The sequence below is a fragment of the Pan paniscus genome, chromosome 8 (genome assembly GCF_029289425.2).
Source record: "Pan paniscus chromosome 8, NHGRI_mPanPan1-v2.0_pri, whole genome shotgun sequence".
Lineage (NCBI taxonomy): Eukaryota > Metazoa > Chordata > Mammalia > Primates > Hominidae > Pan > Pan paniscus.
Window position 1 is genome coordinate 10,950,234 of NC_073257.2, and position 72,089 is coordinate 11,022,322.

Here is a 72,089-nt window from a genome sequence, read left to right on the forward strand (position 1 = left end):
CATTGAAATATCTCCACCGCTATCTGTATAAACATGGAAATATCTCCACCGCTATCTGTACAAACATGGAAATACCTACACCGCTATCTGTATAAACATGGAAATATCGGCACCGCCATCTGCATAAACATGGAAATATCTACACCGCCATCTGTATAAACATGGAAATATCTACACTGACATATGTATAAACATGGAAATATCTACAAAGCCATCGCTATAAACATGGAAATATCTACACTGCTATCTGTATGAACGTGGAAATAGCCACACCGATATCTGTATAAACATGGAAATATTTACAAAGCCATCTGTATAAACATGGAAATATCTACAAAGCCATCTCTATAAACATGGAAATATCTACACTGCTATCTGAATGAACGTGGAAATAGCCACACCGCTATCTGTATAAACATGGAAATATCTACAACGCCATCTGCAAATACATGAAAATATCTACACAGTCATCAGTATAAATAGGGAAATAACTACACCTTCATCTGTATAAACATGGAAATATCTACATCGCTATCAGTATATTCATGGAAATACCTCCACCGCTATCTCTATAAACATGGAAATAGTGACACCGCTATCTGTATAAATATGGAAATATCTACACCGCTATCTCTATAAACATGGAAATGTCTACACCGCTATCTGTGTAAACATGGAAATATCTACATGGCTGTCTCTATAAACATGGAAATATCTTCACCGCCATCTGTATAAACATGGAAATAACTACACAGTCATCTGGATAAACCTGGAAATATCTACACCACTATCTGTATAAACATGGAAATAACTACACGGCCATCTGTATAAACATGGAAATATCTATACAGCCATCTCTATAAACCTGGAAATATCTGCACAGCTATCTGTATAAACATGGAAATAGCCACACCGCTATCTGTATAAACATGGAAATGTCTACACCGCCATCTGTATAAACATGGAAATACCTACACAGTCATCGGTGTAAACATGGAAATATCTACACCTCCATCTTTATAAACATGGAAATATCTATACTGCCATCTGTATACACATGGAAATATCTACACAGCCATCTGTATAAACATGGAAATATCTACACCGTTATCTCTATAAACATGGAAATACCTACACCACTATCTGTATTAACATGAAAATATCTACACTGCCTTCTGTATAAACATGTAAATATCTACACAGCCATCTCTATAAACATGGAAATATCTACACCGCTATCTGTATAAACATGGAAATAGCCACAACCCTATCTGTATAAACATGGAAATAGCTACACCGCCATCTGTAAAAACATGGAAATACCTACACAGTCATCTGTATAAACATGGAAATATCTACACCTCCATCTGTATAAACATGGAAATATCTACACTGCCATCTCTATACACATGGAAATATCTACACAGCCATCTGTATAAACATGGAAATATCTACACTGCTATGTCCATAAACATGGAAATACCTACACCGCAATCTGTATAAACATATAAATATCTACACCATTATCTGTCTAAACATGGAAATATCTACACTGCCATCTGTATAAATATGTAAATATCTACACAGCCATCTATATAAACATTGAAATATCTATATGGCTGTCTCTATAAACATGGAAATATCTTCACCGCCATCTGTATAAACATGGAAATAACTGCACAGTCATCTGTATAAACCTGGAAATATCTACACCACTATATGTATAAACATGAAAATATCTACACTGCCGTCTGTATAAACATGTAAATATCTACACAGCCATCTCTATAAACATTGAAATATCTACACCGCTATCTGTGTAAACATGGAAATAGCCACACCGCTATCTTTATAAACATGGAAATATCTACACCGCCATCTGTAAAAACATGGAAATATCTACACAGTCATCTGTATAAACATGGAAATATCTACACTTCCATCTGTATAAAGATGGAAATATCTACACTGCCATCTGTATACACATGGAAATATCTACACAGCCATCTGTATAAACATGGAAATATCTACACCGCTATGTCTATAAACATGGAAATACCTACACCGCAATCTGTATAAACATGGAAATATCTACACCATTATCTGTATAAACATGGAAATATCTACCCTGCTATCCATACAAATATGTAAATATCTGCACAACCATCTCTATAAACATGGAAATAACTACACAGTCATCTGTGTAAACATGGAAATAGCCACACCGCTATCTGTATAAACATGGAAATATCTACACCGCTAACTCTATAAACATGGAAATATCTCCACCGCTATCTGTAAACATGGAAATATCTCCACCGCTATCAGTATAAACATGGAAATAGGGACACCGCTATTTGTATAAATATGGAAATATCTACACCGCTATCTCTATAAACATGGAAATGTCTACACCGCTATCTGTATAAACATGGAAATATCTACATGGATATCTCTATAAACATGGAAGTATCTACACCGCCATCTGTATAAACATGGAAATACCTACACAGTCATCTGTATATACCTGGAAATATCTACAACACTATCTGTATAAACATGGAAATATCTACACTGCCATCTGTATAACCATGTAAATATCTGCACAGCCATCTCTATAAACATGGAAATATCTACACCGCTATCTGTATAAACATGGAAATAGCCACACCGCTATCTGTATAAACATGGAAAGGTCTACATCGCCATCTGTATAAACATGGAAATACCTACACACTCATCTGTATAAACATGGAAATATCTACAACACTGTCTGTACAAACATGGAAATATATATACTGCCATCTGTATAAACATGGAAATATCTTCACATTCATCTCTATAAACATGGAAATATCTACACTGCTAGATGTATAAACATGGAAATAGCCACGCCGCTATCTGTATAAACATGGAAATATCTACACCGACATGTGTAAAAATATGAAAATATGTACACAGTCATCTTTGTAAACATGGAAATACCTCCACCGCTATCTGTACAAACATGGAAATATCTACACCGCCATCTGTATAAAAATGGAAATAACTACACAGTCATCTCTATAAATATGGAAATATGTACACCGCTATCTGTATAAACATGGAAATATCTGCACCGCCATCTCCATAAACATGGAAATATCTACACCGCCATCTGTATAAACATGGAAATATCTCCAACGCTATCTGTATAAACATGAAAATAGCCACACAGCTATCTGTATAAACATGGAAATACCTACACAGCTATCTCCATAAACATAGAAATACCTACACCGCAATCTGTATAGACATGGAAATATCTACACCATTATCTGTCTAAACATGGAAATATCTACACTGCCATCTGTATAAATATGTAAATATCTACACAGCCATCTCTATAAACATGGCAATATCTACACCGCTAACTGTATAAACATGGAAATAGCCACACAGCTATCTGTATAAACATGGAAATATCTACACCGCTATCTCCATTAACATGAAAATATCTACACAGTCATCTGTATAAACATGGAAATATCTCCACCGCTATCTGTATAAACATGGAAATATCTACACCTCCATCTGTATATAAATAGAATTAACTACACAGTCATCTGTATAAATATGGAAATATGTTCACCGCTATCTGTATAAACATGGAAATCTCTGCACCGCCATCTGCATAAACATGGAAATATCTACACCGCCATCTGTATAAACATGGAAATATCTCCAACGCTATGTGTATAAACATGGAAATATCCACACAGCTATCTGTATAAACATGGAAATATCTACACCGCTATCTCTATAAACATGGAAATATCTCCACCTCTATCTGTATAAACATGGAAATATCTCCACCGCTATCTGTATAAACATGGAAATAGTGACACCGCTATCTGTATAAGTATGGAAATATCTACACCGCTATCTCTATAAACATGGAAATGTCTACACCGCTATCTGTATAAACATGGAAATATCTACATGGCTGTCTCTATGAACATGGAAATATCTTCACCGCCATCTGTATAAACATGGAAATAACTACACAGTCATCTGTATAAACCTGGAAATATCTACACAACTATCAGTATAAACATGAAAATATCTACACTGCCATCTGTATAAACATGTAAATATCTACACAGCCATCTCTATAAGCATGGAAATATCTACACCGCTATCTGTATAAACATGGAAATAGCCACACCACTATCTGTATATACATAGAAATACCTACACCGCCATCTGTAAAAACATGGAAATATCTACACAGTCATCTGTGTAAACATGGAAATATCTACACCTCCATCTTTATAAACCTGGAAATATCTATACTGCCATCTGTATACACATGGAAATATCTACACAACCATCTGTATAAACATGGAAATATCTACACCGCTATCTCTATAAACATGGAAATACCAACACCGCAATCTGTATAAACATGGAAATAGCCACACAGCTATCTGTATAAACATGGTAATATATACACTGCTATCTCTATAAACATGGAAATATCTCCACCGCTATCTGTATAAACATGGAAATATCTCCACCGCTATCTGTATAAACATGGAAATATCTCCAACGCTATCTGTATAAACATGGAAATAGCCACACAGCTATCTGTATAAACATGGAAATATCTACACCGCTATCTCTTTAAACATGGAAATATCTCCACCGCTATCTGTATAAACATGGAAATATCTCCACCTCTATCAGTATAAACATGGAAATAGGGACACCGCTATCTGTATAAATATGGAAATATCTACACCGCTATCTCTATAAACATGGAAATGTCTACAACTCTATCTGTATAAACATGGAAATATCTACATGGCTATCTCAATAAACATGGAAATATCTACACCGCTATCTGTATAAACATGGAAATACCTACAGAGTCATCTGTATAAACCTGGAAATATCTACACCACTATCTGTATAAACATGGAAATATCTGCACCGCCATCTGCATAAACATGGAAATATCTGCACCGCCATCTGTATAAACATGGAAATATGTCCAACGCTAACTGTATAAACATGGAAGTAGCCACAAAGCTATCTGTATAAACATGGAAATATCTACACCGCTATCTCTATAAACATGGAAATACCTACACCGCAATCTGTGTAAACATGAAAATATCTACACCATTATCTGTCTAAACATGGAAATATCTACACTGCCATCTGTATAAATATGTAAATATCTACACAGCCATCTCTATAAACATGGAAATATCTACACCGATATCTGTATAAACATGGAGATAGCCACACAGCTATCTGTATAAACATGGAAATATCTCCACCGCTATCTCTATAAACATGGAAATATCTACACCGCTATCTCTATAAACATGGAAATATCTCCACTGCTATCTGTATAAACATCGAAATATCTCCACCGCTATCTGCATAAACATGGAAATATCTCCACCGCTATCAGTATAAACATGGAAATAGGGACACCGCTATCTGTATAAATATGGAAATATCTACACCGCTATCTCTATAAACATGGAAATGTCTACACCGCTATCTGTATAAACATGGAAATAACTACATGGCTGTCTCTATGAACATGGAAATATCTTCACCGCCATCTGTATAAACATGGAAATACCTACACAGTCATCTGTATAAACCTGGAAATATCTACACCACTATCAGTATAAACATGAAAATATCCACACTGACATCTGTATAAACATGTAAATATCTACACAGCCATATCTATAAACATGGAAATAACTACAACGCAATCTGTATAAACATGGAAATAGCCACATCGCTATCTGTATAAACATGGAAATATCTACACCGCCATCTGTAAAAACATGGAAATATCTACACAGTCATCTATCTAAACATGGAAATATCTACACTGCCATCTGTATACACATGGAAATATCCACGCAGCCATCTGTATAACCATGGAAATATCTACACCGCTATCTCTATAAACATGGAAATACCTACACCGCAATCTGTATAAACATGGAAATATCTACATCGTTATCTGTCTAAACATGAAAATATCTACACTGCCATCTGTATAATTATGTAAATATCTACACAGCCATCTCTATAAACATGGAAATATCTACACCGCTATCTGAACAAACATGCAAATAGCCACACCGCTATCTGTATAAACATGGAAATATCTACACCGCTCTCTCTATAAACATGGAAATATCTCCACCGCTATCTGTATAAACATGGAAATATCTCCACCGCTATCTGTATAAACATGGAAATATCTACACCGCTATCTGTATAAACATGGAAATAGTGACACCGCTATCTGTATAAATATGGAAATATCTACACCGCTATCTCTGTAAACATGGAAATGTCAACACCGCTATCTGTATAAACATGGAAATATCTACATGGATGTCCCTATGAACATGGAAATATCTTCACCGCCATCTGTATAAACATGGAAATAACTACACAGTCATCTGTATAAACCTGGAAATATCTACACCACTATCTGTATAAACATGAATATATCTACACTGCCATCTGTATAAACATGTAAATAGCCACACAGCTATCTGTATAAACATGGAAATAGCTACACCGCTATCTGTATAAACATGGAAATAGTCACACCGCTATCTGTATAAACATGGAAATATCTACACCGCCATCTGTAAAAACATGGAAATATCTACACAATCATCTGTATAAACATGGAAATATCTACACCTCCATCTGCATAAACATGGAAATATCTACACTGCCATCTGTATACACATGGAAATATCTACACAGCCATGTGTACAAACACGGAAATATCTACACCGCTATCTCTATAAACATGGAAATAACTACACCGCAATCTGTATAAACATGGAAATATCTACACCATTATCTGTCTAAACATGGAAAAATCTACACTGCCATCTGTATAAATATGTAAATATCTACACAGCCATCTCTATAAACATGGAAATAACTACACCGCTATCTGTATAAACATGAAAATAGCCACACAGATATCTGTATAAACATGTAAATATATACACTGCTATCTCTTTAAACATGGAAATATCTCCACCGCTTTCTGTATAAACATGGAAATATCTCCACCGCTATCTGTATAAAAATGGAAATATCTCAACCGCTATCTGTATAAACATGGAAATATCTCCAGCGCTATCTGTATAAACATGGAAATAGCCACACAGCTATCTCTATAAACATGGAAATATCTCCACCGCTATCACTATAAACATGGAAATATCTCCAGTGCTATCTGTATAAACATGGAAATAGTGACACCGCTCTCTGTATAAATATGGAAATATCTACAGCGCTATCTCTATAAACATGGAAATGTCTACACCGCTATCTGTATAAACATGGAAATATCTACATGGCTGTCTCTATAAACATGGAAATATCTTCACCGCCGTCTGTATAAACATGGAAATTACTACAGAGTCATCTGTATAAACCTGGAAATATCTACACCACTGTCTGTACATACATGGAAATACCTACACTGCCATCTGTATAAACGTGGAAATATCTACACAGCCATCTCTATAAACATGGAAATATCTACACTGCTATCTGTATAAACATGGAAATATCTACACCGACATGTGTAAAAATAAGAAAATACCTACACAGTGATCTGTATAAACATGGAAATATCTCCACGCTATCTGTATAAACATGGAAATATCTACACCGCCATCTGTATAATAATAGAAATAACTGCACAGTCATCTGTATAAATATGGAAATATGTACACCGCTATCTGTATAAACATGGAAATATCTGCACCGCCATCTGCATAAACATGGAAATATCTACACCGCCATCTGTATAAACAAGGAAATATCTCCAACGCTATCTGTATAAACATGGAAATAGCCACACTGCTATCTGTATAAACATGGAAATAGCTACACCGCTATCTGTATAAACATGGAAATATCTACATGGCTGTCTCTATGAACATGGAAATATCTTCACCGCCATCTGTATAAACATGGAAATATCTACACAGTCATCTGTATAAACCAGGATATATCTACAACACTATCTGTATAAACACGAAAATATCTACACTGCCATCTGTATAAACATGTAAATATCTACACAGCAATCTCTGTAAACATGGAAATATCTCCACCGCTATCTGTATAAACATGGAAATAGCCACACCGCTATCTGTATAAACATGGAAATATCTACACCGCCATCTGTAAAAACGTTTAAATATCTACAAAGTCATCTGTATAAACATGGAAATATCTACACCTCCATCTGTAAAAACATGGAAATAACTACACTGCCATCTGTATACACATGGAAATATACACAGAGTCATCTGTATAAACATGGAAATATCTACACCTCCATCTGTATAAACATGGAAATATCTACACTGCCATCTATATACACATGGAAATATCCACACAGCCATCTGTATAAACATGGAAATATCTACAACGACATGTGTAAAAATATGAAAATATCTACACAGTCATCTGTATAAACATGGAAATATCTCCACCGCTATCTGTATAAACATGGAAATATCTTCACGGCCATCTGTATAAAAATAGAAATAACTACACAGTCATCTGTATAAATATGGAAATATGTACACCACTATCTGTATAAATGTGGAAATATCTGCACCGCCATCTGCATAAACATGGAAATATCTACACCGCCATCTGTATAAACATGGAAATAGCTCCAACGCTATCTGTATAAACATGGAAATAGCCACACAGCTATCTGTATAAACATGGAAATATCTACACCGCTATCTCATTAAACATGGAAATGTCTACACCGCTATCTTTATAAACATGGAAATATTGACACCGCTATCTGTATAAATAAGGAAGTATCTACACCGCAATCTCATTAAACATGGAAATGTCTACACCGCTATCTGTATAAACATGGAAATATCTACATGGCTGTCTCTATGAACATGGAAATATCTTCACCGCAATCTGTATAAACATGGAAATAACTTCACAGTCATCTGTATAAACCTGGAAATATCTACAACAATATCTGTATAAACATGAAAATATCTACACTGCCATCTGTATAAACATGTAAATGTGTACACAGCCATCTCTGTAAACATGGAAATATCTCCACCGCTATCTGTATAAACATGGAAATAGCCACACCGCTATCTGTATAAACATGGAAATATCTACACCGCCATCTGTAAAAACGTTTAAATATCTACACAGTCATCTGTATAAACATGGAAATATCTACACCTCTATCTGTATAAACATGGAAATATCTACACTGCCATCTGTATACACATGGAAATATCTACACAGCCATCTGTATAAACATGGAAATATCTACACTGCTATCTCTATAAACATGGAAATACCTACAACGCAATGTGTAAAAACATGGAAATATCTACACCATTATCTGTCTAAACATGGAAATATCTACACTGCCATCTGTATAAACATGTAAATATCTACAGAGCCATCTCTATAAACATGGAAATATCTACACCGCTATCTGTATAAACATGGAAATAGCCACACAGCTATCTCTATAAACTTGGAAATATATACACTGCTATCTCTATAAACATGGAAATATTTCCACCGCTATCTGTATAAACATGGAAATATCTCCACCGCTATCTGTATAAACATGGAAATATCTCCAACGCTATATGTATAAACATGGAAATATCTCCACCGCTATCTGTATAAACATGGAAATAGTGACACCGCTATCTGTATAAATATGGAAATATCTACACCGCTATCTCTATAATCATGGAAATGTCTACACCGCTATCTCTATAAACATGGAAATATCTACATGGCTGTCTCTATAAACATGGAAATATCTTCACCGCCATCTGTATAGACATGGAAATAACGTCACAGTCATCTGTATAAACCTGGAAATATCTACACCACTATCTGTATAAACATGAAAATATCTACAATGCCATCTGTATAAACATGTAAATATCTACACAGCCATCTCTATAAACATGGAAATATCTACACCGCTATCTGTATAAACATGGAAATAGCCACACCGCTATCTGTATAAACATGGAAATATCTACACCGCCATCTGTAAAAACATCGAAATATCTACACAGTCATCTGTATAAACATGGAAATATCTACGCCTCCATCTGTATAAACATGGAAATATCTACACTGCCATCTGTATACACATGGAAATATCCACACAGACATCTGTATAAACATGGAAATATCTACACCGTTATCTCTATAAACATGGAAATACCTACACCGCAATCTGTATAAACATGGAAATATCTACACCATTATCTGTCTAAACATGGAAATATCTACACTGCCATCTGTATAAATATGTAAATACATACACAGCCATCTCTATAAACATGGAAATATCTACACCGCTATCCGTATAAACATGGAAATAGCCACACAGCTATCTGTATAAACATGGAAATATCTACACCGCTATCTGTATAAACATGGAAATACCTCCACCGCTATCTGTATAAACATGGAAATATCTCCACCGCTATCTGTATAAACATGGAAATAGTGACACCGCTATCTGTATAAATAAGGAAATATCTACATCGCTATCTCTATAAACATGGAAATGTCTACACCGCTATCTGTATAAACATGGAAATATCTACATGGCTGTCTCTATAAACATGGAAATATCTTCACCGCCATCTGTATAAACATGGAAATAACTGCACAGTCATCTGTATAAACCTGGAAATATCTACACCACTATCTGTATAAACATGAAAATATCTACACTGCCGTCTGTATAAACATGTAAATATCTACACAGCCATCTCTATTAACATGGAAATATCTACACCGCTATCTGTATAAACATGGAAATAGCCACATCGCTATCTGTATAAACATGGAAATATCTACACCGCCATCTGTAAAAACATGGAAATATCTACACAGTCATCTGTATAAACATGGAAATATCTACACTGCCATCTGTATACACATGGAAATATGTACACAGTCATCTGTATAAACATTGAAATATCTCCACCTCTATCTGTATAAACATGGAAATATCTACACCGCCATCTGTATAAAAATAGAAATAACTACACAGTCATCTGTATTAATATGGAAATATGTACACCGCTATCTGTATGAACATGGAAATATCTGCACCGTCATCTGCATAAACATGGAAATATCTACACCGCCATCTGTATAAACATGGAAATATCTACACCGCAATCTGTATAAACATGGAAATATCTCCAACGCTATCTGTATAAACATGGAAATAGCCACACAGCTATCTGTATAAACATGGAAATATCTACACCGCTGTCTCTATAAACATGGAAATATCTCCACCGCTATCTGTATAAACTTGGAAATATCTCCACCGCTATCTGTATAAACATGGAAATAGTGACACCGCTATATGTATAAATATGGAAATATCTACACTGCTATCTCTATAAACATGGAAATGTCTACAACGCTATCTGTATAAACATTGAAATATCTACATGGCTGTCTCTATAAACATGGAAATATCTTCACCGCCATCTGTATAGACATGGAAATAACTACACAATCATCTGTATAAACCTGTAAATATCTACACCACTATCTGTATAAACATGAAAATACCTACACAGGCGTCTGTATAAACATGAAAATATCTACACAGCCATCTCTATAAACATGGAAATATCTACACTGCCATCTGTATACACATGGAAATATCTACACAGCCATTTGTAAAAACATGGAAATATCTACACCGCTATCTCTATAAACATGGAAATACTTACACCGCAATCTTCATAAACATGGAAATATCTACACCATTATCTGTCTAAATATGGAAATATCTACACTGCCATCTGTATAAATATGTAAATATCTACACATCCATCTCTTTAAACATGGAAATATCTACACCGCTATCTGTATAAACATGGAAATAGCCACACAGCTATCTGTATAAACATGGATATATCTACACCGATATCTGTATAAACATGGAAATACCTCCACCGCTATCTGTATAAACATGGAAATATCTCCACCGCTATCTGTATAAACATAGAAATAGTGACACCGCTATCGGTATAAATAAGGAAATATCTACACTGCTATCTCTATAAACATGGAAATGTCTACACCGCTATCTGTATAAACATGGAAATATCTACATGGCTGTCTCTATGAACATGGAAATATCTTCACCGCCATCTGTATAAACATGGAAATATCTACACAGTCATCTGTATAAACCTGGATATATCTACAACACTATCTGTATAAACACGAAAATATCTACACTGCCATCTGTATAAACATGTAAATATCTACACAGCAATCTCTGTAAACATGGAAATATCTCCACCGCTATCTGTATAAACATGGAAATAGCCACACCGCTATCTGTATAAACATGGAAATATCTACACCGCCATCTGTAAAAACGTTTAAATATCTACAAAGTCATCTGTATAAACATGGAAATATCTACACCTCCATCTGTAAAAACATGGAAATAACTACACTGCCATCTGTATACACATGGAAATATACACAGAGTCATCTGTATAAACATGGAAATATCTACACCTCCATCTGTATAAACATGGAAATATCTACACTGCCATCTATATACACATGGAAATATCCACACAGCCATCTGTATAAACATGGAAATATCTACAACGACATGTGTAAAAATATGAAAATATCTACACAGTCATCTGTATAAACATGGAAATATCTCCACCGCTATCTGTATAAACATGGAAATATCTTCACCGCCATCTGTATAAAAATGGAAATAACTACACAGTCATCTGTATAAATATGGAAATATGTACACCACTATCTGTATAAATGTGGAAATATCTGCACCGCCATCTGCATAAACATGGAAATATCTACACCGCCATCTGTATAAACATGGAAATAGCTCCAACGCTATCTGTATAAACATGGAAATAGCCACACAGCTATCTGTATAAACATGGAAATATCTACACCGCTATCTCTATAAACATGGAAATATCTCCACCGCTATCTGTATAAACATGGAAATAGTGACACCGCTATCTGTGTAAATAAGGAAGTATCTACACCGCTATCTCATTAAACATGGAAATGTCTACACCGCTATCTGTATAAACATGCAAATATTGACACCGCTATCTGTATAAATAAGGAAGTATCTACACCGCAATCTCATTAAACATGGAAATGTCTACACCGCTATCTGTATAAACATGGAAATATCTACATGGCTGTCTCTATGAACATGGAAATATCTTCACCGCAATCTGTATAAACATGGAAATAACTTCACAGTCATCGGTATAAACCTGGAAATATCTACAACAATATCTGTATAAACATGAAAATATCTACACTGCCATCTGTATAAACATGTAAATGTGTACACAGCCATCTCTGTAAACATGGAAATATCTCCACCGCTATCTGTATAAACATGGAAATAGCCACACCGCTATCTGTATAAACATGGAAATATCTACACCGCCATCTGTAAAAACGTTTAAATATCTACACAGTCATCTGTATAAACATGGAAATATCTACACCTCTATCTGTATAAACATGGAAATATCTACACTGCCATCTGTATACACATGGAAATATCTACACAGCCATCTGTATAAACATGGAAATATCTACACTGCTATCTCTATAAACATGGAAATACCTACAATGCAATGTGTAAAAACATGGAAATATCTACACCATTATCTGTCTAAACATGGAAATATCTACACTGCCATCTGTATAAACATGTAAATATCTACAGAGCCATCTCTATAAACATGGAAATATCTACACCGCTATCTGTATAAACATGGAAATAGCCACACAGCTATATCTATAAACTTGGAAATATATACACTGCTATCTCTATAAACATGGAAATATTTCCACCGCTATCTGTATAAACATGGAAATATCTCCACCGCTATCTGTATAAACATGGAAATATCTCCAACGCTATATGTATAAACATGGAAATATCTCCACCGCTATCTGTATAAACATGGAAATAGTGACACCGCTATCTGTATAAATATGTAAATATCTACACCGCTATCTCTATAATCATGGAAATGTCTACACCGCTATCTCTATAAACATGGAAATATCTACATGGCTGTCTCTATAAACATGGAAATATCTTCACCTCCATCTGTATAGACATGGAAATAACGTCACAGTCATCTGTATAAACCTGGAAATATCTACACCACTATCTGTATAAACATGAAAATATCTACAATGCCATCTGTATAAACATGTAAATATCTACACAGCCATCTCTATAAACATGGAAATATCTACACCGCTATCTGTATAAACATGGAAATAGCCACACCGCTATCTGTATAAACATGGAAATATCTACACCGCCATCTGTAAAAACATCGAAATATCTACACAGTCATCTGTATAAACATGGAAATATCTATGCCTCCATCTGTATAAACATGGAAATATCTACACTGCCATCTGTATACACATGGAAATATCCACACAGCCATCTGTATAAACATGGAAATATCTACACCGTTATCTCTATAAACATGGAAATACCTACACCGCAATCTGTGTAAACATGGAAATATCTACACCATTATCTGTCTAAACATGGAAATATCTACACTGCCATCTGTATAAATATGTAAATACATACACAGCCATCTCTATAAACATGGAAATATCTACACCGCTATCCGTATAAACATGGAAATAGCCACACAGCTATCTGTATAAACATGGAAATATCTACACCGCTATCTGTATAAACATGGAAATACCTCCACCGCTATCTGTATAAACATGGAAATATCTCCACCGCTATCTGTATAAACATGGAAATAGTGACACCGCTATCTGTATAAATAAGGAAATATCTACATCGCTATCTCTATAAACATGGAAATGTCTACACCGCTATCTGTATAAACATGGAAATATCTACATGGCTGTCTCTATGAACATGGAAATATCTTCACCGCCATCTGTATAAACATGGAAATATCTACACAGTCATCTGTATAAACCTGGATATATCTACAACACTATCTGTATAAACACGAAAATATCTACACTGCCATATGTATAAACATGTAAGTATCTACACAGCAATCTCTGTAAAAATGGAAATATCTCCACCGCTATCTGTATAAACATGGAAATAGCCACACCGCTATCTGTATAAACATGGAAATATCTACACCGCCATCTGTAAAAACGTTTAAATATCTACAAAGTCATCTGTATTATCATGGAAATAACTACACCTCCATCTGTAAAAACATGGAAATATCTACACTGCCATCTGTATACACAAGGAAATATACACAGAGTCATCTGTATAAACATGGAAATATCTACAACTCCATCTATATAAACATGGAAATATCTACACTGCCATCTATATACACATGGAAATATCCACACAGCCCTCTGTATAAACATGGAAATATCTATACCGCTATCTCTTTAAATATGGAAATACCTACACCGCAAACTGTATAAACAAGGAAATATCTACACCATTATCTGTCTAAACATGGAAATATCTACACTGCCATCTGTATAAATATGTAAATATCTACACAGCCATCTCTATAAACATGGAAATATCTCCACCGCTATCTGAATTAACATGGAAATATCTCCACCGCTATCTGTATAAACATGGAAGTATCTCCACCGCTATCTCTATAAACATGGAAATATCTCCACCGCTATCAGTATAAACATGGAAATAGTGACACCGCTATCTGTATAAATATGGAAATATCTACACCGCTATCTCTATAAACATGGAAATGTCTACACCGCTATCTGTATAAACATGGAAATATCTACATGGCTATCTCAATAAACATGGAAATATCTACACCGCCATCTGTATAAACATGGAAATACCAACACAGTCATCTGTATAAACCTGGAAATATCTACACCACTATCTGTATAAACATGGAAATACCTACACTGCCATCAGTATAAACATGTTAATATCTACACTGCCAGCTCTATAAACATGGAAATATCTACACCGCTATCTGTATAAACATGGAAATAGCCACACCGGTATCAGTATAAACATGGAAATATCTACACCGCCATCTGTATAAACATGGAAATACCTACACAGTCATTTGTATAAACATGGAAATATCTACACCACTGTCTGTTCAAACATGGAAATATCTACACTGTCATCTGTATAAACATGGAAATATCTACACAGCCATCTCTATAAACATGGAGATATCTACACTGCTATCTGTATAAACATGGAAATAGCCACACCGCTATCTGTATAAACATGGAAATATCTACAACGACATGTGTAAAAATATGAAAATATCTACACAGTCCTCTGTATAAACATGGAAATATCTCCACCGCTATCTTTATAAACATGGAAATATCTTCACCGCCATCTGTATAAAAATGGAAATAACTACACAGTCATCTGTATAAATATAGAAATATGTACACCACTATCTGTATAAACGTGGAAATATCTACACCGCCATCTGCATAAACATGGAAATATCTACACCGCCATCTGTATAAACATGGAAATATCTCCAACGCTATCTGTATAAACATGGAAATAGCCACACAGTTATCTGTATAAACATGGAAATATCTACACCGCTATGTCTTTAAATGTGGAAATACCTACACCACAATCTGTATAAACATGGAAATATCTACACCATTATCTGTCTAAACATGGAAATATCTACACTGCCATCTGTATAAATATGTAAATATCTACACAGCCATCTCTATAAACATGGAAACATCTACACCGCTATCTGTATAAACATGGAAATAGCCACACAGCTATCTGTATAAACATGGAAATATCTACACCGGTATCTCTAAAAACATGGAAATATCTCCACCGCTATCTGTATAAACATGGAAATATCTCCACCGCTATCTGTATAAACATGGAAGTATCTCCACCGCAATCTCTATAAACATGGAAATATCTCCACCGCTATCAGTATAAACATGGAAATAGTGACACCGCTATCTGTATAAATATGGAAATATCTACACCGCTATCTCTATAAACATGGAAATCTCTACACCGCTATCTGTATAAACATGGAAATATCTACATGGCTATCTCAATAAACATGGAAATATCTACACCGCCATCTGTATAAACATGGAAATACCAACACAGTCATCTGTATAAACCTGGAAATATCTACACCACTATCTGTATAAACATGGAAATATCTACACTGCCATCAGTATAAACATGTAAATATCTACACAGCCAGCTCTATAAACATGGAAATATCTACACCGCTATCTGTATAAACATGGAAATAGCCACACCGCTATCTGTATAAACATGGAAATATCTACACCGCCATCTGTATAAACATGGAAATACCTACACAGTCATCTGTATATACATGGAAATATCTACACCACTGTCTGTACAAACATGGAAATATCTACACTGCCATCTGTATAAACATGGAAATAACTACACAGCCATCTCTATAAACATGGAGATATATACACTGCTATCTGTATAAACATGGAAATAGCCACACCGCTATCTGTATAAACATGGAAATATCTACAACGACATGTGTAAAAATATGAAAATATCTACACAGTCATCTGTATAAACATGGAAATATCTCCACCGCTATCTGTATAAACATGGAAATATCTTCACCGCTATCTGTATAAAAATGGAAATAACTACACAGTCATCTGTATAAATATGGAAATATGTACACCACTATCTGTATAAATGTGGAAATATCTGCACCGCCATCTGCATAAACATGGAAATATCTACACCGCCATCTCTATAAACATGGAAATATCTCCAACGCTATCTGTATAAACATGGAAATAGCCACACAGCTATCTGTATAAACATGGAAATATCTACACCGCTATCTCTATAAACATGGAAATATCTCCACCGCTATCTGTATAAACATGGAAATATCTCCACCGCTATCTGTATAAACATGGAAATAGTGTCACCGCTATCTGTATAAATAAGGAAGTATCTACACCGCTATCTCATTAAACATGGAAATGTCTACACCGCTATCTATATAAACATGGAAATATCTACATGGCTGTCTCTATGAACATGGAAATATCTTCACCGCATTCTGTATAAACATGGAAATAACTACACAGTCATCTGTATAAACCTGGAAATATCTACAACAATATCTGTATAAACATGAAAATATCTACACTGCCATCTGTATAAACATGTAAATATGTACACAGCCATCTCTGTAAACATGGAAATATCTCCACCGCTATCTGTATAAACATGGAAATAGCCACACCGCTATCTGTATACACATGGAAATATCTACACCTCTATCTGTATAAACATGGAAATATCTACACTGCCATCTGTATACACATGGAAATATCTACACAGCCATCTGTATAAACATGGAAATATCTACACTGCTATCTCTATAAACATGGAAATACCTACAACGCAATGTGTAAAAACATGGAAATATCTACACCATTATCTGTCTAAACATGGAAATATCTACACTGCCATCTGTATAAACATGTAAATATCTACAGAGCCATCTCTGTAAACATGGAAATATCTACACCGCTATCTGTATAAACATGGAAATAGCCACACAGCTATCTCTATAAACTTGGAAATATATACAGTGCTATCTCTATAAACATGGAAATATTTCCACCGCTATCTGTATAAACATGGAAATATCTCCACCGCTATCTCTATAAACATGGAAACATCTCCAACGCTATCTGTATAAACACGGAAATAGCCACACAGCAATCTCTGTAAACATGGAAATGTCTACACCGCTATTTCTATAAACATGGAAATATCTCCACCGCTATCTGTATAAACATGGAAATATCTCCACCCCTATCTGTATAAACATGGAAATAGTGACACCGCTATCTGTATAAATATGGAAATATCTACACCGCTATCTCTATAATCATGGAAATGTCTACACCGCTATCTGTATAAACATGGAAATATCTACATGGCTGTCTCTATAAACATGGAAATATCTTCACCGCCATCTGTATAGACATGGAAATAACTTCACAGTCATCAGTATAAACCTGGAAATATCTACACCACTATCTGTATAAACATGAAAATATCTACAATGCCATCTGTATAAACATGTAAATATCTACACAGCCATCTCTATAAACATGGAAATATCTACACCGCTATCTGTACAAACATGGAAATAGCCACACCGCTATCTGTATAAACATGGAAATATCTGCACCGCCATCTGCATAAACATGGAAATATCTACACTGCCATCTGTATAAACATGGTAATATCTCCATAGCTATCTGTATAAACATGGAAATAGCCACACAGCTATCTGTATAAACATGGAAATATCTACACCGCTATCTCTATAAACATGGAAATATCTCCACCGCTATCTGTGTAAAAATGGAAATATCGCCACCTCTATCTGTATAAACATGGAAATAGTGACACCGCTATCTGTATAAATATGGAAATATCTACACCGCTATCTCTATAAACATGGAAATATCTACACCGCTCTCTGTATAAACATGAAAATATCTACATGGCTGTCTCTATAAACATGGAAATATCTTCACCGCCATCTGTATAAACATGGAAATAACTACACTGTCATCTGTATAAACCTGGAAATATCTACATCACTATCTATATAAACATGAAAATATCTACACTGCCATCTGTATAAACATGTAAATATCTACACAGCCATCTCTATAAACATGGAAATATCTCCACCGCTATCTGTATAAACATGGAAATAGCCACACCGGTATCTGTATAAACATGGAAATATCTACACCGCCATCTGTGAAAACATGGAAATATCTACACAGTCATCTGTATAAACACAGAAATATCTACATCTCCATCTGTATACACATGGATATATCTACACTGACATCTGTATACACGTGGAAATATCTACACAGCCATCTGTATAAACATGGAAATATCTACACCGCTATCTCTATAAACATGGAAATAACTACACCGCAATCTGTATAAACATGGAAATATCTACACCATTATCTGTCTAAACATGGAAATATCTACACTGCCATCAGTATAAATATGTAAATATCTACAGAGCCATCTCTATAAACATGGAAATATCTACACCGCTATCTGTATAAACATGGAAATAGCCACACCGCTATCTGTATAAACATGGAAATATCTACACCGCTATCTCTATAAACATGGAAATATCTCCACCGCTATCTGTATAAACATGGAAATATCTACACCGCTATCTCTATAAACATGGAAATATCTGCACCGCTATCTGTATAAACATGGAAATAGCCACACCGCTGTCTGTATAAACATGGAAATATCTACACCGCCATCTGTAAAAACATGGAAATATCTCCACTGCCATCTGTATATACATGGAAATAACTACACAGCCATCTGTATAAACATGGAAATATCTACACCGCTATCTCTATAAACATGGAAATACCTACAACGCAATCTGTATAATCATGGAAATATCTACACGACTATCTGTCTAAACATGGAAATATCTACACTGCCATCTGTATAAATATGTAAATATCTACACAGCCATCTCTATAAAAATGGAAATATGTACACCGCTATCTGTATAAACATGGAAATAGCCACACAGCTATCTGTATATACATGGAAATATATACACTGCTATCTCTATAAACATGGAAATATATCCACCGCTATCTGTATAAACATGGAAATATCTCCACCGCTATCTGTATAAACATGGGAATATCTCCAACGCTCTCTGTATGAACATGGAAATTGCCACAAAGCTATCTGTATAAACATGGAAATAGTGACACCACTATCTGTATAAATATGGAAATATCTACACCGCAATCTCTATAAACATGGAAATGTCAACACCGCTATCTGTTTGAACCTGGAAATATCTACATGGCTGTCTCTATAAACATGGAAATATTTACACCGCCATCTGTATAAACACGGAAATAACTACACAGTCATCTGTATAAACATGAAAACATCTACACAGCCATCTCCATAAATATGGAAATATCTACATAGCTATCTGTATAAACATGGAAATAGCAACACTGCTATCTGTATAAACATGGAAATATCTACACCGCCATCTGTAAAAACATGGAAATAACTACACAGTCATCTATATAAACATGGAAATATCTACACCTCCCTCTGTATAAACATGGAAATCTCTACACCAATACTGTATAAACTTGGAAATATCTACACTGCTATCTGTATAAACATGGATATATCTACACTGCTATCAATATATACATGGAAAAACCTACACCACTATCTGTATAAACATGGAAATATCTATACCGCGATCTGTATAAACACGGAAATATCTACACCGCTATCTGTATACACTTGGAAATAACTATACTGCTATATGTGTACATATGGATATATCTACACCGCTATCTCGATAAACTTGGAAATGTATACACCGCTATCTGTAAAAACATGGAAATATCTTCATGGCTATCTCTATAAACATGGTAATATCTACCACGCCATCTGTATAAACATGGAAATACCTACACAGCCATCTCTATAAACATGGAAATATCTACACCACTATCTGTATAAACATGGAAATAACTACACTGCCATCTGTATAAACATGGAAATATCTGCACATCCATGTCAATAAACATGAAAATATCTACATCGCTATCTGTATAAACATGAAAATAGCCACACCGCTATCTGTATAAACACGGAAATTTCTACTCTGCCATCTGTAAAACATGGAAAAACATACACAGTCATCTGTATAAACATGGAAATATCAACATCTCCATCTGTATAAACATGGAAATATCTACACTATCATCTGTATACACATGGAAATTCCTACAAAGCCATCTGTATAAACATGGAAATATCTACACCGCTATCTCTATAAACTTGGAAATGACTACACCGCTATCTGAATAAACATGGAAATATCTACATGGCTATCTCTATAAACATGGAAATATCTAAACCGCCATCTTTATAAACATGGAAATAACTGCACAGTCATCTGTATATACATGGAAATATCTACACCAATATCTGTATAAACTTGGACATATCTACACTGCCATCTGTCTAAACTTGGAAATAACTACATCGCTATCTGTATAAACATGCAATTACCCACACCGCTATATGTATAAACATTTAAATATCTACACAGTCATCTGTATAAACATGGAAATATCTACACTGCCATCTCTATAAACATGGAAATATCTACACAGCCATCTCTATAAACATGGAAATATATACAACACTATCTGTGTAAACATGGAAATATCTACACAGCTATCTGTGCAAACATGGAATTATCTACAACGCTATCTGCATAAACATGGAGGTATCTACACCATCATCTGTATAAACATGGAAATATCTACTCCGCTATATTTATAAATATGGAAATATCTCACATCTATCTGTATACACATGGAAATCTCTACACCGCTATCTCTATACACATGGAAATACCTACACTGCTGTCTCTGTAAACATGGAAATATCTACACCGCCATCTCCATAAACATGGAATTACCTACACCGCCGTTTGTATAAACATGGAAATATCTACACGGCTATCGGTATAAAGATGGAAATAATTACACCGCCATTTGTATAAACATAGAAATAAATACACTCCCATCTGTAAAAAGATGGAGATATCTACACCGCGATCTGTATAAATATGGAAATATCTACACCGCTACCTGCATAAACATGGAAATATGTACACCAATATTTGTATAAATTTGGACATATCTACACCGTCATCTGTATAAACATGGAAATATATACACCACCATCTGTATAAACATGGAAATATCTACACTGCCATCTGTATACACATGGAAATATCTACACAGCCATCTGTATAAACATGGAAATATCTACACTGTCATCTGTATAAAGATGTAAATATCTGCACCGTGAGCTGTATAAACATGGAAATATCCACACCGCTATCTCTATAACCATGGAAATAACAACACTGCTATCTGTATAACCATGGAAAAGTCTACACCGCAATCAGTATAAATATGGAAACATGTACACAGTCATCTGTATAAACATGGAAATATGTACACCGATATCTGTATAAACATGGAAATATCTTCACCACCATCTACACAAACTTAAAAATATCTACACTGCCATCTGTATACACATGTAAAGATCTACACAGCCATCAGTAAATACACGGAAATAGCTACATTGCTATCTCTATAAACATGGAAATATCTGTACCGCCCTCTGTAAAAAAATGGAAATCTCTACAAAGCCATCTGTATAAACATGGAAATATCTACAAGGCTATCTGTATAAAATTGGTAATATCTACAGCAGGATCTGTATGAACATGGAAATATCTACACCGCTACCTCTATAAAGATGGAAATATCTACACCCCTATCTCTATAAAAATGGAAATATCTATACGCATATTTGTATTAACATGGAAATATCTACACTGTTATCTCTATAAACATGGAAACACCTACGACGTCACCTATATAAACTTGGATATATCTACACAGTCATCTGTATAAACTTGGAAATATCTACACTGCCATCTGTATACACATGTAAATATCTACACAGCCATCAGTATATACATGGAAATATCTACACCGCTATCTCTAAAAACATGGAAATACCTACACCACTATCTCTATAAGCATGAAAATGTCTACACCGCTATGTCTATAAACATGGAAATGTCTACACTGCCATCTCTATAAACATGAAAATATCTACAATGCCATCTACATAAACATGGAGCTATCTAGAGCGCCATCTGTATAAACATGGAAATATCTACACCGCCATCTGTATTAACATGAAATTATCTACACCGCCATCTGTATAAACATGGAAAAACCTACACCGGGAGCTGTATAAACATGGAAATATCTATTCCGATATCTGCATAAACATGGAAATAACAACAACGCTATCTCTATAAACATGGAACTGTCTACACCACCATCTGTGTAAAAATGGAAATATCTACACCGCTATCTATATAAACATGGAAATATCTACACTGCCATCTGTATAATGATGTAAATATCTAAACCGCGAGCTGTATAAACATGGAAATATCTACACCGCTATCTGTATAAGCATGGAAATAACAACACTGCTATCTGTATAAACATGGAAATATCTAGACAGCTATCAGTATAAACATGGAAAAATTTACACCGCTATCTCTATAAACATGGAAATACCTACACTGCTATCTCTATAAACATGGAAATATCTACACCACTATCTCCATAAACAAGGAAGTATATAAACCGCCATCTCTATAAACATGGAAATATCTACACCGCCATCTACATAAACAAGGAAATATCTACACCGCCATCTTTATAAACATGGAAATATCTACACCGCCATCTCTATAAACTTGGAAATATCTACACCACCATCTGTAAAAACATGGAAGTATCTACACAGTCATCTGTATAAACATGGAAATACCTACTCCGCTATCTATTTAAACATGGAAATACCAACAACGATATCTGTATAAACATGGAACTATCTACATCACCATCTGTGGCAAAATGGAAATATCTACACCGCTATCTATATAAACATGGAAATATCTACACTGCCATCTGTATAAAGATGTAAATATCTACACCGCAAGCTGTATAAGCATGGAAATATCTACACCGCTATGAGTATAAACATGGAAATATTTACACCGCTATCTCTATAAACATGGAAATACCTACAACGCTATCTCTATATACATGGAAATACCTACACCACTATCTCCATAAACAAGGAAGTATATAAACCGCCATCTCTATAAACATGGAAATAACTACACCGCCATCTACATAAACAAGGAAATATCTACACCGCCATCTTTATAAACATGGAAATATCTACACCGCTATCTCTATAAACATGGAAATATCTACACCGCCATCTCTAAAAACATGGAAATCTGTACAAAGTCATCTGTATAAACATGGAAATATCTACACCACCATCTGTATAAACATGGTAATATCTACACTGCCAACTGTATTCACATGGAAATATCTACACAGCCATCTGTAAATACTTGGAAATATCTACACTGCCATCTGTATACACATGTAAATATCTACACAGCTAGCAGTATATACATGGAAATATCTACACCGCCATCTGCAAACATGGAAATATATACACAGTCACCTGTATAAACATGGATATAACTACACCGCTATCTGTATAAACATGGAAATATGTATACCTCCATCTGTATAAACATGGAAATATCTACACTGCCATCTGTATAAACAAGGAAATATCTACACTGCCATCTCTAAAACATGGAAATATCTACATCGCTATCTGTATAAACATGGAAAAAGCCACACCGCTATCTGTATAAACATGGATATATCTACAACGCCATCTGTAAAAACATGGAAATATCTACACAGTCATCTGTATAAACAGGGAAATATCTACATCTCCATCTGTATAAACATGGAAATAGCTATACCATGATCAGCATAAAGTTGGAAATATCTACACCGCTATCTGTATAAAGATGGAAATACCTTCACCGCTATCTGTATAAACATGGAAATATCTACACCGCTATCTGTATCAACATGGAAATATCTACCCCGCTATCTCTATAAAGATGGAAATTCCTACAACGCCGTCTGTATGAACTTGGAAATATCTACACAGTCATCTGTATAAACATGGAAATATCTGCACCGCTATCTGTATAAACATGGAAACATCTACACCGCTATCTGTTTAAACGTGGAAATATCTACACCGCAATCTGAATAAACATGGAAATATCTACACGACTATCTGTATCAACATGGAAATATCTACACCGCTATCTCTATAAACATGGAAATGTCTACACCGCTATCTTTATAAATATGGATATATCTACACCGCTATCTCTATCAACATGGAAATACCTACACCACTATCTGTATAAACATGGAAACATCTACACCGCTATCTGTATAAACATGGAAATATCTCCACAGCTATCTGTATAAACTTGGAAATATCTACATGGCTATCTCTATAAACATGGAAATATCTACACCGCCAGTGGTATAAACATGGAAATACCTACACAGTCGTCTGTATAAACATGGAAATATCTACACCACTATCTGTATAAACATAGAAATATCTACACTGCCATCTGTATAAACATGGAAATATCTACACTGCCAACTCTATAAACATGGAAATATATACAACGCTATCTGTGTACACATGGAAATATCTACACAGCTATCTGTGCAAACATGGAATTATCTACAACGCTATCTGTATAAACATGGAAATCTCTACACCGCTATCTCTATACACATGGAAATACCTACACTGCTGTATCTGTAAACATGGAAATATCTACACCGCCATCTCCATAAACATGGAATTACCTACACCGCAGTTTGTATAAACATGGAAATATCTACACGGCTATCGTTATAAACATGGAAATACCTACACCGCCATTTGTATAAACATAGAAATAAATACACTCCCATCTGTAAAAAGATGGAGATATCTACACCGCGATCTGTATAAATATGGAAATATCTACACCGCTACCTGCATAAACATGGAAATATGTACACCAATATTTGTATAAACTTGGACATATCTACACCGCTATCTGTATAAACATGGAAATACCTACACCGCCATCTGTATAAACATTGAAATAACTCCACTGCTATCTGTATAAACATTGAAATATCTCCTCCGCTATCTGTATAAACATGGAAATATCTACACCGCTATCTTTAAAAACCTGAAAATATCTACACCGCTATCTGTATAAACCTGGAAATATCTACAACGCTATCTGTGTAAACATGGAAATATCTACAGTGCCATCTGTATAAAGATGGAAATATCTACACTGCGAGCTGTATAAACATGGAAATATCTACACCGCTATCTGTATAAACATGGAAATATTTACCCTGCCATCTGTATAAACATGGAAATATCTACACCGTTATCTGAATGAACATGGAAATATCTACACCGCTATCTGTGTAACCACGGAAATATCTGCACTGCCATCTGTATAAACATGGAAATATCTACACCACAATCTCTATGAACATGGAAATACCTACAACGCTATCTGTGTATACATGGAAATATCTACACTGCTATCCGTATAAACATGGAAATATCTACACAACCATTTGTGTAAACATGGACATATCCACACCGCTATCTCTATAAACTTGGAAATATCTACACCACCATCTCTATAAACGTGAAAATATCTACACTGCCATCACCATATACGTGGAAATATCTACACCCCCATCTGTAGAAAATTGGAAATATCTACAACGCCATCTGTAAAAACATGGAAATATCCACACAGTCATCTGAATAAACATGGAATTATCTTCACAACTATCTGTATAAACATGGAAATATCTACACTGCCATCTGTACACACATGGAAATATCTACACAGTCATCTGTATAAACATGGAAATAACTACACCACTAACTCTATAAACATGGAAATCCCTATGCTGCTATCTCTATAAACATGGAAATATCTACACTGTTATCTCTATAAACATCGAAATATCTACATCGCCTTCTCTATAAACATGGAAATATCTACACTGCCATCTCCATGATCATCGTACTATCTGCACCGCCATTTGTATAAACATGGAAATATCTACACCGCTATCTGTATAATCTTGGAAATATCTATACCGGCATCTGTATGAACTTCATAATATCTACACCGCCATCTGTATAAACATGGAAATACCTCCACCGCTCTCTGCATAAACATGGAAATATCTACACAGCTATCTCTGTAAACATGGAAATATCCACACTGCTATCTGTATAAACATGTAAATACCTACACAGCTATCTGTATAAACATGGAAATATCTACAACGCTATCTTTATAAACATGGGAATAGATACACAGCCATCTGTATAATCATGGAAATATCTACCGCGCTATCTGTATATACATGGAAATATCTACACTTCCATCTGTATAAACATGGAAATATCTACACAGCTATCTGTATAAACTTGGAAATATCTACATGGCTATCTCTATAAACATGGAAATATCTACACCGCCAAAGGTATAAACATGGAAATACCTACACAGTCATCTGTATAAACATGGAAATATCTACACCACTACCTGTATAAACATGGAAATATCTACACTGCCATCTGTATAAACATGGAAGTATCTAGACAGCCATCTCTATAAACATGGAAATATCTACATCGCTATCTGTATAAACATGGAAATAGCCACACCGCTATTTGTATAAACACGGAAATATCTACACCGCCATCTGTAAAAACATGGAAATATCCACACAGTCATCTGTATAAAGATGGAAATACCTACAAAGTCATCTGTATAAACATGGAAATATCTACTCTGCCATCTGTATAGAATTGGAAATACCTACAAATACAGCTGTATAAACATGGAAATATCTACAATGCTATCTCTATAAACATGGAAATACCAACACTGCTATCTGTATAAACATGGAAATATCAACACTGCTATCAGTATAAACATGGACATATCTACACCGCCATCTGTGTAAACTTGGAAGTATCTCCACCGCTATCTGTATAAATATGGAAATATCTACACTGCTGTCCCTATCAACATGGAAATATCTACACGACCATCTGTAAAAACTTCGAAATATCTTCACCGTCATCTGTGTAAACATGGAAATATCTACACCACCATCTGTATAAACATGGAAATATCTACAATGCCATCTGAATAAACATGGAAATATCTACAGAGCCATCTGTATAAACATGGAAATATCTACACAGCCGTCTGTATAAACATGGAAATATCTACACCCCTATCTCAATAAACATGGAAATATCTACACCGCTCTCTGTATAAATATGGAAATATGTACACCGCTGTCTCTATACACATGAAAATATCTACACCGCTATATGTAAAAAACATGGAAATATCTACACCGCCATCTCTATAAACTTGGAAATATCTACACCGCCATCTGTAAAAACATGGAAATATCTACACAGTCATCTGTATAAACATGGAAATATCAACTCCGCTATCTGTATACACATGGAAATACCAACAAGGCTATCTGTGTAAACATGGAGCTATCTACATCACCATCTGTGTCAAATTGGAAATATCTACACCGCTATCTATATAAACATGGAAATATCTACACTGCCATCTGTATAAAGATGGAAATATCTACACCGCAAGCTGTATAAACATGGAAATATCTACACCGCTATCTGTATAAGCATGGAAATACCAACACTGCTATCTGTATAAACATGGACATATCTACACCGCTATGAGTATAAACATGGAAATATTTACACCGCTATCTCTATAAACATGGAAATACCTACACCGCTATGTCTATAAACATGGAAATATCTACACCACTATCTCCATAAACAAGGAAGTATATATACCGCCATCTCTATAAACATGGAAATATCTACACCACCATCTACATAAACAAGGAAATATCTACACTGCCATCTTTATAAACATGGAAATATCTACACCGCTATCTCTATAAACATGGAAATATCTTCACCGCCATCTCTAAAAACATCGCAATCTCTACAAAGTCATCTGTATAAACATGGAAATATCTACACCACCATCTGAATAAACATGGAAATATCTACACTGCCATCTGTATTCACATGGAAATATGTACACAGCCATCTGTATAAACTTGGAAATAGCTACACTGCCATCTGTATACACATGTAAATATCTACACAGCCAGCAGTATATACATGGAAATATCTACACCGCCATCTGCAAACATGGAAATATATACAGAGTCACCTGTATAAACATGGAAATAACTACACCGCTATCTGTATAAACATGGAAATATGTATACCTCCATCTGTATAAACATGGAAATATCTACAGTGCCATCTGTATAAACAAGGAAATATCTACACTGCCATCTCTATAAACATGGAAATATCTACATCGCTAGCTGTATAAACATGGAAAAAGCCACACCGATATCTGTATAAACATGGATATATCTACACCGCCATCTGTAAAAACATGGAAATATCTACACAGTCATCTGTATAAACAGGGAAATATCTACACCTCCATCTGTATAAACATGGAAATAGCTATACCATGATCAGCATAAATTTGGAAATATCTACACCGCTATCTGTATAAAGATGGAAATATCTTCACCGCTATCTGTATAAACATGGAAATATCCACACCGATATCTGCATCAACAGGGAAATATCTACACTGCTATCTCTATAAAGATGGAAATTCCTACAACGCCATCTGTATGAACTTGGAAATATCTACACAGTCATCTGTATAAACATGGAAATATCTGCACCACTATCTGTACAAACATGGAAACATCTACACCGCTATCTGTTTAAACATGGAAATATCTACACCGCCATCTGAATAATCATGGAAATATCTACACGACTATCTGTATCAACATGGAAATATCTACACTGCTATCTGAATAAATATGGAAATATCTAAACCGCTATCTCTATAAACATGGAAATGTCTACACCGCTATCTTTATAAATATGGATATATCTACACCGCTATCTCTATAAACATGGAAATACCTACACCACTATCTGTATAAACATGGAAATATCTAAACCGCTATCTGTATAAACATGGAAATATCTACACAGCTATCTGTATAAACTTGGAAATATCTACATGGTTATCTCTATAAACATGCAAATATCTACACCGCCAATGGTATAAACATGGAAATACCTACACAGTCATCTGTGTAAACATGGAAATATCTACACCAATATATGTATAAACATGGAAATATCTACACTGCCATCTCTATAAACATGGAAATATCTACACAGCCATCTCTATAAACATGGAAATATATACAACACTATCTGTGTAAACATGGAAATATCTACACAGCTATCTGTGCAAACATGGAATTATCTACAACGCTATCTGTATAAACATGGAGGTATCTACACCATCATCTGTATAAACATGGAAATATCTACTCCGCTATCTTTATAAATATGGAAATATCTACACATCTATCTGTATACACATGGAAATCTCTACACCGCTATCTCTATACACATGGAAATACCTACACTGCTGTCTCTGTAAACATGGAAATATCTACACCGCCATCTCCATAAACATGGAATTACCTACTCCGCCTTTTGTATAAACATGGAAATATCTACACGGCTATCGGTATAAAGATGGAAATAATTACACCGCCATTTGTATAAACATAGAAATAAATACACTCCCATCTGTAAAAAGATGGAGATATCTACACCGCGATCTGTATAAATATGGAAATATCTACACCGCTACCTGCATAAACATGGAAATATGTACACCAATATTTGTATAAATTTGGACATATCTACACCGTCATCTGTATAAACATGGAAATATATACACCACCATCTGTATAAACATGGAAATATCTACACTGCCATCTGTATACACATGGAAATATCTACACAGCCATCTGTATAAACATGGAAATATCTACACTGTCATCTGTATAAAGATGTAAATATCTGCACCGTGAGCTGTATAAACATGGAAATATCCACACCGCTATCTCTATAACCATGGAAATAACAACACTGCTATCTGTATAACCATGGAAAAGTCTACACTGCAATCAGTATAAATATGGAAACATGTACACAGTCATCTGTATAAACATGGAATTATGTACACCGATATCTGTATAAACATGGAAATATCTTCACCACCATCTACACAAACTTAAAAATATCTACACTGCCATCTGTATACACATGTAAAGATCTACACAGCCATCAGTAAATACACGGAAATAGCTACATTGCTATCTCTATAAACATGGAAATATCTGTACCGCCCTCTGTAAAAAAATGGAAATCTCTACAAAGCCATCTGTATAAACATGGAAATATCTACAAGGCTATCTGTATAAAATTGGTAATATCTACAGCAGGATCTGTATGAACATGGAAATATCTACACCGCTACCTGTATAAAGATGGAAATATCTACACCCCTATCTCTATAAAAATGGAAATATCTATACGCATATTTGTATTAACATGGAAATATCTACACCGTTATCTCTATAAACATGGAAACACCTACGACGTCACCTATATAAACTTGGAAATATCTACACAGTCATCTGTATAAACTTGGAAATATCTACACTGCCATCTGTATACACATGTAAATATCTACACAGCCATCAGTATATACATGGAAATATCTACACCGCTATCTCTAAAAACATGGAAATACCTACACCACTATCTCTATAAGCATGAAAATGTCTACACCGCTATGTCTATAAACATGGAAATGTCTACACTGCCATCTCTATAAACATGAAAATATCTACAATGCCATCTACATAAACATGGAGCTATCTAGAGCGCCATCTGTATAAACATGGAAATATCTACACCGCCATCTGTATTAACATGAAATTATCTACACCGCCATCTGTATAAACATGGAAAAACCTACACCGGGAGCTGTATAAACATGGAAATATCTATTCCGATATCTGCATAAACATGGAAATAACAACAACGCTATCTCTATAAACATGGAACTGTCTACACCACCATCTGTGTAAAAATGGAAATATCTACACCGCTATCTATATAAACATGGAAATATCTACACTGCCATCTGTATAATGATGTAAATATCTAAACCGCGAGCTGTATAAACATGGAAATATCTACACCGCTATCTGTATAAGCATGGAAATACCAACACTGCTATCTGTATAAACATGGAAATATCTACACCGCTATCAGTATAAACATGGAAAAATTTACACCGCTATCTCTATAAACATGGAAATACCTACACTGCTATCTCTATAAACATGGAAATATCTACACCACTATCTCCATAAACAAGGAAGTATATAAACCGCCATCTCTATAAACATGGAAATATCTACACCGCCATCTACATAAACAAGGAAATATCTACACCGGCATCTTTATAAACATGGAAATATCTACACCGCATTCTCTATAAACATGGAAATATCTTCACCACCAGCTGTAAAAACATGGAAATCTCTACAAAGTCATCTGTAAACATGGAAATATCTACACCACCATCTGTATAAACATGGAAATATCTACACTGCAATCTGTATTCACATGGAAATATCTACACAGCCATCTGTATAAACTTGGAAATATCTACACTGCCATCTGTATACATATGTAAATATCTACACAGCCATCAGTATATACATGGAAATATCTAAACCGCTATCTCTAAATACATGGAAATAACTACACCGCTATCAGTATAAACATGGAAATATCTACATCGCTATCTGTAGAAACATGGAAATAGCCACACTGCTATCTGTATAAACATGGAAATATCTACACCGCCATCTGTAAAAACATGGAAATATCTACCCAGTCATCTATATAAACATGGAAATATCTACACCTCCATCTCTATAAACATGGAAATATCTACACTGCCATCTGTATAAACATGGAAATATCTACACAGCCATCTGTATAAACATGGAAATATCTACACTGCTATCTGTATAAACTTGGAAATATCTACACTGATATCTGTAAACATGGATATATCTACACCGCTATCACTATAAACATGGAAAAACCAACACCACTATCTGTATAAACATGGAAATATGTACACCGCTATCTGTATAAACACGGAAATATCTACACCGCTATCTGTATACACTTGGAAATATCTATAATGCTATCTGTATAAATATGGATGTATCTACACCGCTATCTCTATAAACTTGGAAATGTCTACACCGCTATCTGTATAAACATGGAAATATCTACATGGCTATCTCTATAAACATGGTAATATCTACCACGCCATCTGTATAAACATGGAAATGTCTACCAAGTCATCTGCATAAACATGGAAATATCTACACCACCATCTGTATAAACACGGAAATATCTACACTGCCGTCTGTATTCACATGGAAATATCTACAAAGCCATCTGTATAAACTTGGAAATATCTACACTGCCATCTGCATACACATGTAAATATCTATACAGCCATCAGTATATGCATGGAAATATCTACACCGCTATCTCTAAAAACATGGAAATACCTACACCGCCATCACTATAAACATGGAAATATCTACACCGCCATCTCTATAAACATGGAAATGTCTACACTGCCATCTCTATAAACATGAAAATATCTACAATGCCATCTACATAAACATGGAGCTATCTAGAGCGCCATCTGTATTAACATGGAAACATCTACACCGCCATCTGTATTAACATGAAAATATCTACAGCGCCATCTGTATAAACATGGAAATATCTACACCGGGAGGTGTATAAACATGGAAATATCTATTCCGATATCTGTATAAACATGGAAATAACAACAACGCTATCTGTATGAACATGGAACTAACTACACCACCATCTGTGTCAAAATGGAAATATCTACACCGCTATCTATATAAACATGGAAATATCTACACTGCCATCTGTATAATGATGTAAATATCTACACCGCGAGCTGTATAAACATGGAAATATCTACACCGCTATCAGTATAAACATGGAAATATTTACACCGCTATCTCTATAAACTTGGAAATACCTACACCGCTATCTCTATAAACATGGAAATATCTACACCACTATCTCCAAAAACAAGGAAGTATATAAACCACCATCTCTATAAACATGGAAATATCTACACCGCCATCTACATAAACAAGGAAATATCTACACCGCCATCTTTATAAACATGGAAATAACTGCACCACATTCTCTATAAACATGGAAATATCTTCACCGCCATCTGTAAAAACATGGAAATCTCTACAAAGTCATCTGTATAAACATGGAAATAACTACACAACCATCTGTATAAACATGGAAATATCTACACTGCCATCAGTATTCACGTGGAAATATCTACACAGCCATCTGTATAAACTTGGAAATATCCACACTGCCATCTGTATACACATGTAGATATCTACACAGCCATCAGTATATACCTGGAAATATCTACACCGCTATATCTAAATACATGGAAATAACTACACCGCTATCTGTATAAACATGGAAATACCTACACCGCTATCTGTATAAACATGCAAATATCTACATCGCTATCTGTATAAACATGGAAATCTCTACACTGCCATCTGTATAAACATGGAAACAGCCACACCGCTATCTGTATAAACATGGAAATATCTACACTTATATCTGTATAAACATGGATATATCTACACCGCTATCACTATAAACATGGAAAAACCTACACCACTATCTGTATAAACATGGAAATATCTACACCGCTATCTGTATAAACACGGAAATATCTACACCGCTATCTGTATACACTTGGAAATATCTATAATGCTATCTGTATTAATATTTATGTATCTACAGCGCTATCTCTATAAACTTGGAAATGTCTACACCGCTATCTGTATAAACATGGAAATATCTACATGGCTATCTCTATAAACATGGTAATATCTACCACGCCATCTGTATAAACATGGAAATGTCTACAAACTCATCTGTATAAACATGGAAATATCTACACCACCATCTGTATAAACACGGAAATATCTACACTGCCGTCTGTATTCACATGGAAATATCTACAAAGCCATCTGTATAAACTTGGAAATATCTACACTGCCATCTGTATACACATGTAAATATCTATACAGCCATCAGTATATGCATGGAAATATCTACACCGCTATCTCTAAAAACATGGAAATACCTACACCGCCATCACTATAAACATGGAAATATCTACACCGCCATCTCTATAAACATGGAAATGTCTACACTGCCATCTCTATAAACATGAAAATATCTACAATGCCATCTACATAAACATGGAGCTATCTAGAGCTCCATCTGTATTAACATGGAAATACCTACACCGCCATCTGTATTAACATGAAAATGTCTACAGCGCCATCTGTATAAACATGGAAATATCTACACTGGGAGCTGTATAAACATGGAAATATCTATTCCGATATCTGTATAAACATGGAAATAACAACGCTATCTGTATGAACATGGAACTAACTACACCACCATCTGTGTCAAAATGGAAATATCTACACCGCTATCTATATAAACATGGAAATATCTACACTGCCATCTGTATAATCATGTAAATATCTACACCGCGAGCTGTATAAACATGGAAATATCTACACCGCTATCAGTATAAACATGGAAATATTTACACCGCTATCTCTATAAACTTGGAAATACCTACACTGCTATCTCTATAAACATGGAAATATCTACACCACTATCTCCAAAAACAAGGAAGTATATAAACCGCCATCTCTATAAACATGGAAATATCTACACCGCCATCTACATAAACAAGGAAATATCTACACCGCCATCTTTATAAACATGGAAATATCTGCACCGCATTCTCTATAAACATGGAAATATCTTCACCGCCATCTGTAAAAACATGGAAATCTCTACAAAGTCATCTCTATAAACATGGAAATATCTACACCACCGTCTGTATAAACATGGAAATATCTACACTGCCATCTGTATTCACGTGGAAATATCTACACAGCCATCTGTATAAACTTGGAAATATCTACACTGCCATCTGTATACACATGTAAATATCTACACAGCCATCAGTATATACCTGGAAATATCTACACCGCTATATCTAAATACATGGAATTAACTACACCGCTATCTGTATAAACATGGAAATATCTACATCGCTATCTGTACAAACATGGAAATCTCTACACTGCCATCTGTATAAACATGGAAATAGCCACACCGCTATCTGTAAAAACATGGGAATATCTACACCGCTATCTGTATAAATATGGAAATATCTACACCGCTATCTCTATAAGCATGGAAATGTCTACACCGCTATCTGTATAAACATGGAAATATTTACATGGCTGTCTCTATAAACATGGAAATATCTACACCGCGAACTGTATAATCACCGAAATAAATACACAGTCATCTGTACAAACATGGAAACATCTACACAGCCATCTCTAAGAACATGGAAATATCTACATCGCTATCTGTATAAACATGGAAATAGCCACACTGCTATCTGTATAAACATGGAAATATCTACACCACCATCTCTAAAAACATGGAAATGTCTACACAGTCATCTATATAAACATGGAAATATCTAGTACTCCATCTCTGTAAACTTGGACATATCTACACTGCCATCTGTATACACATGGAAATATCTACACAGCCATCTGTATAAACATGGAAATATCTACACCGCTATCTGTATAAACTTGGAAATATCTACACTGCTTCCTGTATAAACATGGATATATCAACACCGCTATCACTATAAACATGGAAAAACCTACACCACTATCTGTATAAACACGGAAATATCTACACCGCTATCTGTATACACTTGGAAATATCTATACTGCTATCTATATAAATATGGATATATCTACACCGCTATCTCTGTAAACTTGGAAATGTCTACACCGCTATCTGTATAAACATGGAAATATCTACATGGCTATCTCTGTAAACATGGTAATATCTACCACGCCATCAGTATAAACATGGAAATCTCTACAAAGTCATCAATATAAACATGGAAATATCTACACCACCATCTGTATAAACATGGAAATATCTACACTGCCGTGTGTATTCACATGGAAATATCTACACAGCCATCTCTATAAACTTGGAAATATCTACACTGCCATCTGTATACACATGTAAATATCTACACAGCCAGCAGAATATACATGGAAATATCTACACTGCTATCTCTAAAAACATGGAAATACCTACACCGCCATCTCTATAAACATGGAAATGTCTACACTGCCATCACTACAAACATGAAAATATCTACAATGCCATCTACATAAACATGGAGCTATCTAGAGCGCCATCTGTATATATATGGAAATATATACACCGCCATCTGTATTGACATAAAAATATCTACACCGCCAAATGTATAAACATGGAAATATCTACTCCGCTATCTGTAAAAACATGGAAATACCAAAAACGCTATCTGTATAAACATGGAACTATCTACACCACCATCTGTGTAAAAATGGAAATATCTACACCGCTATCTATATAAACATGGAAATATCTACACTGCCTTCTGTATAATGATGTAAATATCTACACCGTGAGCTGTATAAACATGGAAATATCTACACCGCTATCTGTATAAGCATGGAAATACCAACACTGCTATCTGTATAAACATGGAAATGAGTTCACCGCTATCAGTATAAACATGGAAATATTTACACCGCTATCTCTATAAACATGGAAACACCTACACCGCTATCTCTATAAACATGGAAATATCTACACCACTATCTCCATAAACAAGGAATTATATAAACAGCCGTCTCTATAAACAAGGAAATATCTACACCGCCATCTACATAAACAAGGAAATAACTACACCGCCATCTTTATAAACATGGAAATATCTACACCGCTATCTCTATAAACATGGAAATATCTACACCGCCATCTGTAAACACATGGAAATCTCTACAAAGTCATCTGTATAAACATGGAAATATCTTCACCACCATCTGTGTAAGCATGGAAATATCTACACTGCCACCTGTATTCACATGGAAATACCTACACAGCCATCTGTATAAACTTGGAAATATCTACATTGCCATCTGTATACACATGTAAATATCTACACAGCCATCAGTATATGCATGGAAATATTTACACTGCTATCTCTATAAACATGGAAATACCTAAACTGCTATCCCTATAAACATGGAAATATCTACAGGCTATCTCTATAAACAAGGAACTATGTAAACAGCCACCTCTATAAATATGGAAATATCTATACCGCCATCTACATAAACAAGGAAATATCTATACCGCCATCTATACAAACTTGGAAATATACACACCGCTATCTACACAAACATGGAAATATCTATACCGCCATCTGTAAAAACACGGAAATCTCTACAAAGTCATCTGTATAAACATGGAAATATCTACAAGGCTATCTGTATAAACATGGAAATACCTACACCATGATCTGTATAAACATGGAAATATCTACACGGCTATCTGTATAAAGATGGAAATGTCTACACCTCTATCTCTATAAAAATGGAAATATCTACACCCATATCTGTATAAACATGGAAATATCTACACCGTTATCTCTATAAACTTGGAAATACCTACAACATCATCTGTATGAACTTGGAAATATCTACACAGTCATCTGTATAAACATGGAAATATCAACACTGCCATCTGTTTAAACATGGAAATATCTACACAGTCATCTGTATAAACATGGAAATATGTACACCTCCATCTGCATAAACTTGGAAATATCTGCACTGCCATCTGTATACACATGGAAATACCTACACAACCATCTGTATAAACATGGAAATGCCTACACCGCTATCTGTATAAACATGGAAATATCTACACCGCTATCTGTATAAACATGGAACTATCTACACCGCCATATGTATAAACGTGGAAATATCTACACCGAAATCTGTATAAGCATGGAAATATCTCCACATCTATCTGTATAAACCTGGAAATATGTCCACCGCTATCGGTATAAACATGGAAATACCTACACCGCTATCTGTATAAACATGGAAATATCTACACAGTTATCTGTATAACCATGCAAATATCTACATCGCTATCTTTATAAACATGTAAATATCTACACTGCCATCTGTATAAACATGGAAATAGCCACACCGCTATCTGTATAAACATGGAAATATCTACACCTCTATCTGAATAAACATGGAAATACCTACACGGCTATCTGTATAAATATGGAAATATCTACTCCGCTCTCTCTATAAACATGGAAATATATACACAGCCATCTGTATAAGCATGGAAATATCCACAACGCTATGTCTATAAACATGGAAATATCTACACCGCCATCTGTATAAACATGGATATATATACACAGTCATCTGCATAAACATAGAAATAACTACACTTCTATCTGTATAAACATGGAAATTTCTACACCACTATCTGTATAAATATGGAAATATCTACACCGTTATCTCTATAAACATGGAAATGTATATACCGCTATCTGTATAAACATGGAAATATCTACATGGCTTTCTCTATAAACATGGAAATATCTACACCGCCATCTGTACAAACATGGAAATAACTACGCAGTCATCTCCATAAAAATGGAAATATCTACATCGCTATCTGTATAAACATGGAAATAGCCACACCGCTATCTTTATAAACACGGAAATATCTACACTGCCATCTGTAAAATCATGGAAATATCTACACAGTCATCTGTATAAAGAGGGGAATATCTACACCCCCATCTGTATAAACATGGAAATATCTACAATGTCATCTGTATACACATGGAAATACCTACAAAACCATCTGTACAAACATGGAAATATCTACACCGCCATCTCTATAAACATGGAAATATCTCCACAGCTATCGGTATAAACTTGGAAATATCTCCACAGCTCTCTGTGTAAACATGGAAATATCTACACCGCTATCTGTACAAACATGGAAATATCTACACCGCTATCTCTATAAACATGGAAATGTCTACACCCTTTCGGTATAAACATGGAAATATCTACATAGCTATCTCTATAAACATGGAAATATCTTCACCGCCATCTGTATAAACATGGAAATACCTACACAGTCACCTGTATAAACATGGAAATATCTACACCACTATCTGTATGAACATGGAAATATCTACACTGCCTTCTGTATAAACATGGAAATATCTACACAGCCATCTCTATAAACCTGGAAATGTCTACATCGCTATTTGTATAAACATGGAAATAGCCACACTGCTATCTGTATAAACATGGAAATATCTACACAACCATCTGTAAAAACATGCAAATATCTACACCGCTATCTCTATAAATATGGAAATGTCTACACAGCTATCTGTATAAACATGGAAATATCTACACCACTATATCTATAAACATGGAAATATCTGCACAGCCATCTGTATAAACAGGGAAATATATACACAGTCATCTGAATTAACATGGAAATAACTACACTTCTGTCTGTATAAACTTGGAAATATCTACACTGCGATCTGCATAAACATGGAAATATCAACACCGCTATCTGTATAAACATGGAAATATCTACACCGCAATCTCTATAAACATGGAAATGTCTACACCGCTATCTGTATAAACATGGAAATATCTACACCGCTATTTGTATAAACTTGGAAATATCTACAAGGCAATCTGTAAAAATATGGATATATCTAGACCGCTATCTCTGTCAACTTGGAAATGTCTACACCGCTATCTGTAACATGGAAATATCTACATGGCTATCTCTATAAAAATGGAAATATCAACACCGCCATCTGTTTCAACATGGAAATACCTACACAGTCATCTGTATAAACATGGAAATATCTACATCACTATCTGTATAAACATGGAAATATCTACACCACTATTTGTATAAACATGGAAATATCTACACTGCCATCTGTATCAACATGGAAATATGTACACAGCCATCTCTATAAACATGGAAATATCTACATCGCTATCTGTATAAACATGGAAATAGGCACACCGCTATCTGTACAAACATGGAAATATCTACACTGCCTTCTGTAAAAACATGGAATTATCTACACAGTCATCCTTATAAACATGGAAATGTCTACAACTCCATTGGTATAAACATGGAAATATCTACACAGCCATCTGAATATACATGGAAATATCTACACAGCCATTTGTATAACCATGGAAATATCTACAACGCTGTCTCTATAAACATGGAAATTGCCACACCGCTATCTGTATAAACATGGAAATATCTACACCGCCATCTGTAAAAACATGGAAATATCTACACAGTCATCTGTATAAACATGGAAATATCTACACTGCTGTCTGTATCAACATGGAAATATCTACAATGCCATCTCTATAAACATGGAAATAGCCGCACCGCTATCTGCATAAACATGGAAATATCTATTCCGCTATCTGCAAAAACTTCGAAATATCTACATTGCCCTCTGTATAAACATGGAAATATCTGCACCGCTATCTGTATAAACATGGAAATATCTCCACCGCTATCTGTGTAAACATGGAAATATCTACAACGCTATCTGTATAAACATGGAAATACTTACACCACCATCTGTAAAAACATGGAAATATCTACACAGTCATCTGTATAAACATAGAAATATCTACACCTTCGTTTGTATAATCATGGAAATATCTACACTGCCATCTGTATTTACCTGGAAATATCTACACAGCCTTCTCTATAAACATGGAAATATCTACACTGCTATCTCTATAAACATGGAAATACATACAACGCTATCTGTATAAAAATGGAAATCTCTACATCGCTATTTGTATAAACATGGAAATAGCCACGCCGCTATCTGTATAAACATGGAAATATCTACACCACCATCTGTAAAAACACGGAAGTATATACACTGCCATCTGTATACACATGGAAATATCTACACAGTCATCTTTGTAAACCATGGAAATATCTACAATGCTATCTCCACAAACATGGAAATACTTACACCTCTATCTGTATAAACATGGAAATTTCTACACTGGTATCTGTATAAACATGGAAATATCTACACCGCTATCTCTATAAACTTGGAAATATCTACACCACTATCTATTTAAACTTGGAAATATCTACAATGCTATCTGTGTAAATATGGATATATCTACAATGCTATCTCTATAAACTTGGAAATTTCTACACCTCTATCTGTAGAAACATGGAAATATCTACATGGCTCTCTCTATAAACATGGAAATACCTACACCGCCATCTGTATAAACATGGAAATATCTACACCGCTATCTGTATAAACATGGAAATATCTACACTGCCATCTGTATTCACGTGGAAATATCTACACAGCCATCTGTATAAACTTGGAAATATCCACACTGCCATCTGTATACACATGTAGATATCTACACAGCCATCAGTATATACCTGGAAATATCTACACCGCTATATCTAAATACATGGAAATAACTACACCGCTATCTGTATAAACATGGAAATACCTACACCGCTATCTGTATAAACATGCAAATATCTACATCGCTATCTGTATAAACATGGAAATCTCTACACTGCCATCTGTATAAACATGGAAACAGCCACACCGCTATCTGTATAAACATGGAAATATCTACACTTATATCTGTATAAACATGGATATATCTACACCGCTATCACTATAAACATGGAAAAACCTACACCACTATCTGTATAAACATGGAAATATCTACACCGCTATCTGTATAAACACGGAAATATCTACACCGCTATCTGTATACACTTGGAAATATCTATAATGCTATCTGTATTAATATTTATGTATCTACAGCGCTATCTCTATAAACTTGGAAATGTCTACACCGCTATCTGTATAAACATGGAAATATCTACATGGCTATCTCTATAAACATGGTAATATCTACCACGCCATCTGTATAAACATGGAAATGTCTACAAACTCATCTGTATAAACATGGAAATATCTACACCACCATCTGTATAAACACGGAAATATCTACACTGCCGTCTGTATTCACATGGAAATATCTACAAAGCCATCTGTATAAACTTGGAAATATCTACACTGCCATCTGTATACACATGTAAATATCTATACAGCCATCAGTATATGCATGGAAATATCTACACCGCTATCTCTAAAAACATGGAAATACCTACACCGCCATCACTATAAACATGGAAATATCTACACCGCCATCTCTATAAACATGGAAATGTCTACACTGCCATCTCTATAAACATGAAAATATCTACAATGCCATCTACATAAACATGGAGCTATCTAGAGCTCCATCTGTATTAACATGGAAATACCTACACCGCCATCTGTATTAACATGAAAATGTCTACAGCGCCATCTGTATAAACATGGAAATATCTACACTGGGAGCTGTATAAACATGGAAATATCTATTCCGATATCTGTATAAACATGGAAATAACAACGCTATCTGTATGAACATGGAACTAACTACACCACCATCTGTGTCAAAATGGAAATATCTACACCGCTATCTATATAAACATGGAAATATCTACACTGCCATCTGTATAATCATGTAAATATCTACACCGCGAGCTGTATAAACATGGAAATATCTACACCGCTATCAGTATAAACATGGAAATATTTACACCGCTATCTCTATAAACTTGGAAATACCTACACTGCTATCTCTATAAACATGGAAATATCTACACCACTATCTCCAAAAACAAGGAAGTATATAAACCGCCATCTCTATAAACATGGAAATATCTACACCGCCATCTACATAAACAAGGAAATATCTACACCGCCATCTTTATAAACATGGAAATATCTGCACCGCATTCTCTATAAACATGGAAATATCTTCACCGCCATCTGTAAAAACATGGAAATCTCTACAAAGTCATCTCTATAAACATGGAAATATCTACACCACCGTCTGTATAAACATGGAAATATCTACACTGCCATCTGTATTCACGTGGAAATATCTACACAGCCATCTGTATAAACTTGGAAATATCTACACTGCCATCTGTATACACATGTAAATATCTACACAGCCATCAGTATATACCTGGAAATATCTACACCGCTATATCTAAATACATGGAATTAACTACACCGCTATCTGTATAAACATGGAAATATCTACATCGCTATCTGTACAAACATGGAAATCTCTACACTGCCATCTGTATAAACATGGAAATAGCCACACCGCTATCTGTAAAAACATGGGAATATCTACACCGCTATCTGTATAAATATGGAAATATCTACACCGCTATCTCTATAAGCATGGAAATGTCTACACCGCTATCTGTATAAACATGGAAATATTTACATGGCTGTCTCTATAAACATGGAAATATCTACACCGCGAACTGTATAATCACCGAAATAAATACACAGTCATCTGTACAAACATGGAAACATCTACACAGCCATCTCTAAGAACATGGAAATATCTACATCGCTATCTGTATAAACATGGAAATAGCCACACTGCTATCTGTATAAACATGGAAATATCTACACCACCATCTCTAAAAACATGGAAATGTCTACACAGTCATCTATATAAACATGGAAATATCTAGTACTCCATCTCTGTAAACTTGGACATATCTACACTGCCATCTGTATACACATGGAAATATCTACACAGCCATCTGTATAAACATGGAAATATCTACACCGCTATCTGTATAAACTTGGAAATATCTACACTGCTTCCTGTATAAACATGGATATATCAACACCGCTATCACTATAAACATGGAAAAACCTACACCACTATCTGTATAAACACGGAAATATCTACACCGCTATCTGTATACACTTGGAAATATCTATACTGCTATCTATATAAATATGGATATATCTACACCGCTATTTCTGTAAACTTGGAAATGTCTACACCGCTATCTGTATAAACATGGAAATATCTACATGGCTATCTCTGTAAACATGGTAATATCTACCACGCCATCAGTATAAACATGGAAATCTCTACAAAGTCATCAATATAAACATGGAAATATCTACACCACCATCTGTATAAACATGGAAATATCTACACTGCCGTGTGTATTCACATGGAAATATCTACACAGCCATCTGTATAAACTTGGAAATATCTACACTGCCATCTGTATACACATGTAAATATCTACACAGCCAGCAGAATATACATGGAAATATCTACACTGCTATCTCTAAAAACATGGAAATACCTACACCGCCATCTCTATAAAAATAGAAATATCTACACCGCAATCTCTATAAACATGGAAATGTCTACACTGCCATCACTATAAACATGAAAATATCTACAATGCCATCTACATAAACATGGAGCTATCTAGAGCGCCATCTGTATATACATGGAAATATCTACACCGCCATCTGTATTGACATAAAAATATCTACACCGCCAAATGTATAAACATGGAAATATCTACTCCGCTATCTGTAAAAACATGGAAATACCAAAAACGCTATCTGTATAAACATGGAACTATCTACACCACCATCTGTGTAAAAATGGAAATATCTACACCGCTATCTATATAAACATGGAAATATCTACACTGCCTTCTGTATAATGATGTAAATATCTACACCGTGAGCTGTATAAACATGGAAATATCTACACCGCTATCTGTATAAGCATGGAAATACCAACACTGCTATCTGTATAAACATGGAAATGAGTTCACCGCTATCAGTATAAACATGGAAATATTTACACCGCTATCTCTATAAACATGGAAACACCTACACCGCTATCTCTATAAACATGGAAATATCTACACCACTATCTCCATAAACAAGGAATTATATAAACAGCCGTCTCTATAAACAAGGAAATATCTACACCGCCATCTACATAAACAAGGAAATAACTACACCGCCATCTTTATAAACATGGAAATATCTACACCGCTATCTCTATAAACATGGAAATATCTACACCGCCATCTGTAAACACATGGAAATCTCTACAAAGTCATCTGTATAAACATGGAAATATCTTCACCACCATCTGTGTAAGCATGGAAATATCTACACTGCCACCTGTATTCACATGGAAATACCTACACAGCCATCTGTATAAACTTGGAAATATCTACATTGCCATCTGTATACACATGTAAATATCTACACAGCCATCAGTATATGCATGGAAATATTTACACTGCTATCTCTATAAACATGGAAATACCTAAACTGCTATCCCTATAAACATGGAAATATCTACAGGCTATCTCTATAAACAAGGAACTATGTAAACAGCCACCTCTATAAATATGGAAATATCTATACCGCCATCTACATAAACAAGGAAATATCTATACTGCCATCTATACAAACTTGGAAATATACACACCGCTATCTACACAAACATGGAAATATCTATACCGCCATCTGTAAAAACACGGAAATCTCTACAAAGTCATCTGTATAAACATGGAAATATCTACAAGGCTATCTGTATAAACATGGAAATACCTACACCATGATCTGTATAAACATGGAAATATCTACACGGCTATCTGTATAAAGATGGAAATGTCTACACCTCTATCTCTATAAAAATGGAAATATCTACACCCATATCTGTATAAACATGGAAATATCTACACCGTTATCTCTATAAACTTGGAAATACCTACAACATCATCTGTATGAACTTGGAAATATCTACACAGTCATCTGTATAAACATGGAAATATCAACACTGCCATCTGTTTAAACATGGAAATATCTACACAGTCATCTGTATAAACATGGAAATATGTACACCTCCATCTGCATAAACTTGGAAATATCTGCACTGCCATCTGTATACACATGGAAATACCTACACAACCATCTGTATAAACATGGAAATGCCTACACCGCTATCTGTATAAACATGGAAATATCTACACCGCTATCTGTATAAACATGGAACTATCTACACCGCCATATGTATAAACGTGGAAATATCTACACCGAAATCTGTATAAGCATGGAAATATCTCCACATCTATCTGTATAAACCTGGAAATATGTCCACCGCTATCGGTATAAACATGGAAATACCTACACCGCTATCTGTATAAACATGGAAATATCTACACAGTTATCTGTATAACCATGCAAATATCTACATCGCTATCTTTATAAACATGTAAATATCTACACTGCCATCTGTATAAACATGGAAATAGCCACACCGCTATCTGTATAAACATGGAAATATCTACACCTCTATCTGAATAAACATGGAAATACCTACACGGCTATCTGTATAAATATGGAAATATCTACTCCGCTCTCTCTATAAACATGGAAATATATACACAGCCATCTGTATAAGCATGGAAATATCCACAACGCTATGTCTATAAACATGGAAATATCTACACCGCCATCTGTATAAACATGGATATATATACACAGTCATCTGCATAAACATAGAAATAACTACACTTCTATCTGTATAAACATGGAAATTTCTACACCGCTATCTGTATAAATATGGAAATATCTACACCGTTATCTCTATAAACATGGAAATGTATATACCGCTATCTGTATAAACATGGAAATATCTACATGGCTTTCTCTATAAACATGGAAATATCTACACCGCCATCTGTACAAACATGGAAATAACTACGCAGTCATCTCCATAAAAATGGAAATATCTACATCGCTATCTGTATAAACATGGAAATAGCCACACCGCTATCTTTATAAACACGGAAATATCTACACTGCCATCTGTAAAATCATGGAAATATCTACACAGTCATCTGTATAAAGAGGGGAATATCTACACCCCCATCTGTATAAACATGGAAATATCTACAATGTCATCTGTATACACATGGAAATACCTACAAAACCATCTGTACAAACATGGAAATATCTACACCGCCATCTCTATAAACATGGAAATATCTCCACAGCTATCGGTATAAACTTGGAAATATCTCCACAGCTCTCTGTGTAAACATGGAAATATCTACACCGCTATCTGTACAAACATGGAAATATCTACACCGCTATCTCTATAAACATGGAAATGTCTACACCCTTTCGGTATAAACATGGAAATATCTACATAGCTATCTTTATAAACATGGAAATATCTTCACCGCCATCTGTATAAACATGGAAATACCTACACAGTCACCTGTATAAACATGGAAATATCTACACCACTATCTGTATGAACATGGAAATATCTACACTGCCTTCTGTATAAACATGGAAATATCTACACAGCCATCTCTATAAACCTGGAAATGTCTACATCGCTATTTGTATAAACATGGAAATAGCCACACTGCTATCTGTATAAACATGGAAATATCTACACAACCATCTGTAAAAACATGCAAATATCTACACCGCTATCTCTATAAATATGGAAATGTCTACACAGCTATCTGTATAAACATGGAAATATCTACACCACTATATCTATAAACATGGAAATATCTGCACAGCCATCTGTATAAACAGGGAAATATATACACAGTCATCTGAATTAACATGGAAATAACTACACTTCTGTCTGTATAAACTTGGAAATATCTACACTGCGATCTGCATAAACATGGAAATATCAACACCGCTATCTGTATAAACATGGAAATATCTACACCGCAATCTCTATAAACATGGAAATGTCTACACCGCTATCTGTATAAACATGGAAATATCTACACAGCTATTTGTATAAACTTGGAAATATCTACAAGGCAATCTGTAAAAATATGGATATATCTAGACCGCTATCTCTGTCAACTTGGAAATGTCTACACCGCTATCTGTAACATGGAAATATCTACATGGCTATCTCTATAAAAATGGAAATATCAACACCGCCATCTGTTTCAACATGGAAATACCTACACAGTCATCTGTATAAACATGGAAATATCTACATCACTATCTGTATAAACATGGAAATATCTACACCACTATTTGTATAAACATGGAAATATCTACACTGCCATCTGTATCAACATGGAAATATGTACACAGTCATCTCTATAAACATGGAAATATCTACATCGCTATCTGTATAAACATGGAAATAGGCACACCGCTATCTGTACAAACATGGAAATATCTACACTGCCTTCTGTAAAAACATGGAATTATCTACACAGTCATCCTTATAAACATGGAAATGTCTACAACTCCATTGGTATAAACATGGAAATATCTACACAGCCATCTGAATACACATGGAAATATCTACACAGCCATTTGTATAACCATGGAAATATCTACACCGCTGTCTCTATAAACATGGAAATTGCCACACCGCTATCTGTATAAACATGGAAATATCTACACCGCCATCTGTAAAAACATGGAAATATCTACACAGTCATCTGTATAAACATGGAAATATCTACACTGCTGTCTGTATCAACATGGAAATATCTACAATGCCATCTCTATAAACATGGAAATAGCCGCACCGCTATCTGCATAAACATGGAAATATCTATTCCGCTATCTGCAAAAACTTCGAAATATCTACATTGCCCTCTGTATAAACATGGAAATATCTGCACCGCTATCTGTATAAACATGGAAATATCTCCACCGCTATCTGTGTAAACATGGAAATATCTACAAAGCTATCTGTATAAACATGGAAATACTTACACCACCATCTGTAAAAACATGGAAATATCTACACAGTCATCTGTATAAACATAGAAATATCTACACCTTCGTTTGTATAATCATGGAAATATCTACACTGCCATCTGTATTTACCTGGAAATATCTACACAGCCTTCTCTATAAACATGGAAATATCTACACTGCTATCTCTATAAACATGGAAATACATACAACGCTATCTGTATAAAAATGGAAATCTCTACATCGCTATTTGTATAAACATGGAAATAGCCACGCCGCTATCTGTATAAACATGGAAATATCTACACCACCATCTGTAAAAACACGGAAGTATATACACTGCCATCTGTATACACATGGAAATATCTACACAGCCATCTTTGTAAACCATGGAAATATCTACAATGCTATCTCCACAAACATGGAAATACTTACACCTCTATCTGTATAAACATGGAAATTTCTACACTGGTATCTGTATAAACATGGAAATATCTACACCGCTATCTCTATAAACTTGGAAATATCTACACCACTATCTATTTAAACTTGGAAATATCTACAATGCTATCTGTGTAAATATGGATATATCTACAACGCTATCTCTATAAACTTGGAAATTTCTACACCTCTATCTGTAGAAACATGGAAATATCTACATGGCTCTCTCTATAAACATGGAAATACCTACACCGCCATCTGTATAAACATGGAAATATCTACACCGCTATCTGTATAAACATGGAAATATCTACACCGCCATCTGTATAAACTTGAAAATATCCACACTGCCATCTGAATAAACATGGAAATATATCCACTGCTATCTGTATACACATGGAAATATCTCCACCGCTATGTGTATAAACATGGAAATATCTACACCGCTATCTGTATAAACATGGAAATATCTACACCGCTATCTGTATAAAGATGGAAATATCTACACTGCTATCTGTATAAACATGGAAATATCTACATCGCTATCAGTATAAACATGGAAATATCCACCCTGCCATCTGTATAAACATGGAAATAGCCACACCGCTATCCTTATAAGCATGGAAATAGCCACACCGCTATCTGTACAAACATAGAAATATTTGCACCGCCGTCTGAATAAACGTGGAAATATCTACACGGCTATCTGTATAAATATGGAAATATCTACAATGCTATCTCTATAAACATGGAAATATCTACACAGCTATCTGTATAAACATGGAAATATCTACATGGCTATCTCTACAAACACAGAAATATCTACACCGCTATCTGTATTAACTTGGAAATATCAACACCGCCATCTTTATAAACATGGAAAGATCTCAAACGCTCTCCGTCTAAACATGGAAATATCTACACCGCCTTCTCTATAAAGATGCAAATTTCTCCACCGCTCTCCGTGTAAACATGGAAATATCTACACCAATATCTGTATAAACATGGAAATATCTACACTGCTATCTGTATAAACTTGGAAATATCTACACCGCTATCTGAATAAACATGGATATGTCTACAATGCCATCTGTATAAACGTGGAAATAACTACACAGTCATCTCTATAAACATGAAAATATCTCCACCGCTCTCCGTGTAAACATGGAAATATCTACACCGCTATCTGAAAAAATATGGAAATATCTACTCCGCTATGTCTATAAACATGGAAATGTCTACACCGCCATCTGTATAAACATGGAAATATCTCCATGGCTATCTCTATAAACATGGAAATATCTACACCGCCATCTGTATAAACATGGAAATACCTACACAGTCATCTGTATAAACATGGAAATATCCACACAGCCATCTCTATAAACATGGAAATATCTACATTGCTATCTATATAAACATGGACATAGCTACACCTCCATCTGTATAAACATGGAAATATCTACAGTGCCATCTGTATACACATGGAAATATCTACACAGCCATCTGTATAAACATAGAAATATCTACACCACTACCTGTTTAAACTTGGAAATATCTACACCGCAATCTCTATAAATATGGATATATCTACACCGCTATCTCTATAAACATGGAAATACCTACACCACTATCTGTATAAACATGGAAATATCTACACCGCTACCTGCATAAACATAGAAATATCTACACCGCTATCTGTATAAACTTGGAAATATCTACACCGCTATCTCTATAAACATGGAATTGTCTACACCGCTATCTGTATAAACGTGGAAATATCTACATGGCTATCTCTATAAACATGGAAATATCTACACCGCCATCTGTATAAACATGGAAAGACCTACACAGTCATCTGTATAAACATGGAAATATCTACAGCACTATCTGCATAAACCTGGAAATGTTTACACTGTCATCTGTATAAACACGGATATATCTACACAGCCATATCTATAAACATGGAAATATCTACATCGCTATCTGTATAAACATGGAAATACCCACACCGCTATCTGTATAAACACGGAAATATCTACTCCGCAATCTGTATAAACATGGAAATATCTACACAGTCATCTGTATAAACATGGAAATATCAGCACCTCCATTTCTGTAAACATGGAAAAAACTACACTGTCATTGGTATACACATGGAAATAATTACAAAGCCATCTCTATAAACATGGAAATATCTACACCGCTCTCTCTATAAACATGGAAATATCTACATCGCTATCTGTATAAACATGCAAATATCTACATCGCTATCTGTATAAACATGGAAATAACTACACTGCCATCTGTATAAACATGGAAATAGACACACCGCTATCTGTATAAACACGGAAATATCTACACCGCTATCTGAATAAACATGGAAACATCTACACGGCTATCTGAATAAATATGGAAATATCTACTCCGCTCTCTCTATAAACATGGAAATATCTAAACAGCTATCTGTATAAGCATGGAAATACCCACAACGCTATGTCTATAAACATGGAAATATCTACACCACTATCTGTATAAACGTGGAAATATATACACAGTCATATGTATAAACATGGAAATAACTACACTTCTCTCTGTATAAACATGGAAATTTCTACACCGCTATCTGTATAAACATGGAAATTTCCACACCGCTATCTCTATAAACATGGAAATGACTACACCGCTATATGTATAAAATGGAAATATTTATACCGCTATTTGTATAAACTTGGAAATATAAACAAGGCAATCTGTAAAAATATGGATATATTTGACCGCTATCTCTATCAACTTGGAAATGTGTACACCGCTATCTGTATAAACATGGAAATATCTACAATGCTATCTCTATAAACATGGAAATGTCTACAATGCCATCTGTATAAACATGGAAATATATACACAGTCATCTGTATAAACATGGAAATATTTACACCACTATCTGTATGAACATGGAAATATCCAGACAGTCGTCTGTATAAACATGGAAATACCTACACTTCCATCTATACAAACTTAAAAATATCTACACTGCCATCTGTATACACATGTAAATACCTACATTGCCATCAGTATATACACGGAAATATCTACACCGCTATCTCTATAAACATGGAAATATCTATACCGCCATCTGTAAAAACATGGAAATCTCAACAAAGTCATCTGTATAAACATGGAAATATCTACAAGTCTATCTCTATAAACATGAAAATATCTACAATGCCATCTACATAAACATGGAAATATCTAGAGCGCCATCTGTATAAACATGGAAATATCTACACCGCCATCTGTATTAACATGAAAATATCTACACCGCCATCTGTATAAAGATGGAAATATCTACAACGGGATCTGTATGAACATGGAAATATCTACACCGCTATTTGTTTAAACATGGAAATAACAATATCGCTATCTGTATAAACATGGAACTATCTACACCACCATCTGTGTAAAAATGGAAATATCTACACCGCTATCTATATAAACATGGAAATATCTACACTGCCATCTGTATAAAAATGTAAATATCTTCACCGTGAGCTGTATAAACATGGAAATATCTACACCGCTATCTGTATAAGCTTGGAAATAGCAACTCTGCTATCTGTATACACATAGAAATATCTACACCGCTATCAGTATAAACATGGAAATATTTACACCGCTTTCTCTATAAACATGGAAATACCTACACCACTAACTCTATAAACATGGAAATATCTACACCGCTATCTCCATAAACAAGGAAGTATATAAACCACCATCTCCATAAACATAGAAATATCTACACCGCCATCTACATAAATAAGGAAATATCTACACCGCCATCTATATAAACATGGAGATATTTACACCGCTATATCTATATACTTGGAAATATCTACACAGCCATCTGTAAAAACATGGAAATCTCTACAAAGTCATCTGTATAAACATGGAAATATCTACACCACCATGTGTATAAACATGGAAATATCTACACTGCCGTCTCTATTCACATGGAAATATCTACACAACCATCTGTATAAACTTGGAAATATCTACACTGCCGTCCGTATACAGATGTAAATATCTACACAGCCATCAGTAAATACATGGAAATATCTACACCGCTATCTCTAAATACATGGAAATAACTAAACCGCTATCTGTATAAACATGGAAACATCTACACCGCTATCTCTATAAACACAGAAATATCTACACTGCCATCTCTATAAACATGAAAATATCTACACTGCCATCTCTATAAACATGAAAATATCTACACTGCCATCTCCATAAACATGGAGCTATCTACAGCACCATCTGTATAAACATGGAAGTATCTACACCGCCATCTGTATAAACAGGGAAATATCTACACCGCCATCTGTAAAAACATGGAAATATCTACACAGGGAGATGTATAAACATGGAAATAATTACACCACTATCTGCATAAACATGGAAACACCAACAATGCTATCTGTGTAAACATGGAAATATCTACACTGCCATCTGCTTAAAGATGTAAATATCTACAACGCGAGCTTTATAAACATGGAAATATCTACACCTCTATCTGTATAAGCATGGGAATACCAACACCGCTATCTGTATAAACATGGAAATACCTACACCACTATCAGCATAAACATGGAAATATTTACACCGCTATCTCTATAAACCTGGAAATACCAACACCGCTATCTCTATACACATGGGAATATCAACAACACCATCCCTATAAACATGGAAATATCTACACTGCCTCTGTAGAAAGATGGAAATATCTACACCGCGATCTGTATAAACAGGGAAATATCTACTCCGCTATCTGTATAAACATGGAAATATCTACAACGCTATCTGTAAAAACCTGGAAAAATCTACACCATGATATTTATATACATGGGAATATCTAAACCGCTATCTGTATAAAGATGGAAACATCTACACCGCTATCTATATAAACGTGGATATATCTACACCGCTATCTCCATAAACATGGAAATATCTACACCGCTATCTCTATAAATATGGAAATTCCTACACCGCCATCTGTAACAACATGAAATATCTACACAGTCATCTGTATACACATGGAAATATCTACACTGCCATCTGTATAATCATGGAAATAACTACACAGCCATCTCTATAAACATCGAAATATCTACACAGCCATCTGTATAAACATGGAAATATCTACACCACTATCTGTAAAAACAAGGAAATATCTACACCGTTATCTGTAAAAACATGGAAATATCTGCACAGTCATCTGTATTAACATGGAAATATCTACACCACCATCTGTATAAACATGGAAATATCTACACAGCCATCTGTATAAACATGGAAATATACACACACCTATCTCTAAAAACATGGAAATACATGCAACGCTCTGTCTATAAACATGAAAATAACTGCACTGCTATCTCTATAAACATGGAAATATCTACACCGACATCTACATAAACAAGGAAATATTTACACCGTCATCTACATAAACAATGAAATGTTAACACCGATATCTACATAAACAAGGAAATATTTACACTGCCAACTATATAAACATGGAAATATCTACACTGCCATCTGTATAAACATGGAAATATCTACACTGCCTTCTGTAGAAAGATGGAAATATCTACACCGAGATCTGTATAAACATGGAAATGTCTACACCGCTATCTGTATAAACCTGGAAATATTTACACTGCTATCTCTATAAACATGGAAATACCTACACAGTTATCTGTATAAACATGGAAATATCTACACCACTATCTGTATAAACATGGAAATATCTACACCGCTATCTGTATAAAGATGGAAATATATACACCGCTATCTGTATAAACATGGAAATATCTACATCGCTATCTGTATAAACATGGAAATATCTCCACTGCCATCTGTATAAACACGGAAATAGCGACACCGCTATCCGTATAATCATGGAAATATTTACACCGCCATCTGAATAAACATGGAAATATCTACACACCTATCTGTATAAATATGGAAATGTCTACAATGCTATCTCTATACACATGGAAATATCTACACCGCCATCTGTATAAACATGGAAATACCTACACAGTCATCTATATAAACATGGAAATATCTACACAGCCATCTCTATAAACATGGAAATATCTACATCGCTATCTGTATAAACTTGGAAATAGCCACAACGCTATCTGAATAAACATGGAAATAACTACAACGCCATCTGTAAAATCATGGAAATATCTACACATTCATCTATATAAACATGGAAATATCTACACCTCCATCTGTATAAACATGGAAATATCTACACTGCCATCTGTATACACATGGAAAAATCTACAACGCTATCTGTATAATCTTGGAAATATCTACACCGCTATCGGTATAAATATGGATATAACTACACTGCTATCTCAACAAACATGGAAATACCTACACCACTATCTGTATAAACATGGAAATATCTACACTGCTATCTGTATAAACATGGAAATATCTACACCGCTATTTGTATAAACTTGGAAATATCTACAAGGCTATCTCTATAAATATGGATATATCTACTCTGCTATCTCTATAAACATGGAAATATCTACACCGCTATCTGCATAAACATGGAAATATCTACATGACTATCTCTATAAACATGGAAATATCTACACCGCCATCTGTATAAACATGGAAATACCTACACAGTCATCTGTATCCACATGGAAATGTCTACATCTCTATCTGTATAAACATGGAAATATCTACTCCACTATCTGCATAAACATGGAAATATCTACACTGCCATCTGTATAAACATGGAAATATATACACAGCCATCTCTATAAACACGGAAATACCTACATCGCTATCTGTATAAACATGGACATAACTACACCGCTATCTGTATAAACACGGAAATATCTACACTGCCATCTGTAAAAACATGGAAATATCTACACAGTCATCTGTATAAACATTCAAATATCTACACAATCGTCTGTATAAACAGGGAAATATCTACACTGTCATCTGTATACACATGGAAATATCTACACAGCCATCTCTATAAACATGGAAATAACTACATCGCTATCTGTATAAACATGGACATAACTACACCCGAATCTGTATAAACTTGGAAGTATTTACACCGTTATCTGTATAAACATGCAAATATCTACATCGCTATCTGTATAAACATGGAAATATCTACACTGCCATCTGTAGAAACATGGAAATAGCCACAACGCTATCTGTAAACATGGAAATAACTACACCGCCATCTGAATGAACATGGACATATCTACACGGCTATCTATATAAATATGGAAATATCTACACCGCTCTCTCTACAAACATGGAAATATCTACGCAGCCATCTGTATGAACATGGAAATGTCTACACTGCTATCTCTATATACATGGAAATATCTACACCGCCATCTGTATAAACATGGAAATATATACACAGTCATCTGTATAAACATGGAAATAACTACACTTCTCTCTGTATACACATGGAAATATCTACACCGCTATCTGTGTAAACATGGAAATGTCTATAACGCTATCTGTATAAACATGGAAATATCTCAACCGCTATCTCTATAAACATGGAAATGTCTACACCGCTATCTGTATAAACATGGAAATATCTACATGGCTGTCTCTATAAACATGGAAATATCGACAACGCCATCTGTATAAACATGGACATACCTGCACATTTATCTCTATAAACATGGAAATATCTACATCGCTATCTGTATAAACATGGAAATAGCCACACCACTATCTGTATAAACATGGAAATATTTACACTGCCATCTGTAAAAACATGGAAATATCTACACAGTCATCTGTAAAAACACGGAAATATCTACACCTTCGTCTGTATAAATATGGAAATATCTACAATGCCATCTGTATTTACATGGAAATATCTACACAGCCATCTCTATAAACATGGAAATATCTATAGTGCTATCTCTATAAACATGAAAATACTTACACTGCTATCCGTAGAAAAATGGAAATATCTCCACCGCTACCTGTATAAACATGGAAATATCTCCAACGTTGTCTGTATAAACATGGAAATATCTACACCGCTATCTCTGTAAACATGGAAATATCTACACTGCTATCTGTATAAACATGGAAATACCTACATCATCTGTATAAACTTGGAAATATCTACACAGTCATCTGTATAACCATGGAAATATCTACACCGCTATCAGTATAAACATGGAAATGTCTACACAGTCATCTTTATAAACATGGAAATATGTACACCCATATCTGTATGAACATGGAAATATCTACACCACTGACTGTATAAATATGAAATATCTACAACGCTATCTCTATACACATGGAAATATCTACACCGCTATTTGTATAAACATGGAAGTACACCGCTATCTGTATAAACATGGAAATATCTACTCCGCCATCTGTAAAAACATGGAAATATCCTTACAGTCATCTGTATAAACATGGAAATACCTACACTATCGTCTATACAAACTTAAAAATATCTACACTGCCATCTGTATACACATGTAAATAACTACTCTGCCATCAGTATATACACGGAAATATCTACACCGCTATCTCTATAAACATGGAAATATCTATACCGCAATCTGTAAAAACATGGAAATCTCTGCAATGTCATCTCTATAAACATGGAAATATCTACAAGGCTATCTCTATAAACATGGAAATACCTACACCATGATCTGTATATACATGGAAATATCTACACCGCTATCCATATAAATATGGAAATATCTACACCGCTATCTCTATAACGATGGAAATATCTACACCCATATGTGTATAAACATGGAAATACCTACACCGTTATCTCTATAAACATGGAAAAAATCTACAACGTCAACTGTATAAACTTGGAAATGTCTACACATTCATCTGTATAAACATGGAAATATCTACACTGCCATCTGTATAAACATGGAAATATCTACACATCCATCTGTATAAACATGGAAATATCTACACAGCCATCTGTATAAAAATGGAAATATCTACAACCCTATCTGTATAAACATGGAAATATCTTCACCGCACTCTGTATAAATATGGACATATCTACACTGCTATCTCTATACACATGAAAATATCTACACCGCTATATGTAAACATGGAAATATCTACACCACCATCTCTATCAACATGGACATATCTACACCGCCATCTGTAAAAACATGGAAATATCTACACAGTCATCTGTATAAACATGGAAATATCTACACCACCATCTATATAAACATGGAAATATCTACACTGCCATCTGTATACACATGTAAATATCTACACAGCCATCAGTATATACATGGAAATATCTACACCGCTATCTCTAAAAACATGGAAATGCCTACACTGCCATCTCTATAAACATGGAAATATCTACACCGCTATCTCTATAAACATGGAAATGTCTACACTGCCATCTCTATAAACATGAAAATATCTACAATGCCATCTACATAAACATGGAGCTATGTAGAGCGCCATCTGTATAAACATGGAAATATCTACACCGCCATCTGTATTAACATGAAAATATCTACACCGCCTTCTGTATAAACATGGAAATATCTACACCGCTATCTGTATAAACATGGAAATACCAACAACGCTATCTGTATAAACATGGAACTATCTACACCACCATCTGTGCAAAAATGGAAATATCTACACCACTGTCTATATAAACATGGAAATATCTACACTGCCATGTGTTTAAAAATGAAAATATCTTCACCGCGAGCTGTATAAACATGGAAATATCTACACTGCTATCTGTATAAGCATGGAAATACCAACACTGCTATCTGTATAAACATGGAAATATCTACACCGCTATCAGTATAAACATGGAAATATTTACACCGCTATCTCTATAAACACGGAAATACCTACACCGCTATCTCTATAAACATGGAAATATCTACACCACCATCTCCATAAACAAAGAAGTATATAAACCACCATCTCCATAAACATGAAAATATCTACACTGCCATCTACATAAATAAGGAAATATCTACAAAGCCATCTATATAAACATGGAAATATCTACACCGCTATCTCTATAAACATGGAAATATCTACACCGCCATCTGAAAAAACATGGAAATCTCTACAAAGTCATCTCTATAAACATGGAAATATCTACACCACCATCTGTATAAACATGGAAATAACTACACTGCCATCTGTATTCACATGGAAATATCTACACAGCCATCTGTATAAACATGGAAATATACACACCGCTATCTCTAAAAACATGGAAATAGCTGCAACCCTCTCTCTATAAACATGAAAATAACTGCATTGCTGTCTCTATAAACATGAAAATAACTGCACTGCTATCTCTATAAACATGGAAATATCTACACCGCCATCTACATAAACAAGGAAATATTTACACCGCCATCTACATAAACAATGAAATATTAACACCGATATCTACATAAACAAGGAAATATTTACACCGCCATCTATATAAACATGGAAATATCTACACTGCCATCTGTATAAACATGGAAATATCCACACTGCCATCTGTAGAAAGATGGAATTATCTACACTGAGATCTGTATAAACATGGAAATGTCTACACCGCTATCTCTATAAACATGGAAATATCTAAACCACTATCTCTATAAACATGGAAATATCTTCAACGCTATCTGTGTAAACATGGAAATATCTAAACCGCAATCTATAAACATGGAAATAACACCAATGCTAATTGTGTAAACCTGGAAATATCTACACAGTCATCTGTATAAACATGGAAATATCTGCACCACCAACTGTATAAACATGGAAATATATACACTGCCATCTGTATACACATGGAAATATCTACACAGCCATCTGTATAAACATGGAAATATCTACACTGCCATCTGTATAAACATGTAAATATCTGCAACATGAGCTGTATAAACGTGGAAATATCCACACCGCTATCTGTATAAGCATGGAAATACAAACAACGCTGTCTGTATAACCATGGAAATATCTACACTGCTATCAGTATAAACATGGAAATACATACACAGTCATCTGTATGAACATGGATATATCTACACCCATATCTGTATAAACATGGAAATACCTACACCACCCTCTGTATAAATATGGAAATATTTACACCGCTATTTCTATACACATGGAAATATCTACACCGCTGTTTCTATAAACATAGAAGTACACCACTATCTGTATAAACATGGAAATAACTACTCCGCCTTCTGTAAAAACAAGGAAATATGTACACAGTCATCTGTATAAACATGGAAATATCTGCACCATCATCCATATAAACATGGAAATATCTACACTGCCATCTGTATACACATGTAAATATCCACACATCCATCAGTATATACATGGAAATATCTACACCGCTATCTCTATAAACATGGAAATATCTATGCTGCCATCTCTATAAACATGAAAATATCTACACTGCCATCTCCATAAACATGGAGCTATCTAGAGCGCCATCTGTATAAACAGGGAAATATCTACACCGCCATCTGTATTAACATGGAAATATCTACACCGCCGTCTGTATACACGTCGAAATATCTACACCGGTATCTCTAAAAACATGGAAATATCTACACCGCTATCTGTATAAACATGGAAATACCAACAATGCTAGCTGTATAAACATGGAACTATCTACACCATCATCTGTGTAAAAATAGAAATATCTACACCGCTATCTGAATAAACATGGAAATATCTACATTGCCATCTGTATAAAGATGTAAATATCTACACCGCGAGCTGTATAAACTTGGAAATATCTACACCGCTATCTATATAAGCATGGAAAAACCTACACCGCTATCTGTATAAACATGGAAATATCTACACCACTATCAGTATAAACATGGAAATGTTTACACTGCTATCTCTATAAACATGGAAATACCTGCACCGCTATCTCTATAAACTTGGAAATATCTACACGCTATCTCTATAAACAAGGAACTATATAAACCGCCATCTCTATAAACATGGAAGTATCTACACCGCCATCTGCATAAACAACGAAATATCTACACCGCCATCTATATAAACTTCAAAATATCTACACCACTATCTCCATAAACATGGAAATATCTATACCGCCATCTGTAAAAACATGGAAATCTCTACAAAGTCATCTGTATAAACATGGAAATATCTATAAGGCTATCTGTACAAACATGGAAATATCTACACCATGATCTCTGTAAACATGGAAATATCTACACCGCTATCTGTATACAGATGGAAATAACTACACCGCTATCTCTATAAACATGGAAATATCTACACCCATATCTGTATAAACATGGAAATATCTACTCCATTATCTCTACAAACATATAAATACCTTCAACGACATCTGTATAAACTTGGAAATATCTACACGTTCATATGTATAAACATGGGAATATCTACACTGCCATCTGTATAAACATGGAAATATCAGCACAGCCATCTATATAAACATGGAAATATCTACACAGCCACCTGCATAAACATGGAAATATCTACACCCCTATCTGTATAAACATGGAAATATCTACACCGCCATCTGTGTAAACATGGAAATATCTATACCGCTCTCTCTATAAACATGGAAATCTCTACACCGCCATCTGTATAAACATGAAAATATGTGCACCGCTATCTGTATGCACATGGAAATATCTACACAGCTATCTCCATAAACATGGAAATAACGATACCGCTATCTCTATAAACATGGAAATATCTACACCGCCATCTACATAAACAAGGAAATATGTACATCGCCATCTATATAAACATGGAAATATCTACACCGCTATCTCTATAAGCATGAATATATCTACACCGCCATCTGTAAAAACGTGGAAATATCTACAAAGTCATCTGTATAAACATGGAAATATCTACACCACCATCTGTATAAACATGGAAATACCTACACTGCCATCTGTATTCACATGGAAATATCTACGCAGCCATCTGTTTAAACATAGAAATATCCACACCGATATCTCTATGAACATGGAAAAACCTACACCGGTATCTCTATAAACACAGAATTATCTACACCGCTATCACTATAAACATGGAAATACCTACACAGCTATCTCTATAAACATGGAAATATCTACACCGCCATCTGTATAAACATGGAAATATCTACACCGCCATCTACATAAACAAGGAAATTTCTACACCGCCATCTATATTAACATGAAAATATCTACACTGACATCTGCACAAAGATGGAAATATCTACACTGTGATTTGTGTAAACATGGAAATACCAACACCGCCATCTGTATAGACATAGAAACATCTACAAGGCCATCTGTATAAACATGGAAATAGCTACACCACGATCTGCATAAACATGGAAATATCTACACCGCGATGTGTATAAAGATGGAAATATCTTCACCGCTATCTCTATAAACATGGAAATATCTACACCGCTATCTGTATCAACATGGAAATATCTACACCAATATCTCTATAAAGATGGAAATACCTACAACGCCATCTGTATAAACTTGGAAATATCTACACAGTCATCTGTAACTACATGGAAATATCTACACTGCCATCTGTATAAACATGGAAACATCTACACAGCCATCTGTATAAACATGGAAATATCTACACCATTCTCTGTATAAAAATGGAAATTTCTAAACCGCTATCTCCATACACATGGAAATATCTACACCGCTATCTCTAAAAACATGGAAATACCTACACCACGATCTGTATAAACATGGAAATATGTTCACTGCCATCTGTATAAACGTGGAAATATCTACACAGTCATCTGTATAAACCTGGAAATATCTACACCGCTTTCTGTATAAATATGAAAATATCTACTGGGATATCTCTATAAACATTGAAATATCTACATAACCATCTGCATAAACATCTAAATATCTACACCGCCATCTGTATAAACATGGAAATATCGACACAGCCATCAGTATAAACATGGAAATATCTACACCGCTCTCCGTATAAATATGGAAATATCCACACCGCTATTACTATAAACAGGGAACTATCAACAACGCTATCTGTATAAACATGTAAATATCTACACCGCCATGTGTATAAACATGGAAATATCTGCACTGCGAACTGCATAAACATGGAAACATCTACACCGCTATCGGTATAAACATGCAAATATGTACACTGCTATCTCTATCAACTTGGAAATATCTACACTGCCATCTGCATAAACATGGAAATATCTACAACGCCATCTGTATAAACATGGAAATATCTACAACGCCATATGTATAATTATGGTAATAACCACACCGCCATCGGTATAAACATGGAAATTTCTACGCCATCTCTAAACACATGGAAATATCTACACAGTCATCTGTATAAACAGGGAAATATCTACACCTCCATGAGTATAAACATGGAAATATCTACACCGCTATCTGTATAAACATGCAAATATCTACAACGCTAACTGTGTAAACATAGAAACATCTACACAGCTATCTGTGTAAACATGGAAATATGTACACCGCTATCTGTGCAAAGATGGAAATTTCTACATCGCAATCTGTGCAAAGATGGAAATATCTACACCACCATCTCTATAAACGTGAAAATATCTACACTGCCATCTCCATATACGTGGAACTATCTACACCCCCATCTGTAGAAAAATGGAAATACCTACACCGCCATCTGTAAAAACATGGAAATATCCACACAGTCATCTGAATAAACATGGAATTATCTTCACCACCATCTGTATTAACATGGAAATCTCTACACTGCCATCTCCATGATCATCGTACTATCTACACCACCATTTGTATAAAAATGGAAATATCTACACCGCTATTTGTATAAACTTGGAAATATCTATACCACCATCTGAATGAACTTGATAATATCTACATCACCATCTGTATAAACTTGGAAATATCTACATCAATATCTGTATAAACATGGAAATATCTACACTGCCAGCTGCATAAACATGGAAATATCTACACAGCCATCTCTACAAAAATGGAAATATCTTCATCGCTATCTGTATAAACATGGAAATAGCCACACCGCTATCTGTATAAACATGGATATATCTACACCGCCATCTGTAAAAACATGGAAATATCTACACAGTCACCAATATAAACAGGGTAATATCTACACCTCCATCTCTATAAACATGGAAATATCTACACTGCCATCTGTATACACATGGAAATAACAACACAGCCATGTGTATAAACATGGAAATATTTACACTGCTATCTCCATAAACATGGAAATACCTACACCGCTATCTGTAAAAACATGGAAATATCACCACTGCTAACTGTATAAACATGGAAATATCTACACCGCCATCTGTATAAACTTGGAAATATCTGCACCGCCATCTGTATAAACATGGAAATATGTACACCACTATCTGTATAAACGTGGAAATATCTCCACCGCCATTTGTATACACATGGAAATATCTACACCTCCATCTGTATACACATGGAAATATCTACACTGCTATCTGTATACACATGGAAATATGTACACAGCCATCTGTACAAACAAGGAAATATCTACACCGCTATCTCTATAAACATGGAAATACCTACACCGCTATCTGAATAAACGTGGAAATATCTACACCACTATCAGTATAAACATGGAAATAACTACACTGCCCTCTGTATAAACATGGAAATGTCTACAAAGCCATCTCTATAAACATGGAAATAGCCTCACTGCTATATGTATAAACATGGATATATCTACACCGCCATCTGTAAAATCATGGAAATATCTACACAGTCATCTGTATAAACATGGAAATATCTACACTGCCATCTGTATACAAATGGAAATACCTACACAGCCATGTGTATAAACATGGAGTTATCTGCACTGCTATCTCTATAAACATGGAAACAACTACACCACAATCTTTATAAAAATGGAAATATCTACACCGCAATTTGTATAAACATGGAAAGATCTACAACACTATCTGTGTAAACATGGAAGTATCTACACAGCTGTCTGTGTAAACATAAAAATGTGTATACCGCTATCTGTGTGAAGATGGAAATATCGACACCGCAATCTGTGCCAACATGGAAATATCTACACCTCTATCTCTGTAAACATGGAAATAACTATACCGATCTGTGTAAAAACATGGAAATATCTACACCGCTATCTGTATAAACATGGAAATATCTACACCACGATCTGTATATACATGGATATAACTACACCGCTATCTGTATAAACATCGAAATATCAACACCGCTATCTTTATAAACATGGAAATATCTTCAATGCTATCTGTATAAATTTGGAAATATCTACACCGTTATCTCTATAAACATAGATATGTCTACACCGCTATCTGTATACACATGGAAATATCTACATGGCTATCTCTGTATACATGGAGATATGTACTCCCCCATCTGTATAAACACGTAAATACTTACACAGTCATCTGTATACACATGGAAATATCTACACCACTATCTGTATAAACATGGAAATATCTCCACCGCTATCTGTATAAACATGGAAATATCTACACCGCTATCTGTATAAAGATGGAAATATATACACCGCTATCTGTATAAACATGGAAATATCTACATCGCTATCTGTATAAACATGGAAATATCTCCACTGCCATCTGTATAAACACGGAAATAGCGACACCGCTATCCGTATAATCATGGAAATATTTACACCGCCATCTGAATAAACATGGAAATATCTACACACCTATCTGTATAAATATGGAAATGTCTACAATGCTATCTCTATACACATGGAAATATCTACACCGCCATCTGTATAAACATGGAAATACCTACACAGTCATCTATATAAACATGGAAATATCTACACAGCCATCTCTATAAACATGGAAATATCTACATCGCTATCTGTATAAACTTGGAAATAGCCACAACGCTATCTGAATAAACATGGAAATAACTACAACGCCATCTGTAAAATCATGGAAATATCTACACATTCATCTATATAAACATGGAAATATCTACACCTCCATCTGTATAAACATGGAAATATCTACACTGCCATCTGTATACACATGGAAAAATCTACAACGCTATCTGTATAATCTTGGAAATATCTACACCGCTATCGGTATAAATATGGATATAACTACACTGCTATCTCAACAAACATGGAAATACCTACACCACTATCTGTATAAACATGGAAATATCTACACTGCTATCTGTATAAACATGGAAATATCTACACCGCTATTTGTATAAACTTGGAAATATCTACAAGGCTATCTCTATAAATATGGATATATCTACTCTGCTATCTCTATAAACATGGAAATATCTACACCGCTATCTGCATAAACATGGAAATATCTACATGACTATCTCTATAAACATGGAAATATCTACACCGCCATCTGTATAAACATGGAAATACCTACACAGTCATCTGTATCCACATGGAAATGTCTACATCTCTATCTGTATAAACATGGAAATATCTACTCCACTATCTGCATAAACATGGAAATATCTACACTGCCATCTGTATAAACATGGAAATATATACACAGCCATCTCTATAAACACGGAAATACCTACATCGCTATCTGTATAAACATGGACATAACTACACCGCTATCTGTATAAACACGGAAATATCTACACTGCCATCTGTAAAAACATGGAAATATCTACACAGTCATCTGTATAAACATTCAAATATCTACACAATCGTCTGTATAAACAGGGAAATATCTACACTGTCATCTGTATACACATGGAAATATCTACACAGCCATCTCTATAAACATGGAAATAACTACATCGCTATCTGTATAAACATGGACATAACTACACCCGAATCTGTATAAACTTGGAAGTATTTACACCGTTATCTGTATAAACATGCAAATATCTACATCGCTATCTGTATAAACATGGAAATATCTACACTGCCATCTGTAGAAACATGGAAATAGCCACAACGCTATCTGTAAACATGGAAATAACTACACCGCCATCTGAATGAACATGGACATATCTACACGGCTATCTATATAAATATGGAAATATCTACACCGCTCTCTCTACAAACATGGAAATATCTACGCAGCCATCTGTATGAACATGGAAATGTCTACACTGCTATCTCTATATACATGGAAATATCTACACCGCCATCTGTATAAACATGGAAATATATACACAGTCATCTGTATAAACATGGAAATAACTACACTTCTCTCTGTATACACATGGAAATATCTACACCGCTATCTGTGTAAACATGGAAATGTCTATAACGCTATCTGTATAAACATGGAAATATCTCAACCGCTATCTCTATAAACATGGAAATGTCTACACCGCTATCTGTATAAACATGGAAATATCTACATGGCTGTCTCTATAAACATGGAAATATCGACAACGCCATCTGTATAAACATGGACATACCTGCACATTTATCTCTATAAACATGGAAATATCTACATCGCTATCTGTATAAACATGGAAATAGCCACACCACTATCTGTATAAACATGGAAATATTTACACTGCCATCTGTAAAAACATGGAAATATCTACACAGTCATCTGTAAAAACACGGAAATATCTACACCTTCGTCTGTATAAATATGGAAATATCTACAATGCCATCTGTATTTACATGGAAATATCTACACAGCCATCTCTATAAACATGGAAATATCTATAGTGCTATCTCTATAAACATGAAAATACTTACACTGCTATCCGTAGAAAAATGGAAATATCTCCACCGCTACCTGTATAAACATGGAAATATCTCCAACGTTGTCTGTATAAACATGGAAATATCTACACCGCTATCTCTGTAAACATGGAAATATCTACACTGCTATCTGTATAAACATGGAAATACCTACATCATCTGTATAAACTTGGAAATATCTACACAGTCATCTGTATAACCATGGAAATATCTACACCGCTATCAGTATAAACATGGAAATGTCTACACAGTCATCTTTATAAACATGGAAATATGTACACCCATATCTGTATGAACATGGAAATATCTACACCACTGACTGTATAAATATGAAATATCTACAACGCTATCTCTATACACATGGAAATATCTACACCGCTATTTGTATAAACATGGAAGTACACCGCTATCTGTATAAACATGGAAATATCTACTCCGCCATCTGTAAAAACATGGAAATATCCTTACAGTCATCTGTATAAACATGGAAATACCTACACTATCGTCTATACAAACTTAAAAATATCTACACTGCCATCTGTATACACATGTAAATAACTACTCTGCCATCAGTATATACACGGAAATATCTACACCGCTATCTCTATAAACATGGAAATATCTATACCGCAATCTGTAAAAACATGGAAATCTCTGCAATGTCATCTCTATAAACATGGAAATATCTACAAGGCTATCTCTATAAACATGGAAATACCTACACCATGATCTGTATATACATGGAAATATCTACACCGCTATCCATATAAATATGGAAATATCTACACCGCTATCTCTATAACGATGGAAATATCTACACCCATATGTGTATAAACATGGAAATACCTACACCGTTATCTCTATAAACATGGAAAAAATCTACAACGTCAACTGTATAAACTTGGAAATGTCTACACATTCATCTGTATAAACATGGAAATATCTACACTGCCATCTGTATAAACATGGAAATATCTACACATCCATCTGTATAAACATGGAAATATCTACACAGCCATCTGTATAAAAATGGAAATATCTACAACCCTATCTGTATAAACATGGAAATATCTTCACCGCACTCTGTATAAATATGGACATATCTACACTGCTATCTCTATACACATGAAAATATCTACACCGCTATATGTAAACATGGAAATATCTACACCACCATCTCTATCAACATGGACATATCTACACCGCCATCTGTAAAAACATGGAAATATCTACACAGTCATCTGTATAAACATGGAAATATCTACACCACCATCTATATAAACATGGAAATATCTACACTGCCATCTGTATACACATGTAAATATCTACACAGCCATCAGTATATACATGGAAATATCTACACCGCTATCTCTAAAAACATGGAAATGCCTACACTGCCATCTCTATAAACATGGAAATATCTACACCGCTATCTCTATAAACATGGAAATGTCTACACTGCCATCTCTATAAACATGAAAATATCTACAATGCCATCTACATAAACATGGAGCTATGTAGAGCGCCATCTGTATAAACATGGAAATATCTACACCGCCATCTGTATTAACATGAAAATATCTACACCGCCTTCTGTATAAACATGGAAATATCTACACCGCTATCTGTATAAACATGGAAATACCAACAACGCTATCTGTATAAACATGGAACTATCTACACCACCATCTGTGCAAAAATGGAAATATCTACACCGCTGTCTATATAAACATGGAAATATCTACACTGCCATGTGTTTAAAAATGAAAATATCTTCACCGCGAGCTGTATAAACATGGAAATATCTACACTGCTATCTGTATAAGCATGGAAATACCAACACTGCTATCTGTATAAACATGGAAATATCTACACCGCTATCAGTATAAACATGGAAATATTTACACCGCTATCTCTATAAACACGGAAATACCTACACCGCTATCTCTATAAACATGGAAATATCTACACCACCATCTCCATAAACAAAGAAGTATATAAACCACCATCTCCATAAACATGAAAATATCTACACTGCCATCT